At 45.3% G+C, this 72,089-nt stretch overlaps 2 protein-coding genes and 1 pseudogene across 4 annotated transcripts in view; all 3 read right to left on the bottom strand.

Annotated features, from left to right (window-relative positions):
* LOC136518244 (factor of DNA methylation 1-like) overlaps positions 1-823 on the bottom strand; it is a 4,199-nt gene extending 3,376 nt beyond the window's left edge. Inside the window, exon 1 of one of the 2 annotated variants that reach the window (XM_066511882.1) lies at positions 1-823. This exon is cut by the window's left edge and continues 1,227 nt beyond it. The gene's annotated coding sequence lies outside the window, so the exon portion shown is untranslated. The other variant, XM_066511883.1, reaches the window with a different exon arrangement.
* A 23,781-nt stretch (positions 824-24,604) lies between these two features.
* On the bottom strand, positions 24,605-36,687 carry LOC136515383 (probable ubiquitin-conjugating enzyme E2 23; annotated as a pseudogene).
* Positions 36,688-43,620: 6,933 nt separating this feature from the next.
* Positions 43,621-49,079, bottom strand: LOC136517361 (villin-1-like). Of its 2 annotated transcripts, XM_066510912.1 has the most exons (20): positions 48,726-49,076; positions 48,181-48,280; positions 48,008-48,076; positions 47,635-47,871; positions 47,370-47,547; positions 47,150-47,285; positions 46,905-47,067; positions 46,665-46,815; positions 46,488-46,573; positions 46,266-46,421; positions 46,031-46,099; positions 45,876-45,944; positions 45,574-45,711; positions 45,322-45,450; positions 45,066-45,213; positions 44,972-44,982; positions 44,708-44,848; positions 44,484-44,612; positions 44,296-44,358; positions 43,621-44,110 (listed from the first exon to the last, which is right to left on the bottom strand). In XM_066510912.1, the coding sequence occupies exons 1-20, from the start codon at positions 48,767-48,769 to the stop codon at positions 43,799-43,801; spliced, it is 2,529 nt and encodes an 842-aa protein (XP_066367009.1). In that variant the 5' UTR covers positions 48,770-49,076; the 3' UTR covers positions 43,621-43,798. The 2 variants fall into 2 exon arrangements, with proteins under 2 accessions (XP_066367009.1, XP_066367008.1); XM_066510911.1 differs by having other exon boundaries at positions 47,370-47,871; positions 48,726-49,079.
* Between the last annotated feature and the right edge of the window lie 23,010 nt (positions 49,080-72,089).

Below are 72,089 nucleotides of genomic sequence, written 5' to 3'. Positions count from 1 at the left end.
TTTATCCTGTGCAATTAAGTTATACGAGTACACATGGAAAGATAAAGGTTAAGGTACAGCACGCCTCAGGGCTTGTTAAGAGCACGAGAGCTCGGGGATTGGGGTTTTATATCCTACAAAAGCGGTGACCTCAGGAACAGAGCACCAAGAAAACCAGAGCAGCTTGAAAACACGTGCTTAAGAGCACCAAGAAAACCAGAGCACCTTGGAATCACGTGAAGCTAACTCAGCAAAGGTTGCGCGTTGATTTATTTTTTTAATAACAAGGTCCAAGAAAACCCCAAAATTGTGTTGGTCACCTGTAAAACCCTCTTCCACCAACACCAAAATCGATTTTGAGGAGCACACGAGCATTCATCCCAGAAAAAGGGAGACTGGACCCAAGAATCGAAGTATGAACGAGAACGGAGGTACAGAGGAAAAAGAAAAAAAATGAAATTTTGATAACAAGCTCCAAGAAAACCCCAAAATGTGTTGTTTCTTCCTCTTCTTTTGCAGCCGACTCCACGCCGCACCGCAGGACACGCCGCCGGTGGAGAGGCCACATTTCCTTCTCTTCTTTTTTTTTGAGGATAAACAAAAGGAGGGGAGAAAACCCCAAAACAAAGCTAGCATTCGAGGGCTTTGCTAAGGGGGCAACGGAATTGGGGGAGGGAGAAGGGTTTGCTCCGGCCACCTGCAGCGGAGCCGGAGCGGGGGAGAGCGGCTGCGTGTCCTGCGCTCCGGCTTGCTTGGTTTCAGGCGACGATCGCTTGGCTTGGGTTTGGGTACTTGGGTCAGCCGCGGCGAGCGCGAGGTGAGAGGGGAGAGGAGCCGACGGGGAGAAAAAGGCGAAATGAAGGAAGAGGAGGCGGCTGGCGTTAAAGAACGGAGATGGCTGGTGCTTTTTTCTCTGTTGAAAAATGGAGAAACTCACGGGACCTACAGATTGGGCCAAAAAGAAATTTGGTGCGATTCGAATTTGTTCCCGATTCCAACAGGAATCGAATACGAAATTCGTGTCCAAAATTTATAAGCGCATATGTATATACACTCTCTCCGATTAAAATTACAAGGTATATTTTAATTCGAGGGTAAGCTTTCAATCAACGATTTTCTTATTGATATGTTATTTTTATATTATAGTACAAACATGATACCACTAGAGAAAGGCCATGTTCGTTTTGCTGAAAAGACAAGTTGTGTTGGCTGATTTGTTGTGAGAGAAAAATATTATTCTTTCGTTGAAAAGTACGGCTCATAAGACAAGCGAACAGACCCTAAGTAAAGCAATAAATGTGTTTTATGTCAAGACAAACCATCACCAAACATGCTCAAAAGATCAAGCATACAATAACTTATCTCTTAGCTATAGATTTAAAGTATTTTTTTATTTCCTGTGGGCTACATATTTTGTTTCCCACGTGGCACATCCTATCGGTCCAGGGACATTCACAACCGGATATAGATGGAGGTTACGGTGGGCCCTGAAAGGATCAAGATGTCCAAGAAGGGAGGTGAATTGGGCTAATTATAAAATTCTTTGCAATAATTAAACCCTACGGTTAGCCCACTTCACACCTTATGCCTAGAAAATATTTCTATTGTTCTACCGCATAAAAGTTTAGCAACCTATATTCCAATCCTACTCTAGCATGGCAATTCTATGAATGTAAAGACAAGAATTGAATTGCTCAAAGTAAATGCTTAAAGTAAAGAGAATGAGGAACGCGGCGATGTTTTGCCGAGTTATCGGAGAGTCGTCACTCCCTACTAGTCCTCGTTGGAGCACCCGCGCAAGGGTGTAGCTCCTCCTTGATCCGCGCAAGGATTAAGTGCTCTCTACGGGTTGATTCTTCGACACTCTGTTGCAGTAAATCACCCACAACCGCTCACAACTTGAGTTGGGTCATCCACAAGCTTCGCCGGATGATCACCAAGCTTCCAATCACCACCAAGCCGTCTAGGCGATGATGGTCACCAAGAGTAACAAGCACAAACTCTCACTTGACCACGACAAGCCTAATGAGAAGGATGGATACACACTTTGCTACTCTTGCTTTCACTAATGAGGCATCTCTCTTGGATTCTCAAATCTCAATCACCTCACTAGGACCTTACTCTTCTTGGCACTCTTAAGGGTGTTTCTCAGCTGTTGGAATAAGCAAAAATGATCCCTTGAGTGAATAGAGGAAGTATTTATAACCCCTCATTCAAAACGAACCGTTATATGCCTCTGCGGGGTGACCAGACGCTCTGGTCAATTCTCCCCGCCACCGAGCAGTTAAGTTGTGACCAGACTCTGTCCAGCATCCAGTCAGCACTGACCGAACGCGTCTGGTCACGAAAACGGCCCTCTGAAACCTTACCGATATTGACCAGACTCTGGCACCCAGCGTCCGGTCACTTTGCTGCTCAGCGTCCGATCAGTAGCCGGAACCTAACCAGCGTCCGGTCAGCACTGACCGGACGCGTCCGATCAGGATTCTCCCTCTCTAGAACCTTACTGGAGTTGACCAGACTCTAACACCCAACGTCCGATCAGCTTTCCCTCAGCGTCTGGTCGTATCCAGATGACTTCACCTTGATCAAATGAACTGACCGAACTCTGCGCCAGCATCCGGTCACACCGGAACCAGCGTTCGGTCAGCATTTGACCCTCCATTCACTTTCAACTCACAATTATACGTGAATAAAGTTTGCTCCAATTGATCTTAGGGCTATTTTGGAGCTACCTAGTGCTAGTTTTGACAAGTGTGCACCATACCTAACCCACTAGACTCACCTAGGTCAAGCTATCCGTCCATACCCCCCTTAATAGTATGACCAAAGGAAAAACAAAGTCATAAACTACTCTAAGTGTCTCTTCAACACCAAACGACACTTAGAACTAGTCCATCCTTAACTTTGTCGTCAATCCTTTGAAAATCGAAACGATTTCCATCGTAGGGGCATGACAACCATGATTGCTCAATCAATTACATTAACATGACCTAATTTAATTGCATCTACAAACACACATTAGTCACAATAATATCGTATTGTCATTAATCATCAAAACCCAATTAAGGGCCTAGATGCTTTCAATCTCCCCTATTTTGGTGATTGATGATAATACAACCTCGAGTATGTAAAAAATGAGGTTTTCAACATGCTTGGTTCATATAAGCTTTTGACAATAAGAATAAAAGAGTTAGGCAAACTTATATGACCCAAGCCAATATGATGTACTCAATAGATATGAAATAAGCATGAGTAAAAGAAATAAAGCTCATTTGCATCGGAGTAAAACGAGAAAGCAAAGCAAATGAGCATAACCAAGTGGTATGACCTATAAATAATTCAAATAGAGAGCACACATGTCACATATCATATAAATATCATGATCACATTAATATCACGATTACGATCACACTTATGTAGTTCAATGCATAATAGTAAACATGAATGCATAAAACTGTATCACACATAAAAAGTCAAATATAATAGATAAGCTCCCCTAAATATGTCACTCCCCCTAAGTCTAACATACTCGATCCCTCTCCCCCTTTGGCGTTAAACACCAAAACCTAAGGGTCAGTTGACGGGGCTGCAGCGGACGAGTCGGGCGCTGAGGTGCGAGGAGCGAGCTGGAACTATGTGCCATCGTCATCTGATCCTAAGCTCTGAGCTGTATGACCCTCTGTAGCTAGAAGCGACACAAAAGCGGTCTGGGTCGGATCAGAGACTGGTGCGGCCTGTGACTCTACAGGTATGATTGTAGCAGGCGGCTCTGATGATGCAACTAAAGAAGGGAGCGTCTCTGTAGTCCCAATAATATGAGCATCTATGGAAGGACCAGGGACATGTAGATATGGCCGGGTAGGCTGCCCTATCAACTCACTGAAGATAGCACAAATGCTCCTAGAGACTGAGGTATCTGGCACAAGCAGCGAGGAAGTCTGAGTCGGTGTGAAGCCCATCTATAGAGGTGTGAACTGCAGGGCTGACACTAGCAAGGCAAACCACTGGGACACCTGCTCTGTAGGTGAAGGAAACTATGTCACTGGCTGTCCCTGACTCTGAAGCCCACTGGGTTGTAAAGCTGGAGTCATAGAAGTGGGGGCAGGCTGGCCGATCTAGGGTGAAGGCTGTGGCGGTGGAGCCCCAATAGCATAAACTACATGCTGCATAAATCCAAGTAACTACTACTGCATGAGAAGCTACTGCTGATGCATGGCCTACTGCTGCTGCTGTATAGCCTGCTGCTGTTGCTGGATTGCCTGCTGCTGTCATTGGAACTCATCCTGTCTGGCCTGAAACTGTGCAAATATAGCTACGGGCTCCTGGGCCTGGTGAGCTTGATCCTGCCTCATTCGCTCAAGTATAGCAAGTAGAGCGATGTCTGTCTACGGTGTAGGTGGAGTTGAGCTGGAGCTACCGGCCTCATGGTCATGTCGTCAAGGAGGCATCTAAGGGATATCCTGATAGTCATCATCTGAACTGTCACTAGAGTCGCTCTCGACCATCCCCTCCTGCTGAGCATCTAACTGTTCCTCCTCTGTAGCTGTAATGCCCCTGATAATCTCATCATGCTAGGCTACAGTCTCTGGCACCTCTGGACGATGGCACGGCTAGCTAGGTGCCCTCGGCCTGCTGTGACAGAGCATCTAGGTCAAGTTATATGCAGGGAACTCGGTAGTAGCACCAGAATACTCTACCAACATCTCTGAAGGCCTCACTGTAACTGCCCTATGAATCATAAATGTAATCCAGTGAGCATAAGGCAACTGATGATGACCCCTGAACCCTCTGCAAGTGTATCCTCCATCTTTGATAGAATAAGATCCCAAATGTCAAACACAGTTTGCTGCATCAGAGAGTTCAGAAGCCATAACTGAATGCGAGTCAAGCCCTCGCGATATCCCATCCTCAAAAGCAGGGTCCTCCTCATGATAGCATCAAGCACTCTAGTTGTAGAAGTGAGGTCTCTGGGTGTCTTGCTTGACCCCTCGCCGAATGGCTCTGTGAAGCAATGGCAGACCAAATCAGTAGGAGGCATAAGACCGCCATGAGGGTGTTTGGGAGACGCTGTATGACCATAGCAAACCTCATGTAGCCGAATGGGTTGCTTCTGAAGCCTGAGAATCTCCCTGACCCTAAAGCTCATCAGCCTGTAGTATCTGCCTCTGAATGCAAAGTGAATGAATCTGTGTTGCGGGTCAATCCAAAGTGTAGTATAGAACTCACAGACCCATGATGGTACATATCTGTCTATCCATCCAAGTAAATCTGTCAGCCCTGGTAGATAAGATAGGTAAGGGTGAATCTGCTCTCCTACTGCTGCTACAATGGACTCAATGGAGCAAACCCTCTGAGACCTAAAAGCAACTCCACTGTTAAGATATGCATGATAAAAATCCTCCTACAGTGGTGTATAGAAGCCCTCTGATACATGCTCATCCCTCCTAGGCGGGAACAACTCCTCGAACTGCACAAATCTAAGTTGTTGCACCTGCTTGGCCGTGGCGGCCCTCAAATCTAGATGAGTTACTGGAGGTAGACCCTGTGGTCTAGGAGGCAAACGAGAACCCCTCCGCTGTGTCTCTGGCCTCGGTGTCACCTAAGTACGGGTACGACTAGAGCGGCAAAGCTATGGCTAAGATGCTAGCTCTGTCTCCTCGGCCTGCTCTCCCTCCTAAGTCTGCTCTGCTGGCTATGGCTCCCCCTGAGGCTGAGGCTCCTCCAAAGCAACACGGCGTCCCTCAAGCATGATAGTCCTAGTTGTACTCCCATGATGACGCTCAACCTGCTCAATATCTACCCTCTGTGCTGGTGAAAGCTGATCTACAATCTAGACTCCACTCCTAGCACCTCCTCTCTCTCTCTCTTTGCATGCTCTACGACAACTACAACTGCTGCTGCTCTCTCTGTGTTAGCATCTGCATACTTCCTCTTCTTTGTCGCAAGCTTCTTCGTTGCCTTGCCTTTCACATCAGTAGGCAAGCGAGGCGGAGGCCTCGGATCCTCATCACCTGGACCACCTCTGGCGTTCTTGACATGAACCATTGCTGAATCTGAAACAAACTACAATCATGGGCAAGAACCAACTGTCACTGATACTTCCGAGGCTTGGCCTCGATCCGTACTCATGAGCTTGGCCCCGAGTTGACTGACAACTGCCAATGAGACCTCAACAACACCGACTCACTGCACGTTAGAATAGATCAGATATATGAATAATTTCAATATACATCTAGAGATACGAAACCCTAAGAAGCAAGCATTAGATACGAAATTGGAAACGAGGGCTTGCTACCTGACGAATCGGCGAACCGAAAAACAAGGAATGGATCGGGGAACCACCGGATCGGTAATGGTTAGGGTTTTGGCGACGTGCTGCGACAGCCGAGAAGATGTAGGGCAGTGGATTAGGGCATGACGTGGAGCAATGTGGCACAGTGGTAGGGGCGCTAGGGCACGGGCGGCGCTGCTGCAGCGGCGTGGAGCAAAGCACAGGCGCAGTGGCGCTCGGGAGCGGCGCAGGCGTTGCGCTAGTGGCGCGGCGTGAGGAGGCGCGGTACGGTGCGAGATATGGCGGTTAGCGACGGCGCACGGGCGCTGGAGCAGGGCGACACAGGATGCGATGGCGAGATGCGCGGCTAGGGCACAGATGCGGTGATGTCGATGGATTAGCAACGGATGCGGCGTTAGGTCAATCGGTGACACGATTATATGGTAGCCCCCGACGGTTTAGAAAAGGAAACGAGATAAGAGTTGGAATCCCGCACGTTTTCTACTGACCGGACGCTCCGGTGGCAACTTTCGGACACTGCCATCTAGAGTCCGGTCAACTCCAGAGAGGTCCAAATCCTCTGGAGTCGTGACCGGACACGTCCAATCACCACTGGTCGGACGCAGCCAGAGTTTGGTCGATCCATTCTTTGTCTTCTTTGCTTGACCGGACACAGGATCAATTTCTGATCGGACACAGGGAGAACACTGTTGTAGTGTCCGGTCACTTCTTCGCAGCAATGGTTCACCACCTATGAACTGACCGGACGTAGGGGGGCAGAGTCCGGTTCAGTGTCTGGTCACTCTTTTTTAGTAAATCTTCAAAGTCCTTCACGCTGCCTGTTCCCAATCAAGTCTCAACCTCAATAAGATCCAAATAAACACCAATTGAGACTAATATGAGTGACATCTCTCAAACCCTCAAATTTTTCAAAATATTTCGCCTTAGGCTATAATTCTTTTTAAGAAAGTAGGAAATAAAAGGGTGATTGAAGAGAAATGACAAAACAACATTCATGCATATGTAATGCAATACTTGAAAGTAATTCTAGTTGCTTGTCAAGTTTGATCCAAGGTTAAGCTTCTTTACATGCTTTTCGGCGGTTTATCTTAACCATGTTATACAAGCCCTAAATGCATTACCAAAAATTAAATATGTTGTATATTACAATGCAATGCAAGGGACAACACAAGCTCATTTTCTAGTGAAGTTGCTAAAATCAAGCACATTGAGCTCATTCCTCAACCGACAAAATGTTGCCTCATATAGCGGTTTTGTGAAGATATCCGCCAATTGATACTCGGTCCTTACACCTTCTAGTGAAATATCATTCTTAGCAACATGATCTCTAAGAAAGTGATGACGGATATCTATGTGCTTGGTGCGATAGTGCCGAACCGGATTATTAGCAAGTTTTACCGCACTCTCATTGTCACACAAAAGTGGTACCTTTTCTAGAACTACACTATAGTCTAGCAAAGTTTGCTTAATGTAAAGTATTTGTGCACAACAAGCACCCACGGCAATGTATTCCGCTTCGACGATGAACAAAGCCACACTATTTTGTTTCTTGGAGGACCAAGACACAAGTGATCTACCAAGCAAATAGCACCCTCCGGATGTGCTTTTTCTATCAACTTTGCAACCGGCATAATCTGAATCGAAATAGCCAACTAATTCAAATCTAGCTCCTTTGGGATACCAAAGCCAAATGCTTGGTGTGTACTTAAGATACCTAAGGATTCTTTTAATGGTAATTAAATGAGTTTCCTTAGAATTAGCTTGAAATCTAGCACACATACACACACTAAATATGATGTCGGTCCTAGATACGGTTAAATATAACAACCTACCAATCATAGAGCGGTAGAGAGTTTGATCAACCGTGTTATCTCCCATATCTAGGTCGAGATGTCCATTAGTTGGCATTGGTGTCTTGATTGGCTTACATTCATCCATTTTGAATCTCTTGAGAAGATCATTAGTATACTTTTCTTGAGAGATGAAAATCTCTTCTCTCATTTGCTTGACTTGAAAACCAAGAAAGAATGTAAGCTCTCCAATCATTGATATCTCGAACTCTTTCGACATCAATTCACCAAACTCTTTGCAAGAATCTTCATTTGATGATCCAAATATGATATCATCAGCATATACTTGACAAATGAAGATATATCCATCAAGCTTCTTGGTGAATAGTGTGGTGTCGATCTTCCCAATGGTGAAGCTCTTCTCAATGAGGAAATTCCGAAGATGCTCATACCAAGCTCTTGGGGCTTGCTTAAGCCCATATAGCGCCTTGGACAACCTATAAACATGATTAGGGTATCTAGGGTCTTCAAATCTGGGAGGTTGATCAACATAGACTAGTTCATTAATAAAGCCATTTAAAAATATACTTTTCACATCCATTTGATATAGTTTCATTTCATGATGTGATGCATATGCAAGGAGGATACGAATGGCTTCTAGTCTTGTAACCGATGCAAAGGTCTTTCCAAAGTCCAACCCTTCCACTTAAGAGAACCCCTTTGCAACTAGTCTTGCCTTGTTCCTCACAACAACGCTTTAATCATCTTGCTTGTTGCGGAATACCCACTTTGTTCCAATGACTCTTGCACCTTGTGGTCGCTCTTCAAGAGTCCAAACTTCATTGCGGGTGAAATTGTTTAACTCTTCATGCATGGCATTTATCCAATACAGATCTTGAAGAGCTTCTTCTACCTTAGAAGGCTCAAAGCAAGAGACAAAAGAGTGATTTCAATAAAAGAAGCAAGTTTTTGAGATCGAGTCATTACACCCTTTGATGGACTTCCTATGATGAGATCTTGTGGATGAGCTTATAGTAGAGGTGTATTTCTTCTATAAACCACTTGAGGGGGAGGTTGTGGAGCATCAACATCTTGTGCTTGTACCACCATTTGCTCATGGGAGACATGAGTATCTTTATTTTTTACTCTCTCATCTTTATCACCATCTTGTGGCATATTTGATGAAGAAGGTGGATTGGTCACTTGTACATCATCTTTATTATCTTGTGGCTTGATGTCTCCAACCAGAATATTCTTCATGGCCTCCCTCAATGGTTCATCATCTACATCATCAAGATTCTCATGTGCTCCTTGGGAGCCGTTAGATTTATCAAATTCCACATCATATGTTTCTTCAACCAAGCCAGTGGCATGATTAAATACTCTATATGCTTTGGACTTTGATGAGTAACAAACAAGAAAACCAATATCACAACATCTTTAAAACTTTCTTAGGTGTTGTCGCTTCTTGTAGATGTAGCATTTGCAACCAAACACCCTAAAAAAAGAGACGTCCAGCTTCTTCCCATTGAGCAACTCATAGGGTGTCTTACCAAGAAACTTTTGAAAAAATAGGCGGTTGAATACATAGCATGCGGTGTTGATAGCTTTCGCCCATAGAGCTTTGGGTGTGTTGTACTCATCTAGCATTGTCTTTGCAAGAGTGATTAATGTCCAGTTCTTTCTCTCAACTACATCATTTTGTTGAGGACTATATGTTGCGGAGACCTCATGCTTGATCCCAACTTCATCACAATAGGCTTCAATGTTTGTGTTGTTAAATTCTTTCCCATTATCACTTCTAATCTTCTTGAGCTTCACCTTAAACTCATTTTGTGCTCTCTTGGCAAACTTCTTGAAGCATGATGCAACTTTGGATTTGTCATGAAGGAAGAACACCCATGTATATCTTGAGTAGTCATCAACAATCACAAGACAATAAAGATTTCCTCCCAAACTCTTGTATGTTGTTGGTCCAAATAAATCTATGTGAAGGATCTCTAGCACTCTTGGTGGTTGACATGAAAGCTTTTTGTAGGATGAGTATTTGCAACTTGCTTGCTGGCTTAACATGCACTACAAAGCTTGTCCTTCTCAAACTTCACATCCTTCAACCCTCTCACCAATTCATTCTTCATTAGCTTCTTGAGTGAGCTCATCCCAACATGAGCAAGTCTTCTATGCCATAGCTACCTAAGTGTTATTTTGGTGAATAGGCATGTCTTCAAGTTAGCATCTTTGGAGGTGAAGTCCACTAGATATAGGTTGTTATATCTAAATCCCTTGAATATCACTTGATCATCTTTCTTGGATACAACCACTTCCTTCTCGATAAATAGGCATTAAAAGCCAAGATCACATAATTATCCAATGGATAGCAAGTTAAAGCTCAATGAAGCAATATATAGCACATTTGAGATTGAATGATTATTTGATATTGCCACTTTGCCCAATCCTTTAACCTTGCCATTTGAATTATCTCCAAATGTGATTCTTTCTTGTCCTTCTACTTCTTCATCTAGTAAGGTGAACATACAAGGATCACCGGTCATATGTTGTGTGCAACCACTATCAATTATCCATTGACTTCCACTGGTCTTGTAGTTCACCTACACACAAGAGATCAAGCTTTAGGAACCCAAACTTGTTGAGGGCCCTTGACTTTCTCAACAAGTGACTTTGCAACCCAAATTTTTTAGGCCTATTCTTGTTGGGAGGACCTAAGAACATAACTTTCATCTTTTCACTAGAGTCCTTTCTAAGCATATAATGAGCATTGAAAGCAAAGGGTCTAGCATGCTTGGGCAAGGGTTGTGGTGGTGGAGTTTGACACTCATGGGCAAAGTGGCCTTCTTATCCACACTCAAAACACCTCTTTGGCTTTGGCTTTGACTTGTGTTGTTGTTGTTGAGCTTGAGCCTTCTTCTCTTGGCTTGCCAAATACCCAATGCCAGTTCTATCCATCTTCATAACGGTGTTCATTAGTAGCTCACTTTGAAGATGCTTGTCTCTTGTGAACTTGCTCAATCCAATCTTGAGATGCTCTTTCTCCAACTTGAGCTTCTTGTTCTCTTCCTTGAGTGCATCATTATTTTTCTCTTCCTTGAGTTTCTTGTTCTCTTCTTTGAGCTTCTCATTCTCAAGAAACAAATCACCATCATGATCAAGGGTTTTTAGCACTATAGTGTTGGTGGTTTTGAGCTCTTCAAGATCTTTCTTGAGCTTTTCATTATCATGCTTGAGCTTGACATACTCATCATAGTTGTCATTTTCAACCACTTGCTTGCCTTTGCTACTAGATCCTTGCTCAATGCTCTCAAGAATTAAGTCATCACATGATGTAGCTATATCAATCTTAACAACATCATTAGTAGCATCATGTGGCTCATTGGATAAAAATTCTTGAGCAATAACAAGATTATCATAATTGATCTTGAGAATTGTATATTCTTCTTTTAGCATATTATGGCTAGTGATGAGCTCATTATGTATCCTTTCAAGTTTATCATATTTTTCTTTAAGCTCTTTCTTAGAAGATTTGAGCTCCTTGAGTTTGGATGACATAGCATCATTTGCTTCTCTAAGCTCAACACTAGCCTTTTCTGCTATGTCACATTTAGCTAAAAGAGAGTCATTCTTAATTTCAAGCTTTTCATTCTTAGCTCTTGACTTTCTAATGATCTTAGTATATTAATTTAGCAATTTAACAAGATCATCATATGAAGGTGATTCAAATCCATCATCATCACTATCACTATCATCATTATTAGCATGATCATCACCACTACTATCATCATCATTTGATACCTTTCATTCATCCTTGGCCATAAGGCATAGGTGTGTAGAGGATGATGGCGGTGGTGTCGGTGAAGATGATGAAGAGTCAATCACAATGGCGGCCACCTTCTCGTTGTCACTATCATCATTGGATGAGTAACTAGATGAATCAATATCTGTGAGCCAATCACCGACGATGTATGCCTTGCCATTCTTCTTTTTCTTATGGAAGTCCTTCTTGCCATCCTTCTTCTTGTATGGCTTGTTTTTCTTCTTCTCATCTTCTTCTTCATTACTTGAGTCATCTTTCTTGCCCTTGTACTTGTTCTTGTACTTGTCTTTCTTGGGCTTGGTGCATTGATATGCAAGATGACCAAGTTCTCCACAATTGTAGCAATCCATCTCGGAGATTGGCTTCCTTCTAGTGCTAGTGAAGAACTTAATTTTCTTGCCATCGAACTTGATGCCACTCTTGTTGAGCTTCTTTAGCATCTTGGGGGTTCTTCTCATCATGAGAGCAAGACTTGCATCATCAACTTCATCATCACTTGAGCTCTCATACTCAATTCTTGCTTTGCCCTTCTCTTGGCTAGCCTTGAATGCTAAGTCTTTGTCTTTCTTCTTGGTAGAGGATGAGCCATCTTGTGGTGTGATGTGCATGTACATCTCATGAGCATTGATCTTTCCCAAGATTTGAGTCGGTGTAGTGGTGGAAAGATCACCTTGATGAAGCATAGTCATAATATGCCCATATTTATCAATGGAGAGGACACTCAAGATTTTTCTTACAACATCGGATGGTTGCATTTGAGAGAGTCTAAGCCCGTTGACTTCCTCTACAAGAACATTCAAGCGTGAGTATATTTCATTAGCACTCTCTTTAGGAAGCATCTCAAAAGAATTAAGCTTTTTCATTATGAGATGATAGTGTTCCTCACACTCGCTCTTAGTTCCCTCATGGAGCGTACAAATGTCCGACCATAGCGCATGGGCGTCCTTGTGGTTCTTCACCTAGTTAAACACATCTTTGCAAAGGCCTCTAAAGATGGTGTTTCTAGCCTTTGCATTCCATTTTTCATAGTTCACTTCATCGCCTTGAAGGTGCGTGGGATTATGAGGTTTTAGGAATCCTTGTGAGGCGGCTCTAAGTATTCCAACATCTAGAGCTTCTAAATATGCCTCCATGCGGATTTCCCAATATGGAAAATTATCTCCCTCAAATATAGGAGGAGGACCATCCCCGTGAGACATCTTTCTCTAGACGGTTAAGTCTAATTTCATGAGCATGAGGCTCTGATACCAATTGAAAGGATCAAGATGCCTAAGAGGAGGGTGAATTGGGCTAATTCTAAAATTCTTTGCAATAATTAAACCCTACAGTTAGCCCACTTCACCCCTTGTGCCTAGAAAGTGTTTCTATTATTCTACCATACAAAAGTTTAGCAACCTATGTTCCAATCCTACTCTAGCATGGCAATTCTATGAATGTAAAGACAAGAATTGAATTGGTCAAAGTAAATGCTTAAAGTAAAGAGAGAAGCAGGAATGCATCGATGTTTTGCCAAGGTATCAGAGAGTCGTCACTCCCCACTAGTCCTCGTTGGAGCACCCGCGCAAGGGTGTAGCTCCCCCTTGATCCACGCAAGGATCAAGTGCTCCTTACAGGTTGATTCTTCGACACTCCATCGTGGTGAATCATCCACAACCACTCACAACTTGAGTTGGGTCATCCACAAGCTCCGTCGGATGATCACCTAGCTCCCAATCACCATCAAGCCGTCTAGGTGATGGCGATCACCAAGAGTAACAAGCACGAACTCACACTTGACCATGACAAGCCTAATGAGAAGGGTGGATGCACACTTTGCTACTCTTGCTTTCACTAATGAGGCCTCTCTCTTGGATTTTCAAATCTCAATCTCCTCACTAGGATCTTGCTCTTCTTGGCACTCTCAAGGGTGTTTCTCAGCTGTTGGAATGAGCAAAAGTGATCCCTTGAGTGAATAGAGGAAGTATTTATAACCCCTCATTCAAAACGAACCATTATGTGCATCTGCGGGGTGACCGGATGCTCCGGTCAGTTCTCCCCGCCACCGAGCAGTTAAGTTGTGGCCAGACTCTGTCCAGCGTCCGGTCAGCACTGTCTGGATGTGTTCGGTCATGAAAACTACCCTCTAGAACCTTACTGATGTTGACCGAACTTTGGCACCCAGCGTCTGGTCACTTTGCTACTCAGCGTTCGGTCAGTAGCTAGAACCTGACCAGCGTCCGGTCAGCACTGACCAGACGCGTTCGATCAAGATTCTCCCTCTCTAGAACCTTACTGGAGTTGAGCAAACTCTAGCACTCAGCGTCTGATCACCTTTCCCTCAATGTCCGGTCACATCCAGACAACTTCACCTTGATCAAATGAACTGACCGGACTCTACGCCAGCGTCCGGTCACACCAGAACCAGCGTCCGGTCAGCATTTGACCCTCCATTCACTTCCAACTCATAATCATACGTGAATGAAGTTTGCTCCAATTGATCATAGGGCTATTTTGGAGCTACCTAGTACTAGTTTTGACAAGTGTGCACCACACCTAACCCACTAGACTCATCTAGGTCAAGCTACCTGTCCATACCCCTCTTAATAGTATGGCCAAAGGAAAAACAAAGTCCTAAACTACTCTAAGTGTCTCTTCAACACCAAATGACACTCAGAACTAGTCCATCCTTAACCTTGTCGTCCATCCTTTGAAAACCAAAATGATTTCCATCGTAGGGGCATGACAACCATGATTGCCCAATCAATTTCCATTACCATGACCTAACTTAATTGCATCTGCAAAACACACGTTAGTCACAATAATCTCGCATTGTCATTAATCACCGAAACCCAATTAGGGGCCTAGATGCTTTTAGGCCCCACAACTGTATTGGAGATGCTGATGCAAGCAACATAGGCCTATTCTTGTCACTAGCTCATTCTCTCCAAGTATTCTTTCTCTCATCCATAATATGAGTTTGTTCACCTATCTTGGCTATTAGCCAAGCTGATATGATTTATTGTACTTGCTCTTATGATTTAAGAGTTTCTCCTACTTTTGAGAGGTAGCACCGAAATTAAAACCGTTATTTTTAAACATACTTATTAGTCACATTATTCTTATTATTTTTATTTTCTCCCTCTCCTATTCCCCAGTTCCCATCCCTGCCTACGGTGAGGAAGAGCATCTCGCTAGGGAGGAGGCAGGACGAGGGGCTCGCTAGGAGGGAGGCCTCGACAGGGAGGAGTGATCTTAGGTTTGGAAGCATCATGGTAGAGAGTCAGGATGGAAAAAAGACATCCAAGATAGAGTTTGTGTGAAAAAATTTATGAAAAAGAATTAAGGAGCTCCCTACGGACCCATAGGAGATATGATTTTTTATGACCGTACCATCATGGCACATATTTCATTATTAGGAGGAGGTAGTGTTAGAGAAGGGAGATCATAAAGTAGGGACTCAAGTTAGGAACTTGTTGAATTAAGTTGTTTTGCCTTGGACCAAAAATTATAGTGGAGCCCTCTTTGAGATCCCTATTGTGGAGATGCTCTTATTTATATTGAAAGCTATGAGATTATGAATATGATTTTATATCACATAATTGATATAATAATAAAGCAATTGTCGACCAAAGTACTATTCTAATGAGATGAATCTCTACTACTATAAGGAGCGAAAGAGCGACGTCCACACCCTTTGTCCATCGCTCCTCGTCATCTATACATACATAATATTAAAGAGGTAAAATTTCTTCCTCTAAATAAATGTTGGTCCATTGCACTCTTGAAAGTCCTAGTTTGGTTTTGGATAATTTATGAAACCTTAAGTACTAACCTTTTGCTCTAAGTGTTATATGAGATAGGTTGGTACACTCCAAGTGGTGGAGCCAAATGGCACTCAAGTGAAGGAGTTGGCCAAGTCATGGTGATCAAGTGCTCCAACTTAGAAAAGAAGAAAGAGAAACACAAAATGGGCTCAAGGCAAAGGTATACACCATAGGGCCACTTTTCTTTTGTCGATCAAGACACTATAGAGAGTGTGATCAGGTTTAGGATAGATAGTCGTACTATGAAGAGGGGAAAATCATGCTAATTGCGGTTATCAAGTGCCACTAGATAATGTCATTCATGTATATGCTTTAGGACCTAGTGTGTGCTAACTTGACCCTTGAAAAATGCTAACCCACGTGCACAAGTGCTGGAACACTTTGGTGTTAGCACATGGAAGCAAGGGTGGAAGAAAGGAGTTGAAAAGGAGGCATTTTAGGGCATCAGACTCAGGCTTGGGAAGGGTACGGACCATAGTGCATGGGTCAGGTACTTAACCCTAGCTAAGTGCAATAGTGGTGTAGGCTCCGGACTCTGCTTGGGTAGAGGTCCGGACCTTGATGCCTCAGTCCAGTGGTGACACGTGGCACAGTGAGAGTTGGCATGGGAGGTTCAAACTCTGGTGCTTGGTCTGGACGGCGGCGCTAGACTCGGTCCAGAGGCATTTTTGTTCTTTGGACCCTGGTGGAGTTTGATCCGGAGGTGGCACTATGCGCGTCCAGAGCTTGAGTCTAGAGTGTGTGTCAGTAGCCATTGCGTGAGGCAATGGTCGACTGAATTTGACTAGGACACGTGGCGGCTCGTGGTTCACTGATGGCATGAATCGAACCCTAGGCTCTTGGTCTAGAGCCCCCTTCTCCTGAGTTCAGAGCTTAGTCTGACCATGTCCAACGGTCACTTGGACATGTGGCACATGGATGTTAAACGCGAGAAGGGTCCAGACCTAGGAGGCATGGTCTGGAGCCTCTGACGCTAGGTCCGAAGGATGGGTCCGATGATGTTTTGAGGACATAACGGCTAGTGAGCCCTTAAGGCTCTATAAATAGAGCTTGACCGGGCTTGGCTCACGCTCTTAGGAATTTTTACATGTGATAGCATCCTTTGAGCTGAACCAACCCTCTCCCACTCATCTCCATGCTTGATTATGCATCCAAAGTGAGATTGAGTGATTCCAAGTGTATTTGCTTGAGTGATTGCATCTAGTGGCACTTGGGGATCATTCATGCTGTGGTTTTCTTGTTACTCTTGGTGGTTGACACCACCTAGATGGCTTGGAGCAGCGGTGGAGACTTGGCATGAGTTGGTGATTGTTCGTGGCCATCTCCGGCATTCTTGTGAGGGGTTCTTGGGCTTATTCCCCGGTGGAGCGCCAAAAGCCACTCTAGTGAATTGCTCGTGGCATTGAGAGCCCTCATTTGTGTTAGTTCTTAAGGCACCCAAGTGTGGGCTAGGCGTGTGATGCCTATTAGCGCGTGAGCCACCAAGTGAATCGGCCAGTCATAATGGGGACTAGCTTGTAGGCAAGCAAGTGAACCTCGGGATAATTTTTTGTGTCCATTTGGCATTCTTATTGTGATTCATTTATCTTTTGCCGGCTCGGTATCACACTCTATCACTCTTGTATTACATTCTTAATATACATGTGTTGTAGTAGTTGTACCAAATAGAATAGCAACTAGTTGAGTAGCTAGTTGTAATTAGTTGTAACCTTCTCCCTTGCTAGCTCACTAGTAGTAGAGTAGTGACTTAGCCTCTTGCTTGTCTTAGAGATCATAGCTCACTAGCTTTGTGGGTAGGTGGCTTGCAACACTCTTGTAGAGCTAGTGCAAAATTGCTTTTTGTCATTTAGTTGTCTAACCGGTTGTTCTAGTATTTTTGTAGAAATTTTTATTAGCCTATTCACCCCCTTCTAGCCATTTAGGACCTTCAACTCTCTCTCCATGTTCGCGTGTCCCTCCACCTCTAGGGCATAAGAGTTCTAGTCATTTTTACAAAGAGTAGTACGTGTGTCCCTCCACACTCTAGAGTATAAGAGTCATAGCTAATTTTACTAAGAGTAGTAGAACATGATGAATTATAAATTAGAGTCCTAATTGATTTATTGTCTCATTCGTGATCCTAACTTTATGACTCATGCTCATGCAAGTTAGAATAGCATACATCCAACCACGGTATTTACAAAACATATTAGAACATATGATGCAAGATGTAATTTTCGTTGAAACGCACGAACATGTTTACTAGTAAAAAACAACAAAAGGACTAGAACACCCCTTGTCTAGCTTGCCTCCCCGCCACTCCTCTACCGCTACCACTGCCTGGAATACCCATTTGGGTTTTGGTAATTAAAAACAACATTTGTGGACTAATATGTTTGATGTGAGCTAAAAGGTCAAGTTTAGTCCGCAAGCTAGAGTTGAGCAACATGAGGCCATGGTGGTGAAGATGGCAATGACCGTGAGGGTGCAAAGGCTCAACAAGCTCAAGAGTAAAGATGATGGATGCTAGAAGAGAAAAGGATGCAAACAAAGAGAAGGCAAAGGTATATATGTATAGGTTTTTCTTACCATCCATGAGATGATTAGAGATGTTGATGGGCCGAGTTGATATGATAGATAGCCATTTGAGTGATCTAACATTGCATTTGCACTAGCATCGAGTGGCCTACTGAAAAGAAAGTGAAAACCTTTGAAAAATGTTTTGAAAATGCTAACTCGGTGCTAAAGGTGATGGTCATCTTGTGGGAGACCTATTGGTGTTAGCTATTTGAAAAGGTTTGAAAAAAAGAGCTTGGTGGATGGTTTTTACCCTCACTGGAGATCTGTGATGGTCATTGGAGCATAGATCACAGCCCTAGCACAACATTCTTTTCAATGCAAACCCTAACTTCTAGTGCCACTAGAGAGCAGGGCATCAGAGTTTTGGTTAGGTAGGTTGGCAGTGCACGACCGTGTGTGGGAAGTTTGAAAAGGGGCATAGGAGCCCTCCAATAGTGTCACTAGAGTTTAGTTACAAATAGCTATGTTTTCGCATGTGGCGGCATTAGATGTCACAAGAAATATCAAGTGATCACCAGAAACATAGCAACAGAGCTTAGAGCGTGGCAATAACTAGTTCTGGTAGTGTGTCCGTGACCATTAGGGAAACTCAGGTGGTAGTCTCCGATGACCCACCAGAGCTCTCCGATGGTGTCATTTTTAGCCCACCAAGTTGGTAACGACTAGTTTCTTGAGAGGGACTATAAATTGAGTGTGGCCAAGCAAGTTAGAACCCTTGGGCTTCCATATTAGAGCTCAAGAAACATCCCTGCTCTCCATTCCTTGCTAGAGATTGCATTCTCAATGAGATTGGAGTGATTCTAGTGAATTTGCTTTATGAGGTTGCATCTTGTGGTAGATCATTATGGCTATGGGTTTTCTTGTCACTCTTGGTGGATTCCACCACCTAGATGGCTTGGTGTAGCAAGAAGCACTCCATTGAAGATTGTAAGGTGCACCAAAGTTGAGTGTGATGGGCTATTGGCTTCATCGCTGCTGGAGAGGCAAAGAACAACTCTAGTGGAATCGAGGCTAGGATAAGGACCTCGTGATTGAGCCAGCTCAAGATCAAGCGCTCACATCTAAACCAACCTCCCGGGGTTGTTGATCTTGATAGAGGAGTGGTGATCTTTGGGCTTACCTCAACGTGGACGTAGGTAACCGGCAAGTCACTGAATCATAGGGGGTATATCTTGTGTCTTCCTCTTGTGCTATTCATTTGATCACTATCTCTTGCATTACTTGTGTTGTTCGATTCCTAGTGTAGAGATAATAGGACATGTCATCCTAGGGTGCAAACCGAGCTAGCTCCTTCAATTCTAGTTAACTTAGCTTAGTGCTTATCTTTTTACTAGAATTGTGTGGGAGTTGATCACCCTAGGCTTGCAATACATATATAGTAGTACTGGTTATTAGGGCCTCCTTTGTGTCTAACAAGTTTGCCTCGTGTTGTGCCTTACTAATTTTTTAATTGGGCTATTCAACCCCCCAAATCTAGCAAAGTGTTGTTGCCCCTATGCTATAGAGTCCCACATGGCAAGCTGAATGGGCAACGATCCAACCATAAGAAAGGGAAGTAGGCTATGGATTGGCCATTAGGCTAGCCCACTTAAGGAGCACACTGATGGCAAAAGGTGAAAAATTGACACTAAAACTTAAAATGTTCTCTTTCTGTCACCTATTTCGTCTTTTGTTCCCTATTTGACACTTTCGTCATTTTTTGGATGTAACGACGTTCAGACTAATGAAGCATGCATAACAAGGATTGTAGCAAACTTCTGGCACTTCATCATGCACAAGGTTCATAAAAATGATAGGTACTTTTGTAACATTAGCGAGCTAGTGACAGAGGACAAGTTCAGAAACCTTAGAGCGTGGGAGAGCCTAAGGATCAAAGATTACAAGATGCCATATATGGTTTAGATCTAGCTCTAGCTTAATCATGTTAGGATTGTACAAAGACAGATGAAATATAGGCTCTTCCAACAAAATATATGGTTTAGTTTGGTTTGTAATGTCCTTATTACTCTGATGACGAGACACATAATCTATATATTGCATGCATATCATTTGGGTCAGTATTGGTTGTTCTAAGTATCTCGTATCTAGAGAAAGAAGTTTCTTTCGCGTACATGCGCCGGAGTGCAAGTATTTCATTATCTGGAGAAAGAAGTTGATCAACCTAGTTTACAATCGTGAAAGCAAAATCCAAACAAAACATTGAGAAAGTTTTTAAATATTTGAAAACCATTAACACTACCCTAGATCTTGACATCACTATCAGTTCAAAACCCCCCTTCACTGCTGGATTTTAAACCAACAGTGGCATACCGGCAGTGATGGGGGTTGACATCACTACCGGTTCTTACAAACCGACACTGGTGTAAAACCGGCAGTGATGTGGAAAGCAAAAAAATGCACTAAAAATAGGAAAAAAGTCACAAGTCACGTGATTTTTCATGCAAAAAATGCGCGCTTCGTGGCCACCGGTGCTCGAACCCCTGACCTCTTGTTTCGCGTCTTTGGCCCCTAACCACTCCACCTGCAAGCTGTTTGTGTCCAAATGAGATTTTCGTCCTAGCCATTTTATGTTCATCTGATTTTAAAATGAGTATTTGGAACCCTAAATGAATTCAGATGAAAAACTTGTCAACTACAAAGATTTATAACTTTTCGAGATCTACAACTTTTATTTTGGTAGTTTCTTCATCCAAGATCATTTACAAAATTTAAATTTAAAATTTGAGAAATTCAAACGTAGTTTTTCATGACAAGATGATTTCAAATGAAAAAGTTGTCAAGTAAAAAATTACATAACTTTTCGAGATCTACAACTTTTGTTTTTGTTGTTTGTCCATCCGAGGTCATTTAAAAAATTCAAATTTCAAATTTTTGGAAATTTAAATATAGTTTTGCTTGACAAGATGATTTTAAATCAAAAAGTTGTTAACTACAATGTTTCATAACTTTTTGGGATCTACAACTTTCATTTTGGTAGTTTCTCCATCCGAAGTCATTTACAAAATTTGAATTTTAAATTTTAAAAATTCAAACATAGTTTTCTTTGACAAGATGATTTCAAATCAAAAAGTTGTCAACTACAAAGTTTTATAACTTTCCGAGATCTACAACTTTTATTTTAGTAATTTGATCATTTACTCATTAGACATAGTGATAGTAACAATGTTCACAAATGTTACATATCCCTCTTATAGTTTATGAAACTATAAAAGAGAGGTAAATTTTGTGAACAATGATAGTATCACTTTATCGGATAAAGAAATGACTAAAATAAAAATTATAGATCTTGATAAGTTCTATAACTTCTATGTTCATGACTTTTTCGGTTGAAATCATTTAGTATTCTAAAATGACGTTTGAATTTGCTATTTTTTGAAATTCAAAATTCAAATATATAAAACATAGTCACATGAAAAGATGGATAAAATAATAGCTATAACAAAAAAATTTAAATTGATAGAGCGTGATTTTAGAAAATTTTAGGAAAAAAATCATCAAATTTAAAGTTAGTACGAGTGAGAAAGACTAGTTAGAAATTTTAGCTAGAGATTAAAAAGAGAAATTAGAGTTCTTCAATAATTTCAAAATTTAATTTCAATCAGCATTTTAAAGTAGTAAATGATTTCAAATGAAAAAGTTGTCAACTATAGAGTTGCATAACTTTTCGAGATCTACAACTTTTGTTTTGGGTGTTTCTCCATCCGAGGTTATTTGAAAATTTTAAATTTTAAATTTTAGAAATCAAGCGTAATTTTCGTTAGATAGATGACAATTTTAAATGAAAATATTTGGACATCCAAACGATCTCAAATTAAAAAAAATTGAACTACAAAGTTGTAGATCTCGTCGAGTACTACAACTTTGATATAAAGTTTGTCTTCATCGGACATCATATGAGAAACTTATAAAGTTTTCTTACAGTATATCACTATCGGTTTAAGTCATGAATCGACAGTGATAGCCCATCACTATCGGTTTTTGGCTAAAACCGTCAGTGATGACCCAATATTACTGCCGGTTCTTAGTTAAAACCGACAGTGATATGAACCGACAGTGAAGACCTGAATATCAGTGTCGATTGGACTATCAGTATCCTATCACTGCCGGTTTTAGCCAAAAACCGACTATCACTATCGGTTTCTCAAAATTTAGCAGTGATAAGGCCGACAGTGATGTCCAATTTCTGTAGTAGTGTAACAAAGGCGGTAGAATTGGGAGGGTTGCCAAGTGGATGTGTTATTGTCATCTCTGTTGCATCTCCAACGGTATCTAAAAAAATACTCAAAAAACAGGTTTTTCAACCTTTGCAAAATATATTGGGAAACATAAAAAAGCTACAACTCCAACGGTTTACAAAATCTCACGCCTAAAAGATAAAAGATAATTTTACATCAGGAATCCTAAATAATTTCTAAATCGCACTAACCACTTTTATGCTTATTTCTCTCTTTACATTTGCATCAGGAACCCTGTCCTACTTTTTTTTCTTCCTCACATCCTTTCACCTCCAATTGAGGTGACGATACGCGCGCGTAACTTTACGCGCGTGGGGGTGGGTTTTTTTCAAGTGCAAAAAGATTAAGAGGTGGGTTCGGGTGTCGTTGGAGATGAGATTTTTTCAATCTTGTCAAAATTTCTAGATTGGAAGACTCTTTTAGGTAGTCTTGGAGATGCTCTTAAACATAACCAGGCAGGCCTCTGTGGGCTGGCATCTCTGTTAATTGGGCTACCCGACCGCCTATGGAAACGTGTTTTGATCGCTTTGGTACTCCTTCCACTAGCAATGCTCGTTGAACAAATCTATTATCTATTATAATCCACCAACAGTGCGTGACATTCAATGATTCCCCTCCTCCAAAACTCAATTGTTGCTTTAGTTATTTGCTGAACATTATGTTGTGATTGTACAAAGAAAAATAATTAACTGAAGAAATATAGATGCCCTGGCCAAACGGGCCGCCCGGCACGGCACTAGCACTAGCACGGGCACGGCTAGGCATGGCACTACGCGGCACGGTAGACTAGCCGTGCCGTGCCTATCAGTGCCGCCGTGCCGAGGTGTCGGCCCAGGCACGGCACTATTAGGTCTTAGCCGTGCCGTGTCGTGTCACTGGGCACGGTGGCCCAGCAGTGCCTATGCCGGCACTAGCACTACAAGTGATCAAACACCTCAAACTGATAAGAATATCAGGGACAAGTTCATCATCTCAAGCACCTCAAACAGATCAGAATATCAAACACCTCAAACACTTCATCGTCTCAATCTTAAGTTATAAGTTCAGAGAACTTATCAAAGACTCAAAGTTACATGTTCACAGAACTTATCAAAGACTCAATCATATAATCACACAAACACAGGCAGAGAACAAGGGTTAGGGTTAGGGATCCATCCATCGCCACTCGTCGGCGCCCCGGTCCCTCAACGGCTTCAGACAAAATAGAGCAAGGGTTAGTAGAGATTGAGGGTTAGGGTTAGGAATTGAGCAAGGGTTAGGTCGATGGCGACTTACCTTCAAAACCAGAGCACCAGAGTCACCGGCGAGGTTGACGAGGCATGGATTCGGCCAGGAAACCGACGGATCTGGCTAGGAAACCGATGGATCCGGCGAGGTCGACGACGGATCCGGCGAGGAAACCCACGGATCTAGCCAGGAAACCGACGGATCTAGCGAGGTCGACGAGGGATCCGGAGAGGACGAAGCGAGATCAAGGGTTAGGGTTAGGGATTGAGCAAGGATTAGGGTTAGGGATTGTGCCAGTGCCAGCCAACGGTGGCTCCAAAGGCCACCGGAGAGCGAGAAGAAGTCGGAGGCGAGAGAGGAGAGCGAGTCACCGATGCGGCGCCGCTGACTCGCCGAGAGAGGAGAGCGAGGCGAGAGAGGAGCAGGCGAGACAACGCTACGGGGGGAGAGCCGAGAGCGAGGCGAGAGAGACAGAGAGTGAGAGCAAATGAATTAGGGCAACAGAGACGCGGCCGGTCGGACAGGACAGGCGGTTTTATACCCCCGATTCCAACGGCCGGATCTAATGGTCTGATGGGAGCAAGGCCGGGGATCCAATGGCCACCTGCGGCTGAGCCATGCCGCTGCCGGGCCGGCCCATATAGCATGCCGTGCCCGGGCCAGCACTACGGGACAGAATGATGGCCCAGGCACGGCACTAAGGCCGGGCCATGCCAGGCACTGGCACGAAGGCCGTCGGGCCAAGCCGTTCCTGGGCCGTGCTAATTAGTGCCATGCTTGGGCCGGCCCGTAGTGCCCGGGCCAAATGGCCAACACATCAGCTCAGCATCGCAACTGCAGAACCGATAGAAAACCTAGCTAGTCGGTCATTTGCATGTTGCAGTCCATCAGGCAGGAATAGACCATGAATGCCGGTGCGTAGCGGCTAAATGCACGGCAAGCGGGAGCCGCAACCGGCCGAACTGCTCGCACCCGTCGGCGCCAATCTCGGTGAACGCCTCAACGAGCCGCGGCACGATGCCGTTGAGCGCGAGCCTCAGTTCTGTTGAGCACGGCCGCCGCCCGCCCTCCCCCTCCGCCGTGGCGTGGGCCTCGACATCGAGCGTGCCGACAGGGTAGCCCTGCAGGTAGGCCTCACATGCCCGGAGCATGAACCTACCACGGCGGCAGAAGTGGAATGCCACGAGTGCCTTGTACCCCGCCGGCAGCCGACGCAGCAGGTGGAGCATGGTCTGGAGGGTGAGCACGTAGGCATTCTCAGCGTAGGGGAGCACGTTGCGGGCACCCTCACTACCGGACTCCCGGCCTTTGCCGAGAGCCCGAAGCTCTCGGCAAAGATGAGTTGATGCTCGGCAAACTATTTACCGAGAGCAGCTCTCGGCAAAGAGCCATCGGCAAAACATCTACCGGCAAAGGATTCTTTGCCAAGAGCCCCTCTCGGCAAAATATTTATCGAGAGTAATGTCAAGGCTCTCGGCAAACTCTAGCTCTCGGCAAACTGGCGCGCCCTAGTAATGACCAAACGACCGCTAACGGTGTGATAGCTTCTTTACCGAGAGCGACCGTCGGCAAAGAACTTCTTTGCCGAGAGCGACCGTCGGCAAAGAATTGCTAAAAAAAGATTTGCGGCAGAGGTGGTGTTCAAAAAAATATAGGTTTGCCGAGAGCCGACCACCAAGCTCTCGGCAAAGAGGCAGATTTGCCGAGAGCCGACCACCAAGCTCTCGGCAAAGAGGTAGATTTGCCGAGAGCCCTACTCTCGGCAAAGAGTCCAGAGAGCATTTTTTTATTTTTGTTTATATTTCCCGCTTCAACAACACATATTTCACAAATATAACACATCATCCACATCACATATATCACAAATATGTCATCCACATCACATGTCTCACATTATAATCCATCTAAACATCTCAAATCCAACGACACATGTCCATCTCAAAGTGCTAAGTTCATCTCACACAAGTTCATGTCACAAAGTGCTAATACATGATGAAGAACAACAGGCTCACCCCCAAGGCTCCCACCCTCCCGATGGCGGCTGCTGCTGCGGCGGAAGGTGTGGATACGGCTGGTACCCTGACCCTCCCGACGGCTGCTGATGCAGCGGAAGTTGTGGATACGGTTGGTGCCACGACCCTCCCGACGACGGCTGCTCAGGCACATCATTCGAACCCGCCGATTGATTCTGCACAAAGGAGAAGAAAAATTAGTAATTATAGTAATACTAAGGCATATAATTGTAATCTAAGCGTAGACAAGTCAAAATTTGAAGAACTAGGTATAAAATTGTAATCTAAGCCTAGACACATCAAAATTTCGGCAGCACCTCCCCTGCACGGTGGGGTTTCCAAAACCTGCAAGAAAACCAACGGCACGATAGCCGCCCACCACATATCAACGGCATGATGGCCGGCACACATATATATCAACGGCACGATGGCCGACATGTACAGTAAAGAGCTTTTGTTAGAGAAGTTGAACTCACGTATGAGTAAGGTGGGTATGGGTAAGGCGGTGGAGGAGCGAACAGCTCTAGTGGTACTGGACGACCCATCGTGACGCTAAGACTTGCCACGTACTGAGCCAAGGCGTCAAACCTCGCCCGCTCGGCCTCTCACCTCTGTCGCTCGGCCTCCCGCTCCCTCTGTCGCTCTTCCTCCACCCTAGCCTTATGCTCCTCGAGCGCATGCACCTCTTCGCCGAGAGCCAGCTCTCGGCAAACCATTGATCTAGGCCAGGTAAAAAAAAGAAATCTACGCCGAGAGCGGGCCTAGTTGCTCTCGGCAAAGAGCCTTTGCCGAGAGCAATCCCCTGAAGCTCTCGGCAAATAATATCCAAAAAAATTAATAAACAGCAAATGGCTCCGGAAAAATACGAAATTTTGCCGTGTTACAACTTATGCTCTCTAATGGCTATACAAAAAGTTTGGAACTTCAAAACTAATTCGACCGTGACATTGTTTGAAAATCCTAATGACTCCTTCTCAACTTTATGAAACTTATTCGGAGATGTCTCAGATTGTAAGAATCATACGCAACCACTTGTGCGAAACATTTTCAATTTTTTACCACAGCCTCCAAGTGTGATACCATGACTTCATTGCAAATATCACAATTTTCCGACTTCGTTTCCTTTTTTAAGAATTTTTAAATCGTTGGGCGACATATGTTCGTGGTCTTTGATTCGTAAAATAAAAGGTGAAAAAAACGTCAACAAGATGTTATTTGCCCTCAATAATGCATAAATAGCATGAATATCATTTTCTACTTAATTTTCTCCCATGTTTAAATCAATCGCTGTTCAAATTTTAATCGATTAAAAAAACTCCTTGAAATGCAATTAATTAATTATATATAGCAAATAATTACAAAAATACACAAAATTTTAATATTGAGTACAACCTGTAGTATGTCTATAGAGAAAAAAGTGTGGAGCATATGAAAGAAAAAATAATTTAATTGGAGAGAGTTAGGAGAAGAGAAACACATGCACATGAAATATAGAAACCACATTTGCCGAGAGCCTGGGAGGGGCTCTCGGCAAATATTTGCCGAGAGCGGCGCTCGGCAAAGAGTTTTGCCGAGAGCAGTAACGGAGGGGCTCTCGGCAAAGCGGTGACGCCGTCAGGGCAGGTCACGGCTATGGGCCCGCGGCAATGTTTTGCCGAGAGCCTGATTTTGCCGAGAGCGCGGCCTACGGCAAAGGACCGTTTTGCCGACGGGCATTTTTTGCCGAGCGCGGCTCTCGGCAAAACGGCCCACTTCGCCGAGAGTTGTTGCTTGCCGAGATACAGGCCCACGGCGATCCTGTCACTTGCCGACGGCCGGTGTTTGCCGAGAGCCCGCGTTTTTGCTCTCGGCAAAAATCTTGGATCTCGGCAAAGGACGTTTTTCCGGTAGTGCCTGCGGCGTGCCGAGCTGGTACGCGTACTCGGACTCGTTGTAGTAGGGCTGCGCGATGAGCACGAGGCCCTGGAGGGAGACGACCACCTGGAGGACACTGGAGCTGGCCGGCGACCAGTGCTCGGGCCCCTTGCCGGCGTCGAGCAGGCTCAGGCACACGCCGCCCATGTCGTCCAGGTTGGGGTTCAACCAGATCGAGGCCGAAGGAGTGGTAGTACACTAGCGGCGGCACGGCCGGGTACGATGGCGGCAACTGCATGTCGAAGAAGAAGAGGCCGTCGTGGTATGGCGTCCCCGCCGCGCCCGCCATCGCCGCCCGGAGCAGGTCCATGCGGTCCTCGAATGTCCGCACGTAGATGGTGTCTGCATGCATATGCATATATACATTGTGAGACACGTTTAGATCTTGGCACAAATACTTATCTTTGTGCATTTTTAATAACGTAATATATTATATGGATATTGTCTGTCGCACAATGTACCTGGCAGGTTGTTTTGTAGAATTTCCCATTCCTTCTGTACTCTCTTGGTCCATTTCCTCACATCATCACCGGTGCCCTGTGTCAGTGTATGCATGAAAATCTTTAAAACATGTAAGTGATGCCCATATATGTATGATGAATATAACATGTACAGTTCTGTATAAGTAGTAACAGTCGGTTTCTCCCAAAAGTGAAACTCAATCTCATATAAATTCTAACGATTCAATTATAAAGTATGTGTACCTATGATTCATATTTCATCTCCTTACTTACGCAAGCGACCGAGTACATTTTTCTCAAAGACAATATACATAAAAATTAATTTTATCTTACTATTACTAATTAGAGGACTAATAAAGTCACTGTTAATTCTCACGACGCCCTAGTAGAACAACAAAAGATCATTGCTACAAATTCTCACAAAGAAAGATATATAGGATTCAACTCGGTAGCCTTGTCACATCTATATTATGTTTTTGCTAAAAGCTTACCTACATTTGTTAGTATGAAATTAAATTATTTACCTATATATACCATTACAAATACAAAAATATAATGTATACAAAGTAACCCAATATACCATAAATAAACTTCTAATATACTTCCCGTGTCCCAAAATAAGTACACATCTCGTATTTCAAAGAGTCGGTTAATATTTAGTTTGACCAAAATACATGTATTTTTATAGTAAAACTATTTAGAGATAAATATTAATACTATTTTCCATAAATATAGATCGGTTAACTCCTCGAAATACGAGATGTATATTTATTTTCGAACAGGGGGAGTACTTATGTATTATAAGATTCTATCACGTGCAAGATAATGGATTGGTAGAGATCATGGACTATTAATAACCAAATCAATTATGCATGGGCACCTGCTCCTTTTCATGGAGGAAATGGTGATCAGGAGGGCACTGCGTGACGTCGAACTGCCGGAAGTGAAACGAGTCACCACTGGCAACATTATCTCCGGCTGCCTGCTTCTTAGTGGAGCCATCACCATTAACACCCCCTTCGCCGCAGCTCGCCGGGCCAGCAACAACAACCCCAGCGGGCACGTCGTCGACGGTCTTCATCATCTCCATTGCTGCCGGCACTAAGCTTGCTGGTGCCAGTTCATGGACAGAGGCACTGTCGATGGCAGTGGCAGAACCATTATCACCACCGTCACCTTCGCCACCATTCTCGTTGCCCTAGTAGGATCAAACGTAAGATTGCCAGTAGAGGATTTATAATATGATGCACACATTGTATATATATATATATATATACTAGAGCACATTGAGATGCATGTAAATTTTTTGAAGAGAGACTGGAGGGCCGGCCGGCCGAAGCCCCTACAGAGTCTGATACTATGCATACTGTGACTGCAACGGTAGCGGCTGGTTCTTCTTCTTCTTCAGGCATGTCCTCCTCCGCTGCCTTGTCGACGGCGTTGATGTCCACGACGGAATATGATTCCACTAACTCTACCTCATGAGGCAACACCTGAAATTTGCACGTCCATCAACTGAAATTAGCGGGATAATTTGTCATTATCACGTGAAAGTTATGTAGATGCACCCCACGGTTAGTCAACAGCTCCAACGTTTAATATTGAGAACTACTCCCTCCGTCCCAACTTATGTCATTACAATTTTCTTGCAGAGTCAAAACATCTTAAATTTGATCAAAATGATAAAAAGAATTATAAAGATTTATGACATGAAATAGATATATTATGAAAACATAATTAATGAAGAATCTAATGATACTTATTTTATATCATAAATGTTATTATTTTATTATATAAATTTGGTCAAACTTGAGATGCTTTGACTCCCAAAAAAGTTATAATAACTTACAATTTGAGATGAAGGAAGTACTTGTTCTGCTATATTTTATTTTAATATATATTTACTATTGCCAAATTAGGTTTTGCAGTAGACTATGCCGATATCAAAAAAATAAATATTTATGATGGAATCGTAAGCATATGGACTTGGACGTAGTAGGCCTTTCTTTCTTTCTTTCTTTGTCAATTTGGCTTCAGGTGGATCTTTTAATTAAAATCGATCTTTGAAATGCCTCTTTAGGAGGTTACAATATTGTTTATCATCTTTCTCCTACCATATTTAGAAGGTTACAATATTGTGGTTGCCTCCGCCCCATCTCCGATCCATCTCCTCCAGTAGTTACAGTCTTACAGACAGCGTCACCGTGCCACTACTCCTGCTCGGTGTCAAATTTATCCTTTTCTTTAATGTACCTCTTGATTTCAACATGCCTCCCACCCACACAATTGCACATCCCAATCCACCCCAATGGACAATCTCCCATATCTCCTTTTGTCCTCTCTCTAAGGGCTTGTTTGATACATATGTATACATATATATACGCGTATACATGTATGTACCTCAACTCAATAATTTCACTATAATCCACTCCAACACATGTGAATCGAGGTGGATACATATACATTTAAATAAGGCCTAAGGTCCCTCACGGCAAAAAAAACCCTTCTCTGATAAAACCTTATTTGTTCGTTTCAAGCTATTGAAATGTACTCACTTCATTATTAATAATGCACTTTGACTTTATCTTAAGTTAAACTATTTTTTAAAAAAAAACACATTTACGAGTTTAAATAAATCATGTATCAAAATATATTTTATGAAAAATGTAATGAAACGAATTTAATGTTCTAGATATTTGACTTAAAATCAAAGTAAGAAATTTGACTTATATATAAGACAAATTGAAAAAACCAAAGTGAACTAATAATTTGATAAGAAGCATGACTCGCCTTTTTATGCAACACTACTAGAAACTCGAATTGTTCTGTGCGTGAAAAATTGTTCTGTGCGTTTTTTTGGTACGAACAGAAAAATTACGATTTTTCTATCGGTTTCAAAATATCCCGACAGAAAAATATGAAAACCCACAGAATAATTGTATGATTTTTCTGTGCGTGACAATACACACACGGAAAAAATCAGCACTCACAGAAAAACTCAATTTATTCTGTCGGTGCTTTAAAAACGCACAGAAAAAATGTATGCACGCACAGGAAAATATATGCAAACGATAAATAAAAAAACGAAGAAGTGCTAACCCTAACCCGCCGGCCGCCGCACGCACGCACTCGCGCCTGCTTGGCCCTCCTCTCCCTGCCCCCGCTCCCTCTCACTACCTCCCACCGGCGGCCCCTCCCCTCCTTGCCTCGCGCCGCCCCGGCCCCTCCCCTCCTTTCCTCCCGCCGGCGGCCGGCCCCGGCCCCTCCCCTCCTTGCCCCCCACCGCCCCGGATCCGCCGCCTCGTCTCCTCCCGCCGGCGGCCGGCTCCCTCCCCTCCTCTCCTCCCGCCGATGGACGGCCCCGGTCCCTCCTCTCCTTGCCCCGCGCCGCCCTAGATCTGCCCTGGATCCGCCGCGCCGCCCCGGATCCGCTGCCACCTCTCCTCCCGTCGGCGGCCGGCTCCCTCCCCTCCTCTCCTCCCGCCGGCGGCCGGCCCCGGTCCCTCCCCTCCTTGCCCCACGCCGCCCCGGATCCGCCCACGGTGGCCGTCCCCGGCCAGAGCGCAGCGCGGCTGGGCTCCGCCGGTGGCCGGCATCGTGCCTGCTCACCGGTGCTGCATATTGAGTGTGTGTACACTGAAGAATATGTCATGGATTTTTCGAGATGTCCAGCGCTCGAGGATCTTGAGATCACCTCGTGCATATTCGAAGCCTGTGAGTTCATCTCCCCGTCTGCGAAACGCTTGAGCTTTGTCAAGTGCAGATTTGGTGTTCGCCCAGGGGAAAATGATGACCGCTCTCATATTTCTGCTGCCTGTGTCCTTATTTTGGTATGAACTTTAGTTCTTTTAATTTGTTAGTTCATGATATAATTATCCAGCTACTAAATTAAATTTAGTTCATGATATAATTATCCATGAATGTTCTTTTACAGATCAGGTTGTGGAGATACAATGATATATGTAAGAAGTTACCTTGTCCTTATTTTGTCATGAACTTTAGTTCTTTTTTTTAGTTCACGATATATTTAACCAACTATATTCTACATCTATTAACATGAAAAGTAATAAAGTCCAAGTCAATTGCTATGCATCCATGTGCTTTGAAAGACCAGGTTGTGGTGAATACATGTAAGAGTTTTTTATGATATGTATCCATAACTTGTTCTGCATACGCTTCAGTTCTTTCAATTTCTCAGTTGATGAATAACTAAACTAGGGATATTGATGATTTTCCTTTCAGCATAAATGTTGTAGATGAGCTTATAATATTTAAATGCAGTGCTTATATATTCAATGTTCATATATGTCCACCTCAGTATATATCATCGCATGATCAGATCTTAAGTTTAAGTCATGACTTGGATTTATCCATTTGCAATTCAGTTTAATTTCAAAAAGGACTTGGAATGTTGCCCTATGTTTCACAAGTTAAGAATATTTTGTCTTGTTGATTGGTGTCTGTCTGGAGATCTCCATGCATTGCTTAGCTTTCTCCAGCACACACCAAATCTTCAGAAGATCACTCTACAATTTAACCCAAACAAAATCATTACATTGATCTGGTTGGTGTAATTCAATTTTTGGACAAATGAATTATACGTTTATGACTGTTGTTCTCTCTTTCTATTGGTTGTATGTATTTCTCTAAAATAAAATGGTCTATATGCTTTTACAGATTGAAACAATGTCTTATTTCTTAGCAATAATTTGGATATTTTTGTGAAAGCGCCGACTAGTATAGCACCTCATGTATGTTACTAGTTTGGTACATGTCAAACTGCCTGTTAAAACCATTTGTTTTGTTTGGTTACTTCTTTGTTCTATTTTCTCATGTAGGTATGCAACCAGCAAATCTACGACTTCTATTTTCTCCCCTTCCCTAACTATGTCTTGTGACTTTTTTTGTTTTGTACTACTCTTGAGTGGCTATGATGAATCAAGTTTCCATTAGAGAACTTCTGCACTTTAGCACCTTATGAGCTGGTAGCCTGGTACTTGGGATATTTTGTTCTGTTTGCTGCTTAACTAGGATGGCTTGTACCAGTACAAGCAACCAGTTCTGTGGCCAGTTCAATTCCCATTAGAGAGAGAGAATTAAATTAAGCTCCAGGTGAAATTAAGTTGCAGTTGTCATGCTGATAATGGGTAAATCTGAGCCATTTCTCGAGTTCTTTTGCTTTTGATAATGGGTAAATTTCTGGAGATGGTCACTGTCTTGTGGTATTTCTTCTGTGAAATTTTGGTAATTATATACTTTCAAATGTGAAATTTCTGGAGATGGTCACTGCCTGCCTGTCATTTCTTTTGCACTTGTAGATTTGTAAGTTCTTCCTGTCTTTTGTAGCTGTACTGCTTTGTTAAGGCTAGAAGTAATTATGGGCAGCATTTGTATTATGAAAACTTGAGTATGTGTAAGAACTAAGAAGCTTGTCAGCCCAAGTATCTATTTCAGCTGGTTGTCTCTTAGCAGGGAGCTGGTTTTCCTCATCCTGCAGTTTCTCGATGAGGAGAAGTTCAAGGAGACGGTGCACAAGTGAGTACTCGCCATGATCATGAATGGGGTTTTTGGAGCCTTGCTTTGCTGGGTGAGCTGGGATTTCTAATGCTTTTTGCGGTTGCCCATGCAGGATGGAGCAGGAGTCGGGCTTCTACTTCAACATGAAGCACTTCGAGGACCTCGTGCAGGGCGGCGAGTGGGACGAGGTGGAGAGGTACCTCAGCGGCTTCACCAAGCTGGAGGACAACCGCTACTCCATGAAGATCTTTAAGATCCGCAAGCAGAAGTACCTGAGGTACCTCAGCGGCTCCACATTTGGATCTTTATATGTATGCTATCTATTATGTTGTGATGAAATTATAGTATGGACAATTCATATTTGCTGCATGGTTAAGGGTTTTTTCTGTCGGTGGTTCTTTTTATTTTTCTGTGCGTTAACCGAGATCGACACAACATTTAAATTTAATCTACCTAACGCAATTTTTCTGTGCGTGTAACACCCACAGAAAAATCATTTTTCTGTCGGGCTTTTTCTTTTTCTGTGAGGATTAACGCACACAATATTTAAAATTAATCTGGGCTAACGCAATTTTTTTTGTGCGTGTAACACCCACAGAAAAATTGTTTCTGATGGCGAACACACAGAACAATTGAATTTTTCTGTCATCATATTTCTGTGGGTATTTTTCTGAGAGTACACCATCAGAAAAATATTTTTCTGACGGGATTCGTATTTTCCTGTGTGTTTTCGCACACACGGAAAAAACCAAGTTTCCAGTAGTGCAAGGGCTAATTGCTAGCTAGCTAGTTGAAAATTAGCGTAAATTCGTCCAAACAGGAGAGCTAATAGGTGGCCTAAATTTTTAGCCCAACTTACTAGCCATGTATATCAAACAATACCTTAAATATTAACAAAGGATTAATAATATATACCACATGCATGAGATGAATTTTTAGCTAACCTTTGACGTGTTGCCGTCTCCCCACTTGACCAGGACATGTGAATCAGATACATCAATAACGTCAATAACGTGGCCGACCCATGAAAGATCGGCGCCGGCGGCATCCGCTACTGCTTCTGCTTCCGTGTCGTCGCCAACAATGCGTACGACAACATCTCCATAGAAGACGCCGTGGTCGTAATCCCTGGCCAGATCGTACGCGCTCACCACGGTCGTCTCGTCCACCACCTTGGGCGTGGGCTCCTCCTCGTCCCCCGGCACCGGGCTGCTGAGCCACGACACGCGCACGGTCTGGTCCTTCCCAGGGGCGGATCCACCAATATGGCATGGTCTGGTGGCCGCCAGACCTCCCCGCCGGCGAGCCCCCCTCCACCTCCACCTCCCCCCGGCGCCCGGACCTGGCAGCCATGGCCGACATCTGTAGTTGCTTCTCTATTTTTTTCGCGAGTACAGAACTCCAACTCTCCGAGGAAGACGACGAGCGTCGGGCGGTCGAGTGAAAGGCGGAAGAGGTACCGCTGTTGCCTGTTGGCAGGGCTTATTTGGGCTGCGTCAGCGTGATGGAAGCCCACGCGCGCAGGGCCCAGGCGGAAGGTGAAAAGCTTCCGATCTACGTACGCTCGGGGAGACGGCGATTCAATTCCTGTCCGCGGTTTGTCGTCCGCCTGGCGCCTGTCCGGCTTCCTTCGTGTTCGCGGTTTCGTGCTTCCAAGTTTCACCGTCCAGTGCAGCACGCCTCCACCACGATAAACTAGTCACCAGTGCAGCACCGTGATCAAGTAGGATGGACAGTGATTTTGCTGCAGCACAGATAGGGAAAAAGAACGGGAAAGTGAAATTGATCCCAAATTATGAAATTGATTCTCCTTGCTTTTGTAGTCGGGCAATTAGTTGATGTTTTAAACTTCAATTTACAATATTTTTTAAATGTTAGTCGTAGGCTTGAAGGCATATTTTAGCACGATTCTGCTTTGTCACAGAACCTAGTAGTACAAAGTTCGCCATAGGTGGATTTTTATCCTCGATCCGCCACTGGTCCTTCCAGTGGAAGCCTCTCACAATGCGGACGCGAGGCACCGCCGTCGCCGCAGCCGCCGGTCCATCGTCTGCGGGTGCGAGCTCATCGACGGCGTCCAGGCTGACGACGCGCTGCCCCGGGAAGAACTCCTCGGTGTGGCTGTTGAAGTGGACGAGCGACGCCGAGGGCACGCCGTGCCGCCGCGTGCCGTCCTGCCACAGCACATCGACGGTGGTGCGGGTGTCCGTGACGACGGACATGGGCGGCGTAGTAGCGTCGGCGTCGCGAAGGAAGCAGCGGTCGCCCAGGCCCCAGAAACAATGGTCGTCGGAGCAGAAGAAGGCGAGGTCGCGAGCGCGCTGCTGCGGCGGCGGCGCGGACGCCCGGACGACTTCCTGCCGCTTGGTGCCACCCAGGCGCGCCGACGCGGCCGAGCACGTCCGCCAGCTCCACCCTGGCGACGGTGCCGCCGCCCTCGGCGTGGGTGCTCTGCCACTGGCCGCTGAGCCACCGCGCGGCCTGGAAGACAGAGGTGTCATCGGCGCCGACGGGCTGCCCCGGGTAGAAGAGGCTGTCGCAGTACGCGTCCGGGCGCAAGCCGCTGCTGTGGCGCTTCGTCACGGAGGGGACCCTGCAGACGGCGCCGTCGTCGAACCGCACGTCGACGTCGACGGACACGTCGAGGACCCGGCCGAGCCACGGGCCCGACGTGACGAAGTCGCCCTCGACGAGCTCCGTGACGCCCCGCAGCAGGGACTGCGGCACGCCCCTGGCGAGCACCACCACCGTGTCGGAGCCGGCCGAGTCGGAGTCGACCAGGTCGACCACCGCGTCCACCCCCGTGACGACCCCGGCCTGGCCACCGGGGTCCGAGGCGGACGCGACCATCTGGCCGGGGTGGAAGAAGGCCCTGTCCACGACGGTGAGGTCGTCGCGCTCCGCGTGCACCACGGCGCCGCTGACGCACAACACGGCGAGCTTGCCCTCGGGCGTGCCGGGCCGTTCCACCACCAGCCCTCGGTCCCCTGCTAGTGCATGGGAGTTGAAAGTCACGAGATCCCCAATGTCAGCTGTGGATTTCTTCGACGTGCCGTCGTCCGACATTGCTTAATCAATGTAGTTCAGCTAATCTAATTCAAATCTAATCTAAAAAAAAACAAGCAACGATTTTTGACAACGCATTGTTCATATTTATATAGTGCATCATGGATGATCTTGTAGTAGTCAATCGGGGCTCCGGAGCTGGAGTTTGTAAAATTTCCGTGTCCAAACGGGGCAGGTACAGTCCTTCCATAATTCCACAGGCACTGAGGCGAAAACGGGTCAGCAAATAGTTCCCAAACAAATAATTGGTAGATTGATGAGTTTTTCGAGTGGCTAAAAAAGGTCAGAAGCATATTTGTTGGTTCCTCTAACAGTTTTTAAAATAACGGTCTTAAACTATTTTTAAATTATCCTAACAACTTCTATACTTTCTTTCTCGCGTATATTTGCATAAAGATCCTCTTTCTACTTCCTATTCTTTTCTACGTCCTTCCACCTTCAAATTGGCCGATGGATCCCGTATCGATAATGCTCGCACGCCTTCAGAACAGATATGATTGGCCCAACTCCTCTCACGGCTTCTTCATATTATTAAAAAAAATCTGGATGCTTCCACCGGGATGGAACCGCCTTGCGCTGCGTGCCCTGTGCCTCACACCTCACGTCAGACCCGCCTCATGCTGCGCACCCCACCCGTACCTCGCGTCACGCTCCATCCGTGCCTCGTGCCGCGAGCCAATCGTGCCTCGCGCTGCACTCCTCAGTGAGTCTTCATTGGGTGGCAGCAATTAGATGAGCACATGTTGCAACCACATGTTTTGTTTCAGAAGTATGTTATATATGTTTCATCTAGATATTGCAAAAGTAGCAGATCTGATGTTGCATATGTTACAACGGCTATACACTCGTGTTGCAAGTATATGTTTTAAATGTTTTAACTCTTTCAAACGTATGTTGCAAGTGTGTTTTCCAAATGTTTCAGCTGTTTTATCTAGATGTTGCATGTTTTCATCTGGATGTTGCATATGTTGTAATGGCTATACATGTATGTTGTAAGTGTATGTTCCAAATCTTTCACCTATTCCAGACATATATTGTAATTATTTTGTCTAGATGTAGCATATATTGCAGTGGTTATACACATATGTTGCAAATATATATTTCAATTGTTTCACCTAGTTTTAGTATGTTCCAGCAAGTGCTGCTCCCCACGTGCTCTGACTCGCGGGCACGCACGCGCTGCGCGCACCCATCCAGCGCTGCCTATCTCTGTCATGCGGGCCAGCTCTATCAGTCGGACGTGCACGAACGGACGTTAATTGCCCAAACTGCCAAGCACCCCTTGGTCAAAGTGCTTACGCGCATATAGAGCGTCAGAGCGGACGAGCACCCAATGGACACAGAACCAGGTGCCCCTGCATCACTAGGCTTGGTCCCCCATGGTGGAGCATGCAGCTAAGGTCAACACATGGGTCCGGCTCTTCGCACTATGCTCTCTCCCTCTTTCTCGCATTGGTCTCTCTCGTATTGTGGCACGCGCGTTGTGTTCTCTCTCTCATTGGGGTACGCGCGGTGTGCTCCCTCTCTCTCGCATGCAGCTGGGCGGGCCCATGTACATGCTCTTCTAGGCAGGCATAGCAGTAGCAGGAGGCATGGGGCGCAACAGCACGTGGACAGGCGCAACGGTATGCGCGGGCGTCCGAACGCGCCTGTCTATCTAGACATCCAGACACTAGCATGGCCCATCCTGTATATATCCATGCAATTTGGTTGATTTTTGCAAGTGCAGAAATATTATGAGTTGAGATAGAGAGTCCTTGGAGAATAGTTTTTTTAATCTTGCCCAAAAATATCTAGATTGGGAGTGTGTCGACAGAATATCGTCGGCAGTCCTCCGAGGGGTATCCCACGAAGGTAGATTGATCGGCAGAGAAGAGTGAGATCAAGAACAAGAAGGCAACAGAGACACACGAGTTAAACAGGTTCAGGCCGTCAGTGTGACGTAATACCCTACTCACGTGGTCTGTTGGTTTGTATTAGCTATCGTATAATATTGTGTGAGTTTGGAGGGGGTCCCTGCCCGCCTTATATAGTCGGGGAGCAGGGTTACAAGTCGGTTAGATCTAAGAGATAACCGAAAAGTAATAACTGATTACATGAATCTTGGGATCATACGTATCCTAACAGATCTCGTAGTATCTTTAGGATATCTTTCCGGTGTCTTGCGGGAGGCGCCGAGCAGAGTCGTGCCCCGCAAGGCTTTGTCTTGTGGGCTGGGTCGCCCCTAGGGGCGCAGCCCATGTGGTCTGCCATGGGTATCCAGGGTCGTACCCCCCACAGCTAGTTCCCGAGCGCCTTGTACCCGTTGTGCAACACCGTCTTGAGCTAGTCCGAGCAGGTGCGAACAAAGCCGAGCAGTCAAACTCATGCTTCGACCACCGTGATGAGTTGCCAAGCAGCATGTATCGTCTCCGAGCAACATAACCCAAGTACGGCTTACCATAAGGGTGTAAGGAGCTCAAGCTCAGAATCGAAAATTTCTTCGTAATGGACCAAGTATGCCCATTTAGAGTCCGACCATGAGAAAAAGAGGCGCGGAGTCTTCCAGAATAAAGCAAACACACTCACTGTGAGGTAAAGTGTGCCCACTTAGTCTCCGAGCCTGACAATAGATGACGTAGTCATGTGGTGCTAGGGTCCAAAGTAGAAGAAAGGCAGTAGACCGGCCGAGCAGGCAACCAGTCCACGGACGGAGCCTTGAATCGAAAAGCGCACATTCATCGCAAGGTGAAGTGTGCCCACTTAGTCCCCGAGCCTGCTGGAAGATGAAGAATGAATCTTGTAGCAGGGTCAAAGAAAAAGAAATCTGAAAGCATGCCGACGTTGTCTGATATGCGTGTATCAAGACCCCAAACGTGCTGCCCAAGATCAGCACCATGATCCGAACAGCATGGAGCAGCTTGATAGTACACTGATGAGGCGTAGCAAGATTTGACCATCGAGGTAGTCCTCGGCGTAGTTGGCGATGCCCGAGCACCGAGGAGTCCCCGGTGTAGCTGGCGATGTCCGAGCACCGAGGAGTCCCCGGCATAGCCGGCGATGTTCGAGCACTGAGGAGTCCCCGGCGTCGTTGGCGATGTCCGAGCGACGAGGAGTCCTTGGTGTAGCTAGCGACGTCCGAGCACCGAGGAGTCCCCGACGTAGCCGGCGATATCCGAGCACCGAGGAGTCCCCGGCGTACATGGCGATGTCCGAGCACCGAGGAGTCCCCAACGTTGCTGGCGATGTCCGAGCACTGAGGAGTCTCGGACGTAGCTGGTGATGTCCAAGCACCGAGGAGTCCCCAACGTCGCTGGCGATGTCCGAGCACCGAGGACTCCCTAGTGTCGCTGGCGATGTCCAAGCATCGAGGAGTCCCCCGTGTAGCCCGCGATGTTCGAGTACCGAGGAGTCCCCGGCGTAGCCGGCGATGTCCGAGCACCGAGGAGTCCTCGGCGTATCTGGCGATGAAGCACGAGTGATGAGCAGTCTGGTCAACTGGTCGGCGACGAAGTGAGCATTGAGTAGAAGCGACCGGCGAACAGTCCGATCAACTGGTCGGTGATGAAGTCCATGAACCTAGCGGTCCGACCAGTTAATCGATAGAGAAGTCCGAGCACTAGGTGGTCCGACCACCTGAATGATGATCCTGCAATACAAATATGTAGAACGGGTAGTACATGATGTAAAAATATATGAACTCCAGAGAAAAATCAGCAATGGCGATGAAATAGCGTATGTAGCTCGGTGATCAGTTGGTGTGAAGATGTATTTATATTTAATACAAACCGCCCAAACAGTTAGTGTGTAGCTGAGTCTCCAGCCCTAGCTAGCCTATTAACCATAACGTTGAGCATGGAGTCCGTGCACATATAGGAGGAACAGGCGTGACCAAGGAGCCGCTGCCGACCACCCATAACGCAGAGCGCGGAGCCCGTGGCACGTGTAGAGAGGAACCGGAGACAGGGCCGTCTCTGGAGACGTCCAAGCATCAACATGACTGTTCGGGGGGTTCAGAAAATTGTTTGGAGAGCAAATATGGAAAAAATAGCTCGGAGAAACATTATGGCGATATACGAAGATTGGAGAATATTTAGAAGAATATTAAAGCGTGACTTAGCTTTAGACAGAATGTCTGGTCGGTGGGGTATGGCATTATCTGGTTGGCGACGCGGGCAGCTCGCTTGTGGTCGACGAGAGGATAGATATCTCTAACCTGGTCGGTGAATTTGCCCCTTAGGGCATCTTGATAAGCGGCGGCGGCAGCGTTGGCGAACCCGAAGGGTAGGGTCGTAACCCCTAGAGTTTCTCGAGCAGCCTCCGATAGATCTAGATCGGAGGGTGGTCGACGCTGAACTAGAGTGTCCAGAGCCAATTCGGCGATGGAAAGACAATCGGCGAGCTTGAGACAAACCCGATCGATGGATGCGATCAGATCGTCATTGTTGATCTGCCTCCTCTGTTAGCGAGGAAGCGGGCAGCGAGTCGTCAATGAGGGCGACCTTCGGAGGTGGTTCCGAGATCGGATCTGTAGTCGCAGGTGCGGGGGTGATCGGCGCAGAATCGATCTGCACCGGCTCGAGGAGCTCTCCGACTCCATCAGCGTTGATGATCCACGAGATCGATCCAACCGTGAAGATCTGGCCGGGCTGGGGGAGGGACGAAGCGCCTATGGAAAAGCCATCTTGTTCGACAAGAAAACAGCACGCAAACCCCTACCTGGCACGCCAACTGTCGACAGAATATCGTCGGCAGTCCTCCGAGGGGTATCCCACGAAGGTAGATTGGTCGACAGATAAGCGTGAGATCAAGAACAAGAAGGCAACAGAGACACACGAGTTAGATAGGTTCAGACCGTCAGTGTGACGTAATACCCTACTCCTGTGGTCTGTTGGTTTGTATTAGCTATCGTATGATATTGCGTGAGTTTGGAGGGGCTCCCTGTCCGCCTTATATAGTCTGGGGAGCAGGGTTACAAGTCGGTTAGATCTGAGAGATAACCGGAAAGTAATAACTGATTATAGGAATCTTGGGATCATACGTATCCTAACAGATCTCGTAGTATCTTCAGGATATCTTCCCGGTGTCTTGCGGGAGGCACCGAGAAGAGTCGTGCCCCGCAGGGCTTCGTCTTGTGGGCTAGGTCGCCCCTAGGGGCGTAGCCTATATGATCTGCTATGGGTATCCGGGATCTAACCCCCACGTGGAAACTACTGGAGATGCTCTTAGCTTGTTTCGGTAGTATAGCAATCATATTTTTGCGACCTTGCAAAGCATGTATTTTTTCATTAAAAGGGAATTAATGACAGTACATATTAGTAACCTCAAGCTTACCAAACACTGAGGAAAAAGATAAAAAAAAACAGAAAAAGGCAGACAACACCCGAGTGACCGGAGAGGAGACGACAAACGGCGCCCCAGTTAGTCAGATGGGCTAGGCCAAGTGGAGAATAGGAGTCTCGGCCGGTTTGGGAGAGAGCACAAGAGAAATAAAATGAGTTGGGCTCAGCTAGAATATATTTGAGTCCCATACTTTTTTATACATGAAAAATAATTCAAACGAAACCTACCGAATTTCGAAATTAGAATTTTGCACTATAAAACACTAATACTGTTAATTGAGCATGAATACGACAAACGAAATTTCATAACAGATACTAGACAAATACGACAAACGAAATTTCATAACAGATACCAGACATTTATTTTGGCAAAAAAAATATAATTAAATGGTCAGCTATTAACTAAATGTTGGAAAAGTTTTAGAAATGTGAGGAACCATTTTTTTAACACAATGTGAGAACAGGATCCTTCCTGCGGACCGCTTCACAGGCCTGCTCCCTTCATCACGGCATGCACTGTTTAAAAAAAAAAACTTCGATATTTTCTCCATTCGCATCCGCTGCATCCGCCGCGATGTTTTACACCTTGGACCAAGGCTGCCCCGACCCCTACTCCTGTTCCGCGCGCCCGTCCAGCCACTCCTGATGCTGCTCCCGGCACTGCTCTTGCTCCACGCGTCCGCCCTGCTGCTCCTGCTCTGCGCGCCCGCCCTGCTGCTCCTGTTCCGCCCGCCCACCCCGCTGCTCCTGCTCCCCTGCCTACGTCGCCCGACGACGCCAACAGCCGTTGCCAACACGAGGAGAAGCATCGGGCCCTGGCGCAGAAGCCCTCCGGCGTCGCCTCCTGCTAAGGCGGCGGCGCGCCAGCGCTCCGATGCAGACAGTGAAGGAGGCCACACCGGGATACGATGCATGTTGCAAGTGTAAAATTCAAATGTTTCAGATGTTTTAGAGATATCTTGCAAGCGTTTCGTACGGATGTTGCAAACTTAGATTAAGATGTTGCATATGTTGCAATGGTTGTACACGTATGTTGCAAGCGTCTATCCTAATGTTTTATTTGTTTTTTCGGACGTATGTTGTAAGTGTGTTTATCTAGATGTTGCATATGTGACACACTTATGTTGTAAGCGTGTTTATCGGATGTTGCGAATGTTTGTAATGGTTTTTCAAGTATTTTCAAGTGTTTTTTTTACAAGTGTTTCAGACGTATTTTCCAAGTGTTTCATCTGTCTTCTTTTTGTATGTTGCAAGTGTTACATCTGGATGTTTCAAAAGTAGATCGGGATGTTGGACATGTTACAATAAAGTTTCAAGTGTATATCATAAATGTTTCATCTATTTTAGACGTAAGATGCAAATTTTTTATCCAGATGTTTCAAGTGTACTTGATGCAGTGAGACCGACTAGCCACTTGCTAGGCCCCGGTGCATGCATGTGAGAGCGGGGAGAGGACGCGAGCAGCAGGCGCAGGAAACGGAGCGGCCACAAGCCCACAAATCGGCCCGTGTGGGCGCACGCCGCACGCATGTACTGGAAACGGAGCAACGCAGTCAGCAGGCGTAGTACGCGAGGGCCGGACGTCCTCGCTCCGACCTGAGAAACCTATTAGTTTTCTTATTTTTAGTGGCGACAATTCACACTCCAAAATAGAAACTTTCAGTGTGTGACAGGCAAATTCTGTATACAAACACGTACTTACGCCGGTGGTACAACTCCATCGTCTAGTACAACTCTAGATGGTTCAATCGTGCACGATTACACAACGGCTAACGTCTTCCGGCCAGCTATCACCGTCGTCGAGCTGTCCCCGTGGAGACCACGTGCACGGCCTCCGACGCGTGCACCGAGGCAGGGAAGAGCCGCCGTGCCACTGCGGTGGGCGTCGACGACGTCGAGGACGAGGAACGGCTTTTGGGAGATGGCGATGACGTTGGCGGTGCGGCAGCTGGAGAGCGCTCCCTGACAAACCTCCCAGCAGACGCGGAGCCGAAAGCCCTCCTCGCCGTCAGCTGCTGCTGGTGCTGGTGCTCCGGTGTGGTCGGCTCCGACGATATCCCAGGCCTCCTCGACGGCAGCCTGCGCATACTTCTGTCCGGTGCCTGCATCACAGACAGTCTCAATTCTCAACTCTCAATATCATGACAATAACGTAGGAATTTTACAGAGGAATCTAGTCAAACAGAGCATTAAGGATAGGCTGGCTATCTGTCTAGACTGAGCGGTTCAGTTTCTTTGCTCTATATGGGGCTGAATGAATTAGCAGCATTCAGAAGTAGCCAAATACCTCTAGTTTTGGAGAGACCCCTTTCAGGACGGCCAGCTTCCTCTCAAATGAGTTGCCAACCATCTACATGTACAACAGAAACCAGACTTGTCATCCGGTGAGTTTGTTTATGCATTGATCGATGAACTGCAGAGATGCAGTTTATGAGATCTTGAATTGTCCACCATTTGTGTGTGCTCTGAACTTACAGATGATTGCTTTGAATTGTCCCAGCTGAAAAAGTTTCTGAAAAATACAGGCTCATCCCCTTCTGTGATTGCATACACTGTTTTTTCGATCGATCTTCCACCGTTAGTAGCGCTATCCTGAAGGAACATCTGCAGGAATGTAGAAACAAACAGAGAACTCAGGTTTCAAAGGGCGTTGTTCCTGAATCAATAATAACAAATCATAGTTCTGAATCACTAGTGACCTTGCCAATATTGAGAGCTTGCTCCTTGGATGTAATATCCGAGTGTAGCCCAACCCAAACGTAGATTTCGTCATTGCAATCCAGAATCAATGTTTCTTCAGTTGCCAGGTCGTCCTGACAGAAGCTGAATACCTCCTTGACCTTAAAGATATGAACCACAACATGGTTTATTTTTTTATTAAAAAAACAGGGTTTATTTGGCATGCTTCAGATCCTGCAAGATACTAGTTAGCCGATCATTGGAAGGAGTAAGGTAGCACTCACCTTGAGCAAACCTGCAAAGAGATCATCCTTTGGGCTTAGAGACACATTCTATGCAACGATATTATCTAAAGTTCAGTGTAAAATGTCTGCATACCTTGTTCAAATCTACAAGCATACAGATGTGGATCTGCAGGCCAACCCTTCACACGCTTCTCTTTCGAGTACTCTGATCGTCCTCCCAAAGCTTTCCAGAAGTGATCCGGTTCAGAGCCTTCTCTGACAACCAAGGACTGTTTCATCGGCTGCAAAAATGGTGCTACAATAGTTCAGAAGAGAATGTACATGGTCTGTAAAGATTCAACATCATCACTGAGAAGAAAAGAAGGATTTGCATGCCATATTCTCCTTACACACAACTTGCTCATCATCATGTCAAGTATATTATGATCGTTTCGTGAAGAGAGGCCTCCTAACCAGGTAAGGAACAAACCGTTGTCTTGCAAAATATAACAGTGTGAGGAATTAAGTGAACTTGCAACCTGCATTTAGTTAAGTAATCCATGCACAGGAAAAGATTTTAGAGCAGCATCAAAGTAATGTATGTATGATTCAGGTTATGAAGCTGATTGTGTGTGTATGGTCCTTATGTTTAGCAAACTCACCAGATCAACTTGAATGGCCTGCACACAATCATGTTTAAGACCTTGAACACGGAACAGGGCGACTCCTTCCTTCTGATGATATCCATTTCTAGGATTTTTCTGTAGAACAGAATTCTTATATGCAGCACTCCTGCCCCCCTGGAAAGAAAATAAGACAACAAATTCAAGTATTAATATCCAAGTTTTGCACTGACTCGAAGTATTAATTTCCATGTTATGCATTTGCTTCGCTCCTATTTTTCTAATTAATATTCAAGTGCATTGACTGCAGAACAAAACACTTATGAACACGCATTGCGTACCTTGAATATGATTAGTGACCTGAACACTGAGAAAAACAATTCTGGTTCTCTGCCCTCAAAAACTTGTGCCTGAGATACATGTTGCAAATAAAGTAATAAAACAGCAAGTGAACATATGTGGAACTTTTTAGGGGTGAAAGGCTGAATTAGCTGACCACAACTGGATGCCCTTTGACTGAACCAGCCATGCTAGACATTAACGATGTTGCCACCATGCTATCGTCCTGCAGGTAAATGCACAGGTTAAGTAACATGCAAAACACTGAACAATTGCCACACATGTATGTGCAAACAGAGCCAAGCAATAGATCTGGATCCTAATAGTTGTGGCCATGTTTTCAACAGCCTTTTCTTTGATATATTAAAAGGTTCCATGCACGAAGAACATACCTTTACACTATTCTTACCGGACCAGGCAAAGAACAGATGGTAATCTTTTCCATCTTCCACATAGCTGTACCGTATGATATAACAGTCTCCAGTGTACAATTGCTCCTGGTCCTCAGTGCTAAGGAGGTTTGTACAACCATGGTCTACCAACCACACCTGCAATCAATTTTAATGTTTTTTAAAATGGTACACACATATCAACACCTAGGTAGGGAACATTACCTTCAGACTGCCATTACAACTGATGAGCTGCTGAGGTTTATCCTCTGGAATTTCTGTGACATCATAGCCCTGATACTTGAAAATAGCTGTACCATGATCTGGCATCAGACCCTATCACGACTTTACAATGTTCTAGATGAAAACAATTGATGGACAAAATCACCATGGTCCTCACACCTGCCACTTTCTCTCGGCCAGCCTCATATAACTTTAGCTCAACATTCCTGGGCCAATGCTGAAAGTGCAGCTTAAAATCAACAGTTTCATGGCCTTCTGTCATAATAAATGTGACAACGTTGAATGACCTGCCCTGGGAGTGCACATAATCCTAGAGAAATGAAAAGATATTGGTTTCAAACATTGAACGCCTGTAGTAATAGAAGAAGAAAGGAATATAATGAGGTTTCATCTGCTTACTTCTAGGACAGTAACAGATGACTTCCTCTCCGAAACCAGTGTTGTCATCCCCATCCAAATGAATATTTCAGTGCTGCAGTCCAGCATGTAACTTCTGTCTGAGTTCAGCATTTCTCTATCTAACAAATGTGCCTCCAATGGAACAAGGTTTCTCTTATTGATCCTGCAGGCAGGAAAGCATACCAAACATCTCGCGACGTGCAACTTCAGGCTAGTTAAGTCTAAATTAAGCAGGGAGTAATTACCAAAAAAGTTTTTTGGATGGTGCAGTTGGTGGCTCTTCCTTGACTGTGTCAGGTAAATCACGAGGAATAGGCGCATAGCCTCCAAACAGGTTCCAGAACTCTCCAGCATCAGAATCACCAACAAGCTTTCCATCCTCTACAATCAGTGACAATGTAAACAAAATTAGAGCTAGCATCTTTCCAGCCACTATTTTGCAAGATCAATTGTCTATAGCTGTACCTATTGCCGCGATCTCACATCTGCCTGAGTGTCGGTTCTCCTTCAGATGCTTAACAACATCCAATGCTTTAGCCCTTGTTTGCATACTAGAATTACAGCCACTGAAAAGGAAAATCTTTGACGGCGTGTCCACAATAAAGACCGATTTGTGATCCAGAGAGGACCGTGAAAACGGTACCTGAGACAGGATTAGAAACACAGCAGGTTTGTCTTGCATCAGCATTTCAGCAAACGAATGAAAATCTTGAGATAGTAGACCTCTTACTTGCGTGACGCGAGCAACGTGCTCTCCTTCGCACCTAAACATCGTGGCGGCGTTGGATCTATCACCAGATCCTTTCAGGTGCGAAAAGAAGCAGCCTTGTACTGGGATGACACACGGTTTGAAGTATGACAAGAACTTGTCAGATTCTTCGCCCTGTGTCTCCCTGTACTGGACCGTGCTGGAGCCCAGTGCCGCGTCCAACTCAACGGCCTTGTCTGAGGCCATGAGACAATCTTCCTAGGTGACCAGAACCACAACCCAGTGCAGAGGACACAAACAAAGTCATAACCAAAAAAAGGCACAGCAAAGCAAAAGTCTTGATTTGGGGGACCATTGTTGATGCATCAAGAATTCAAGATTCAAGAGCACACACCTCTTTGGACTCCTCCCCAACCCAGTAATGCACATCGTGTCGGCGAAACCCGGATTTCAGCTCGGCTGTCTGAGAAAATACAGAACATGTGAACTCAAGCGGCGTAAATTGGCAACGAGCTACACAATTTCACACCTGGAGAGACTGATTGGCGCAGAGATAGGAGTACATACATTCAGTATGATGTAGGTGCTGCCGGTGTAGAACTTGCCGTGCTGGGGTTTTGCAACTGGGACCAGACTGCTCCCAACAATGCACCAAATGGACATCCCTCTGGAAATGGGAACAACATTTTTTTTACAGAGTAGGGGTGAAATAGAGAAAGTAAATTGGCCAGATTAAATGGTACATTCAGCTTTCAGTTTCAGCATCATGGTAGCCATTCCCCCCCTAGCATCCCAGATTCACTTCCAGAATCATAAGGATCCATATTTTTCATTCATAACAAAAAGGGTGAAATCATGCTTGGAGTAGTATATATAGTAACTTTGCTGCAGGTAAATAATTGGTTCCTAAGCAAAAGACAGCATCCCTTATATAAAGGAAAAAAGGGAATAAATAAAAGTAGCAGTAGGATGCGTGAGGCATATTCAAATGCAGGCCCGAATCTAGATTCTTGTCCTAGCAGAGAACAAGAATAATACAACCGAACAGGACAGTAAAAGAACAAAACCGAAAGGACAAGAGAGGTGGGGGAGGATGAGAGGAGGGGACGCACGGCTTGTCGCCGACGCCGAGGAACGCATCGTCGACGCCCTTCATGTTCGCCGGCGAGTTCGCTGTGCCGGCGGCGCCCGCTGGACTGGATGCAGGGGAGCAGAAGCAAGCAGGCAATGGAAGTGGGAGCTCACACTCACTCGCTGGCTGCTGCAGTGCTGCTCTGCTCAGCTCGCCGTGCTGATTTAAAAAAATGGCGAGCTACCCGAGAAAGGGAAAGGTGAGCAAGCGGCTGGTAGAGTCTTTCAAAAAAAAAAATGCTGGTAGAGCAGCACTTCACTTCACTGGGCTGAAGCTGCAGTGCGCACAGAGGACTAGAGGAGAGAGGAGGAGAAAGGCACCAAGGAGAAAGGCTCCACCACCCAACAAGCTCACCACACGCGCCCTTGCTTTGCATTCAAGTCTGCAGCGTGCAGCTTTAATACCGTCGGCCCTTTGACTCGTGTCGACGACGAGCCAACCGATGCGGCGCCGTACCATCTCTGTCTGTAGGACACGCGCCGACGTCCTACTGAGGGAAGGTCTCATGTTGCCATCGCCAGTTCGCCATACACCATTGCACCTGCGGACCTGCCGAAGAGAATGCAAAACATTTGATGGAAACCACAAGTTTGGTGGAAATATGAAAATCAATAAAAAAACATATTTTAGTTGTTAAAAAAATTAAACTTAGTTTATTCATAGTATATTCATAGTATATAATATGTACTCACGTACAAAAGTTAAAATTCAAACTCTTATTGGAGAAATTCATACGAAGATAACAAATTTTAGGTTTATGCGCACTAAAAGATGATATTCCATATTTGTCATTTTCTATGATTTTTTCTAGTTTTAGTTTGCATCTTAACTTTTTTCATGTGAGTACATATTTGTATGCACTATGAATGTGCCAAGTTTAATTTTTTTTAAATGACTAAAATATGTTTTTTTGAATTGGTTTCCATGTTTTCATTTAGTGGGTAGTTTCCATCAAACATTTTGCCGACCAAAGACTTATCTTAATGTTTGGATTGGTGGATACCTCTAGATAGGAGATGATTGTCAATAAACAAGTGGTGTTTAGTTCACGATAATGTAGACAGAAATATTCGGCACAAGGTAATATTCTTTATAGATGCAGAACGAGCTCGTTTGTAAAAAAATTCTAAACAAGCTTGCCCATATTTTCTAATCTTTATCATTAGTAAATAAATTAAAAATATTAGTATATCATATTATTATTTAGTAACTATGATAGCAAGACTAATTTCAATAAATTTTTTTTATAGAACACTAATTTCAATAATTGATAATATGTTGATTAGTGCTTGTGTGCCAATTACACAAGTTCTAATTAACATTCTATTTTTAATTAATGATTATCATCTATATCTATATCTATATCTATATCTATATCTATATCTATATCTATATCTATATCTATATCTATATCTATATCTATATCTATACCTAATATTAAAGAGCCAAAATTTCATCATGTTTTTTTTTATACACCTCTTCTTAACTAACTCTGTGAATGTGGAAACTATCTTTGTTCATCTCTCAACAACTCTTTTGCTTTAAATATAACATCTCTCTACAACTCTTCTATTTATATATAACATATGCAAGGCTTCTTGATGTAACCTAAATAGCTAAGAATTATAATCCTAATAGATCACTCTGACTCTAAGTAACTTGGGTAGGAATCCTAATTCAAATAGAAAAGGATAAGAATAGAAATCTATATCTGTAATTTTATCTTATGTTATTCTTAATATTAAACCACAAAGAGTTTCTTGGTTTTGGTCTTCTTTTTTTATTTTGAACTTTACTACGGCACGAGCGTGCAGGATATGTGCGATCTGAATGCATATTCCATATTTGGAAGCGCATTAAGTAGGTCGTTGTTTTATGGAAAGCGTAGCTAGGCGCTTTTGGGTGGAAACGGCGTGCGCCCGCAATTGAGCTCCCGCTGCTTGCCAGCTTTAGGCCCACTCGAAGCAGGCAATTTGCTTCTTCCGAACGCAAAACAATACATACTAGATCGGATCTACCAATCTCACACAAGCTGAAATACTTTTCTGGCTAATTTGTTGTGAGAGAAAAATACTATTTCAGCTAAAAAAACAAGCTAGAAAAGATGGATTATAAGAGAAGCGAACATGGCGGCATTCAGTATATACTGGTTCTGGACTTGAATAAGATGCACGCAAGTATTAAGCAAACGAATCAACACCATTAGGTAATTTTAAATTAGATAGGCAGATTATGTGATTTTAGAACTTTTTTCACTTCTTATCTCCTCCCAGTTCATCTTTACGTCATGTTGTTATGTGAAAAACGAAATCACCAAACGTTCTTGAACGTAGTTCCGTTATCTTACTATTGTCACCTGATTGCTGCTGCATTCAGTTGCAACAAAGTTACATATTGTTCCTGTATCTAGTTCTTGCCTTGTATCTGTAAGTGTCTACAGATTGTTGCTATATGTGGTTCTTGCCTTGGCTAAGCTAGTGCCTAGACAATGTCATCAAACCTGTAACAAAGGCCATGAATTAATATTTGACGATTAAAGTGCCCTGAGAATCTGAATATGTTATCATTTACCTATGAAAGTAATAGTAGTTTTGTTAGAAATTGCCTAATAATTTGGAATAAAATGACTGATAGATAACATGTAATTGGTTATTTAAAAAGTGTAGAAAAAGGGATGGATCTGAACGAGTTTCCAGCAGAGGCATATGATATCTTAATTAGAAGATGGTGCTGAGACACGAAATCCTATGTTATGCACATAGGTGTTTGTTGATTTGTCTAGTAACTATGAGGCGGTTTATGATAGGAGACTCTCATATTTGTCTACAATTTCAGAGTTTGCGATGTTCCCTAGAAGAAACACACATAGAGGCAGCCCTAATGTAAATGAAGTTGGACTTTGTGGCAGCTATTGGTGTTAAAAAAGTTGAAGTTGCTAAAACTATTGATGTTACACTGGTTGAAGTTGTTGATGTAGACTTACAATTCTTAGCAGTAATCTCTTCATCTGATGAGCCATATGTTGGAAATATGTTTGAGATAGTGGAAGTGGCTAGCTTTGTTATAATGATTGTGGTAGAAGAAAGGACTTTTCTATAAGATCAGGAACATCTAGGAGGTCATTCATTACAAAATTACTTGATAAGGTCTTATTTGTGTGCAATAAGAAAGTAAAAGGTAAACAGAGCAAGGGTGTTGATGAAGAAATCATTGAAGTTCATGACTTTGAGCATGGTGCCTCTATAAGCAATGGTTCTGATGTGGATGAACCAAAAGGGAAAAAGGCAAAGTACATAGACATCAAGAGAAAAAAGAGAGAAGATGAAGTACACTTACTAGAGAGCAAGGATGTACGTTGATCAAGTGCAGTGGGAACAAGTGGTTTGTTAAGCAGTTTGTTGCTGACCACAACCATAACTTATAGGACAAACCGTCACTTTCTAAGTTTCTAAGGTCACATGCTGGATACTAAAAGGTGAAGTATAGTTCCTAACACTTTTGCATCAACACAACAACTTGAAAACTAGCAGGATGATGCATATGATGTCTAAGCTGTATTGATCTGCACATTTTGTTCCCTATCATTAGAAGCATGTGAGCAATTTAAGGTCAAGAATTAGGGCACATGTAGAGAACAGTGGCGGATCCAAAGGGGGGGCTGGGGGGGCTCCAGCCCCCCCTAATTTCTTGATTTCAATGCTAATTACTGTAGCAAAAACTTGATTTCACCGTTAAATCTTCGTGCAAATCAACATCTCTGTTGTTTTAGCCCCCCCTTATCCCGCATCCCACATCCGCCACTGGTAGAGAAGAGTGGTATGTATGAAACTGACTTACTTCCATAGCTGAAAAAGGAAGACATCGATTTCTTCTTCAAAGTAAAGCTAGATGGTGATGACAAGGTTGAGAATTTTTTCTGGGTAGATGGTGCACACGAGCAACATACAAGACAATAATGATTACATTTAGAGGGACGTCTTTTGCTCCATTCATAACAATTAATAGGCATGTGCAATCAATTCAAGTGGGATGTGATTTCTTGATAAATGAAACTACAGATAGCTATGTTTGGCTGTTCCAAGCGTTTCTAGAAGCAATGAATGGGTTAGAGCCTCTCCATTTGATCACAAATCAGGACTTGATAATGGTAGCAGCAATAATAAGAGCTGAAGGTAGCGGGGTGAAGCTAGAGTCGAAGCTGATGCTGATGGTAGCCCTTGGGCCATAGGTAGCATGTTGAAGCTATAAATAGTCGTTGTTGATGTCGATAGTGAGTCCCTAAGCTAAAGGTGGCAAGGTGAAGTTGTACCGGCGCCAACTATTGGGACATGCCCAAACAAGAGAGAGGGAACAAGAGATGCGGTTTTGGTGTACGTGAGGGAACCACCCTAGCTCTTGCCCCTTAGGCTCTATTTATAGGGGAGGTGGGAGGAGGAAATCTTCCTCCCTACACCATTTAGTTTACAAATTACATAGGGTCCATGGCACTCTTAGGCCTTTTTACAAGGTGGGGGTAAGTGAAGTCGTCTTCACCGACAACAGTAGCCCCTTAGCCACAAGGTTATGGCGTGTTCAACAAGACCTAGTTGCTACAATCAAAGGAAAAAGGCCCAAGAAGTTGTCATCAAATATAATAGTTAAGTCACAGCAAGTCATCATCAAATTTCATCCAAATCTGATGAACCCTAACCCTAATAGTTAAGCAATGACTATAGTAAAGAGAACAGTTGAATCTGATGAACCCTAACCCTAACAGTTGAAATATGATATACCTTCTTCTTGCATTTTGTTTTTGTCACCGTCCTTTTGACTCCGGCGGTCAAAGGAGCCATCTTCTTGAGCAACGATAGTAGCTCCTTCGTTGCCGCACCCAACAAGGGTTCACACCACCACTCCTCTACCATGCCCGACAATAGGGGTTGTCGACACTGCACCTTTGCCTCGCCTGGTGGCAGGGGTCACCGACGTAGATCCGTTGCCTTGTCTAGTGGTAGGGGTCACTGGCGCCACTGATCCATTGTCTCACCTAGCTGCACTGGTTCTCAATGCCGCACCATTGCCCTGCCTGGTGGCAGCGGATGACTCCCCTGCGCCCTTTAGGGGGAAGCGCATCATAGAAGGCTTGACCTCCTCGTCGGAGTCAAGGAGGTATAGGACCTTGCCTTCTACCAGGATCCAGTCGAGACCGTCGTGGCCTGGCCCTAGAGGGGAGAACTACCCTCGAGCGTTGCGCATCTGGGTCTTCATGTTCCACCCATGGTGGCCAGCCATGGCCGTACACCTGAGGGGAGAGGAGGAGGCTAGGGTTTAGAGGAGGAGGAGGCGAGGGTTTGGGCTAGGGTTTGGAGGAGGTGAGTGAGTGATGCTTTAGGAGAGGAGGCGGAGTGAGCTAGGCCAGGTGGTATTAATTATAGGAAAACTAGAGGCGTCTCGTATCCAGCAGCCTCTACAAATGGATCTGTTGTAATATCCCCAAAATACATTTGGTTTGTTAGAAACCGTAAAGTGGCAAATTGTTCAATGAGAGTTTTCAATGATTGGCAAAAAAATAAATTTTTTATATGTCACTTGGGTGGTTGATCAGAGACCATAGATGCGTAGAGCTAGTCGAACGCATTCCGTTTGACTACTCATACTCATTGTTCGAAGTTTGGGCTATAAAGATATAGCTATCACAAGACCCAAGGTTGGAAAAAAAACTGTGAACAGTAACACACAACGATGGGTTTCTCCTTTTTTCTTTATCGAATCCCTCTCCCCTACCAAACTTAATCCTCTTCATCCCTTGAGCCGCCGCCGCCACGTATTCACATGAGAAGAGAGGAGAGATGAGAGGGAGGACTTGACTGTCATTCGTTGCCATATCAATTCCTCATCTAAAACTGATTGGTCAACTTCTTATGTTTCGATTTCCCCCTCAATTCTATGCCTCTCTCATCATTGTTCTTGATGGCGATGTCATGCGTGGAGTAGATCAAGTTGACAGAGGTGTAATGGTGGGAATCGCTGCAAGGTAGAAGGAGAAACGGGAGGTTAATCGTTGAGATCCTTGTGGTACTCGCTGTTTGGGGTAAGATCTCGCTTTTCCCCCACTATTTTGATGTGAAACCCATGCTAGGGTTTAGCATATTCGATGATTAATTGATGGGGTTAGGGTTCTAATCTCGTAATTAAACTCTGTTGTTTTTCAGATTGTGTTGTTCATGTTTATGGCTACTTTTTTGGGCTAAAAACCGTAGAAAAAATATATTCTTGTTGTATACTTCAATGACTTTCTTTTGGCGTAAAGATCACCTCCGTAGCCCCTGTGGTTCGGGAGATATGATCCTTGTTTGATGATGCTTTTGTGCTATCAGAGTTCTGGACAGTATTATATGCGTTTTGTTTTACAATATCTTAGGCCCAGAATCTCATGAAATGATCTACATAAAAGTTGTAGGTAATTTCATGAGCTTTCCAGATTGCTAAGGATCGTAAACTCCAAATATATCGAGATATGAGTGTTTTAGTGCTCTATTGTTGTTCAGTCATCAGAAAAGTTTAATTGTTTTGCAGTCTTGTTTTGTGTATCTCATGCTCTTTAAACTCCAAAAGTTATAACATGAAAATTGTAGAATTTTTGTTATTCTTTCTAGATTAGTAAATCTTATAATTTTAGAATTTGTATATATCTCCAGTTATGAATTTTGGAAGTTTGTTGTCCTACTTTGATCGTCAGAAAAGTTTGGTTAAGTTCAAAGATTGTTTATGGCATCTTATAGATCTCATATATTAGATTGTTCTATATAAAAGTTATAGATAATGGTGTTTAAAATCTTATATAAAAGTTTCATATTTTTTGAACATGTAATTTATCCATACCAAAAATGTGAAGTAGCATTGCTGTTGTTGGTTAGTTGTTTGGTTGTTGTTTTGAGAGAAACGATAGTGCAAGCCATAGAAGCGATTTATGTGTCATTTGTGAATGTTTATATGAGTATGTTTTTTGAGGTGACGATGTTTGAACAGGTGGTGCACCTTTGGATTGTTCTTAGCTCATGTTTTTGTATCATCATCTTGAGGCAAGTAAATGTAGCGGTGGATGCTACAGCTTGACTTGTTATTTATTCTACCGACACTTTGTCATAACATGAATGAAACCAAGATGATATAACTAAAAATGAACTTAGTTATCATTTAAAGTAATTTATATATGATATTTATTGTTGAATCTTTTGTCATTTATCTATCATCATGAGGTAAGTGAGATGTTTTATAATGGTGGATATATATAGCATATGTGGTAAGTATTTCTGCAGTTGGATCATATCATTACACCATATGCATTTTTGTCATGAGCATATGCATTTGAGCCAGATCAGTGAGAAAGTCATATAACTATTCCGGAGTGCTCTTGAGCCAGGTTGGTGAGAAGTTATATTACTATTCTGGAGTGCTCTTGTGGATTATGTCGCTGCTTGTTGGCCGCGATCGTACCAATACAACATCGTACGTTGTTCGAAGAGAGGTACAATACAACTTCATACCTTGTTGGGTATGGAGGCGGTGGACATACATATGCATTGTATTGCACTCTTTGAGGTTTATTTGTGTTGAAGTTTTATGTTGGCATGAAGTGGATATGAGGAATATTGTTTTATTCATATGTGGATATGGTTTATTTATTGTATATCATGCTCATTATATGTTTATGGAAATTTCATTGGATAAATAATCTTATCATGAACCTTTATTTACTATGACATGTATTATCTTTCTATATTTAAAACAATGTCTATTGAACTTGTAGTTTGAATGACATGTTTAGGCAGTTTACTTTTAAGATTTATTCTCAACTCTGTTATCCTTCTAGGTGCTTAATTTGGATGCTTTGCTTAAAGGGAGGGGATTAGCGGCACATCTTCATGATTTCACCCACATTTAGAGTTAATAACGATGTTTCTAACTTTTTGTAATAAACTTAGTTTATCAGTCATGGTGATCCTTCATGGTTTAGTAAAAGTAAGTGATGTTGACGGCGAGCCCCTAAGCTGAAGTAGCAAGGTGAAGCTATGTCGGCACCAACTGCTGGGACATGCCCGAACAAGAGAGAGGGGGAGATGCGGTTTTGGTGCAAGTGGGGGAACCACCCTAGCTCTTGCCCCTTAGGCTCTATTTATAGGAGAGGTGGGAGGAGGCAATCTTCCACCCTATCCCCTTTAGTTTAGAAATTACATAGGGGTCCATGGCACTCTTGGGCCTTCTTACAAAGGCGTGGGTAAGCGTAGTCGTCTTCATCTGCAACAGTGGCCCCTTAGCCACAAGATTTTGGCGTGTTGAACAAGACCTAGTAGCTACAATCAAAGGAAAAAGGCTCAAAAAGTTATCATCAAATAACAGTGAAGTCATAGCAAGTCATCATCAAGTTTCAGTCAAATCTGATGAATCCTAACCCTAACAATTAAGCAATCACTACAGTGAAGAGAACACTTGAATCTGATGAACCCAAACCCTAATAGTTGAAATAAGCTATACATTCTTCTTGCATTTGGCTTTTCTCGCCATCGCCGGTCTTTTTGACTCCAATGGTTAAATTAAAGGAGCAGTCTTCTTGAGTGACGACAGTAGCTCCTTCGTTGTCACGCCTTTGCCCCCACTCGGTGGGGGTCCCACAATCGATCCTCTGCCACACCCAACAGCAGGGGTCCCCGACACAGATCCGTTGCCCTGCCTGGCGACAGGGGTCGCCGGCGTGGCAGATTTGTTGTCTCACCCAGTGGCATGGGTTCTTGATGCTGCGCCATTGCCCCGCCCATTGATGGCGGATGACTCCACTGCGCCCTTTAGGGCAAAGCGCACCACGGAAGGCTTGACCTCCTCGTCGGAGTCGAGGAGGTACATGTTCTTGCCTTCTACCGGAATCCAATCAAAACCGCTGCCGTCACCTGCCCCTAGAGGGGGAGAACTGCCCTTGAGCGTTGTGCGTCTAGGTCTTTGTGTTTCACCCATAGCGGCCGCCATGGCCGCGCACCTGAGGGGAGAGGAGGAGGCTAAGGTTTGGAGGAGGAGGAGGAGATGAGGGTCGGGGCGAGGGTTTGGAGGAGGAGGCGAGTGAGTGACACGCTTTGGGAGAGGAGGAGGTGGAGTGAGCGTGGCCGGTGGTATTAATTATAGGAAAACCAGAGGCGGCTTGCTATCCAGTCGTCATTATAAATGGATCTGTAGAGGCGTCTGGAGTTACCAGCTGTCTAATAACTCCGGACGCCTCTATAGATCCATTTGTAGAAGCGGCTGGATATCGAGCCGCCTCTGAAGATGAATCTATAGAGGCGGACTGTTACACAGGGCTCTGTAGAAGCAGCCCAATCAAGAGTCGCCTCTATAGTAAAAAGGCTCATGGTCCCAAAAATCATTTTTTTATAGTGCTGCTTGGTTACGATGAAGGATGAACCGATGAAAATCACAGCAGTGACATGAAGAACAGACCTCGTTGGATCCACCAACATACTACCCGCTGGGGTCGACTTTCCAGTGCTGTGCAGCGGATCGCACAGGCTTCGGTGGAGCGTCGCCGCGTAGGCCGCACGGGGGGCACAGCGGGATGTTGCACTGCTGATGCGGCGAGTTCGCTTGAGGAGGTGGTGGCTTAGCGCGGCCTCCATCCGGATTAGCAAGGGTTGAGTCTGCATGCATGCATATTAATTCCGTCGCCGTCATCACTACCAACTGCAAGTTTAATGTCAGAGAAGAACCAAATTAAAGCCTAGCTAGCTACTACGGTGATCTTGGTTTGCCGTCCGTACCGGTACCATCAGCTTGGGCCTCCGAGCAGTGGACGATGGTGATGTGTAGGACTAGGATGATCGCTGTCATTACTATTAGGTACATCGCTATGAGGGAAGAGAGCTTCCTGTCCAATTGCATGGTGGTAGAGAGTATTAGTTAACTGCGATGCATGCAGTTTAGAAGAACCAGGACTTCTCTCTTGTTGGTGTAATATATATAGCTAGGTAGGATAGTCGATAATCTTAGCTAGCCTCCTGTTCATATAGTTATCCATAGACGACCGTTTGAGTAGTGCAATACTACCTGTTGATGCTGATGGTCTTCGCTACAGTACACAAAAAGTTGTGGGAGTGAGTGCCACGGCATGCACAAGCCGCAAACGTCCCTTCGCAGCTATCTACTCTATCCACAACCCTTCAAGATCTCCCAACAATCCTTTACCCTCCACAGATTTATAGTGTTGCTATCCACTCCACGACTACCATCTTACAAAATTAGATTTCATTATCGATTCAAAAAATTAGATTTCGGTTTCCTTAGCAAATGCAAGCACTACTACGGGATCAATTTTTACCCGGGCACATAGGTGGCAGTCTAGTCTACGGGTTGAATGTTATTAGTGTGTCTATTTTTTCTTAAAAATCTTTTGTAAGGCTGTGTGCATCATGGTTATACAGAGGCCAGGAATGTTTTAAGGTTTTTGCATCATCTCAATGTAACAATCTTGAAATTAATAAAGCTTCCCTTATTGAAAAAAAACTACGGGACCAATTTGGGAGACATGTGATTTTACTAACAGAGGCAGAAATAAAGTGTCCATGGCTCCAAAAATATGTAGCGATTCTCAAAGGTAGGCAGCTTATTTACGGACATGATAAAATATGTCGCCTTAGAAAATCAATTAACCGAGGTAGATCCCTCAAGAGGTCCGTCTCTAAAAATAGTCCTTGTTTTTAGAGGCAAACCTCCTAAGATGCCAACCTTGATCTATTAACTAAGGCTACCAAGTTTCCAACCACTATTCGGACGGCTCCCCCCCCCCCACGCCTAGAAACACCCGACACCAGACGCCACCAAAGGGGAGCATGGAGCAAGAGCGCCGCCCCTGAAGCCGAAGAAGGCAAGGGAATGCTCGTGCCCCAGCACCCACCGCAAATCCACTCCCGTTGTGCCGCGCCGCCTTCTCTCCACCTATGCTGAAATCCCACCAACCTCATAGAGACAAGACTTGAGACGCTCTGTAGGTTTATGTGGAGAGATCCATCCCAAGGGATCCCCATGGCGTCAGAAGGCCGCAAGAAAAGATGGGATGCGCTCCGGCCGCCCTGCACCTGGGGCAACATATAGCTAGGAGCGGTGAGACCCGAGGCTAGGGGAGCTGTCTGATTTTCGGGCAAGGATGGGTCTCACAAAAGAACCATGCCCCCCAAAGGCATGTATCCCTCTATTACTCCACGAATCCTGAGCCAAACAGTTGCATGGGGGGAACAACATGCCATAAAGATATGATGCGATGAGACACCCATGACCGGTCACATCCTATCGCGCAACTCAAGACACTATGCGATGAGGCAGCACCAACCATGCGCATGTTCTGGCATGGGACTCGAGGGGCCTCACCTCTCATCGAACCCTCTGCGAGGGACCGGCAGCCTAGATCCGCGCATTCGAAGTGCCATCGACCCTCGGATCATCACCGGGTGGCACGACGGTCTGTAAGGAAAATGGACTCTAGGCTCATTTACTTTGGATTTTGGTGTTTGATGACCAACACAACCAAATTGGACTAATGAATTTGCAAGTGATTGTTTTGTAGTTCAATAGGGTGTAAGATGTGACTTGGACGAAGGCGACATGATGATCCGATGATCAACACCATAAGCAAGACCTTAGGAGCACAAGAGAAGACCCAAGATATCAAGCAAAGTCCAAGCATGAAGATTGGAACCAAGCCATCCGCAAGATCGCGAAGAAATGAGCTCACAGAAGCGACCGGACGCTAGACCAGAGGCTCAGCAGACAGGCGTCATTAGTAGCAACCGGACACTGGACCGGACGCTGGTGGCAACCGACCGGACGCAGAGCAGCAGCGTCCGATCGAGTACAGAGAGGTTCCAGAGCGGTGAAACTATGACCGGACACGTCCGGTGGCAGTCGACCGGACACTGGCAGCATCCGATCGGTGATTCGCGGCTCCAACAGTCGGGACAACCGGACGCGTCCGGTCAGGACGACTTTAGCGTCCGGTCAGTAGCAGAAAAGCGGGATTTTGTCCCCAACGGCTACTTTCTCAGTGGGACTTATAAATAAACCCCTCAACCGGGCAAATGTGAAGTGTGGAGCTAAGGAAACATACCAAGGGTGTTGATACACCATTTTAGTGATCTCCACTTGCATAGAGCTTAGTGATTCACTAGGTGATTAGCGTAGGTGCTTTGCGAAGTGCTTAAGTTGATTAGACCATCGCTCATGCGCTTGCTCTAGGTTTAGGCCTAGTGTTTAGTGAGGTTTGCATACCTCTTACCATTCGGTGCTTGCGCGCACCATTGTTGTACATCGGAGGGGCTTGAAGTCTTGTGAGATCACACCAACCGCGTTTGTGGTGTGGCCGCCACCCTGTACCAGAGGGAACAAGGCCCGCGGTGTTTCGGCCGGAAGCTTGATAGTGAAGACGGCGGGGAGCATCCGGGAGAGGCTTGCCGAGAGGCACGTCGGAGACCCACTTGCACGTGGGGAAGGTCCGAGGCTATCCACGGAGTTAATTACCCGACCGGGAGCTTAGCCCTTGCGAGGGATTCCTTGCGAGGGGCTCCAACGAGGACTAGGGGGAAGCTTGCGTGCTTCTTGATACCTCGGTAAAAATACCGGAGTCATCAACGGGAGTTTACATATCTCTACCTTGCTCTTTACCTTCCGCATTTACATTGATTGTATTACTTCTTTTATGGTAGAGATAGCAACACACTAGCAAAACCGTAGTCGCACATTCAGATAGTTCATCTTTTGCATAGGTTTTGCTAGGGTTAGAAAAAGAGGCCATAGTTTAGAGTTAGAATTTTAAGTTGCCTAATTCACCCTCCCTCTTAGACGTCACGGTCCCTTCACGGTCTACCGCTCACGGAGCATGGGGCGCGGAGCGCTCTAACTTTGCCTGTTGGCACGTCAACTGAGGATTATCAAAAGACTACTATACCAGGCGTCAGTAGGAAGGGCGCATGGAGAAACCACCCTGCCCACTAACAAATGGGCCCCATGATGGCCTCAGGGGCTATGCTAGCCCCTCTACCGAAGATTCTGGACCCTGACTGATGGGTGTTGTGTTTCCGTCCTCGAGCATGGTAAAGATATGAGCAAAGAGCACTGAACGGTGGGCCCAATGAGGGCCACTCAAGCAGGGGCCGCAGAACGTCCTCAGCCATCGTCCTGAGCCAAGGAGGCTTGCCACTGAGCCCCCATACGGGTGTGGGATGTTGAGCAACGAATTGATAACGAACCAGGGCCCCGATTCCTCGTCACTTGACCTATAGCAGGCCAAGGTAAGCAGGACACCCACACGGACCCAGAGCTGGTGGCTCTAACACGGGTCAACTAGGCCCTCGCTTGGGCCTCCCCACATAAACTAGGTCCTCGCTTGGGCCTCCCCACATAATGCTCGATCCCCACATCGCCCGGCTCAGAAGCCACGTGCACGCCCAAGGGCTCAGGCGCCCTAAGAAGGGCATCTGACCCAAGACTGCTAGAATCCGATGCACGCACCTCGATCGACCCAGCGGTCATCAAAGATCGGGCTTAGTCCCTTGTCGCCATCACGAGCTTGACCCGGAAGGCCCATGAAGGGCTCGAGGGCTCCTGACGAGAGTCGTCTAACATAGCACATAGGGGTATGTCAAGTCCCCCAGGAGGAGGAAGCCGACCGATGGACCCCCTGACCAATCTCATAGATCACCCGGGGGTTCAGGGGCTATACACATCGATTACGTTCACGCGCACCCTCCAGATGGAGTTAGGGCAAGCTCAAGCTCGGCCGTAGCTGCTGCTCGGGCTTGAGGGCTCGTCATGGCCCCAGACTACCGAGCGGCGTTGGCCCGAGCCTGACTCCGACCCAACGCCTGCCTGAGCCAGTGTCCAGGCAACAACCAATGTCCCGAGACATAGGTCAGGGCCTGGCTCTGGAATCAGTCTAGTCTCCAATGCCTGACATGTACGAAGATGTCGTGTCGTATGCCCGTTCAAAGGGCGCGAGCCCTGTCGGCCACTACTTCGGCAGGGTCACGCAACCGGCGTCACACAACAGGACAAGGGACTTGACTAACTCCAGGGGTGAAGGGTTCCATGGCCCACTTGTCAGTCTCTCCAGGCTGGGGTTCCTTGCCAGCCAAGGAAGCCTCGAGAAGGCTCACCCGGGGATGCCGCTCCGCAGCAGGCAGCCCTGACGGTCAAGTGCCAGAATTGCGGCAGTAGCGCCAAGATCCGGTTGTGGTACTGTCGGCTCCTCCCTACGCGATAAGCCACGTCCAGCAACACCGTGGCAGAGGACTCATGCACCCGATGCATGGACCATAGATTAGGACCGAACTGACTTGTACACCAAATGTCCTCCTCAGAATATAAGGGGAGGCATAGCTCACTGCGAGAGAGAGGAGACAAAAAGAAGAAATAGAGGCCGGACGTCTGAGAGACTGGATGGAGAAAGATCAAGTGTTGGATAGCTAGAGAAGGCCAATTTCTTACCCGCTGAGGTAAGAACACCGACGAGCACTGGGATAGCACCGAGCGATCTCATCTTTCCTGATTTCCACCGTTGTAATCCCTCGATTTGACATTCTTAACACAAAGATCACTATACTGCTGGATGTAGGGCTCAGAAGCCCGAACAAGGATAAATCAAGTTATGTCATTTTCCGTGTTTTGAGTGTCCGAGCCACAAGAGACCCACACATCGACTTTCCATGAACAACCATGATGCTCGCTGTTGTTATGAACCCACGACAGGCCACTTTGAGGATATCAATAGTGGTGAGTTGCTGCTGGACGATAAGCTAGGCCGAGGCGATCAACCTACAATTTGGCGATAAGGCTGCCCAAGGGATCTGCTCAGACCTTGGTGTCCCGAGAGATGCCATGGCAGAGTGCATCAGGGTCATCATCAATCAGACCGAGTCGTGGGTAACTGACGACTTCCCCGTCATGAAGGTGACTTTCAAGTTTGATTTGAATTCTTTTGAGTTGCTATCGTGCATGCTCTGATCTGTAGCTCTTTAGCCTTTAGTCGATCAAGATTGAGATCGGCTAGCGGATTTAGTCGAATTTTCATGGGTCAACGCAGTGGATCCGGTGGACTAGCCCCTGACTATACAATTGACTTACGTACGAAGTTGATCGTAGACTTAGACTTCGATTTTCACTTTGCTTGCTCGATACCCTAGCGCTCGGCTGCAAAGATGGAGTTTATTAGATCTCGACTGCTGCATCCTAGCCTTGTCGAGGACTCGAGGCACGCCGTGAGAATAGAGCCCTGCTACATCAAGTGCAGGAGTTAGAGGCGGAAAACTCAAGATCTCAAGCACGAATGTGGCTAGCTGGTGGGGTCTCCTTGGATAATTTTGTTTTGCCATTTTTATTTCTAGATTTATGATTTCTTAGGAACAATTTGTAGAGGCAGCTATATTCCAAGCCGACTATAAATCGACTTTCAGAGGCGGCTCCTATTTCAAGCTGCCCTAATAAATCCGATTTGTAGCAGCAGAAAAGTAGAGGTGTCTGGGCCTGCCGCCTTTACAAATCATGGTTGTAGTAGTGTCACACAACTCGGGTGCTAGAAGCCTAGAACACATGGGTCTCAAACAGCAAACTCACATTGGAGCCAGGAAAACCGGTCAGAGCTAGCTTCTTTGATTTCTTCGCCCAAAAACCCCACTAACACTTATCGGGAAGATCCATCGGCGGTGCTCTTGGGCCGACAAGGCCACCTAGACTGTCCAAGGATCTTGTCGACAAAAAGTGTAGAACAACCGAGTATTGGAGCGGAAGAGATTATGGTTTGGAAGTGAAAAAGGCAGATTGATATTTTGATCAATTGGACAGATCAACCGTGGATGAGGCTCTCATGTATATAGAGGTGTATGGTCTTATCCCACTAAAATACACATCTCCCACGAAATCCAAATTGTTATGGAATTGTTATGGATAGATGGATTAACAGAGAGACTCCAGATAGCCGCCTTTCTTTGGGAACTATCTTAGGATTTCTTCTTGCTCGACTTGAACTGATACATGATGGTCCTTTTTATAGAGACAACTTACTTGTCCCCTAAGTAATAATGTAATATCCTATCCGAATCAATCTATCTTATTCCTTTCCCAACAAACAAACCAATCAATCTAATTGTGGCACTGTTCACGCACTATAGTGCCACGTGGGCCCTGGGCCGGCTCCACCTGCCATAACCGTTTCCGAGATTTAGACTCGAACACAGCGAAAATCTGACCAAGTATGGTTCTCAAACTGGCTCAGCCAGTGTCTCTGGAAAGCCTGGCCTAAGTCCGCCTAGCTGGGCCGAGTGCAAACCGGCCTAGGCGGATTCCTGAATCCGGATAAGTCGGTTTCCTGTTATGGGCATGTTAGCGGTGCCAAACTGGTGCAGGCCAGTTCTCCAATCCTGCCAGGCTGGTTTCCTGTCACCAGCCAAAAATTGCTGTCAACAACACGATCGTCGTCCAACGACGTCCACACACACAACTACCCATGCAAGCATGAACCGGACCATTTTTTTTTATCCAGGCAGTTCCATTTTCACATAATAGCACTATAAGAGTAATTGTTTACAACAATGTTGAAATAATTAAACATACAAGCAGACAACTCACACTATAACAGTAATTGTTTACAACAATATAATGTTGAAATAATTAAACAGACAAGCAGACAGCTATTCAGTAGTTGGTGTCTATTCCATCCGAACGATGAGAGGAGATGGACTTGAAGAGTCCAGGTAGCTACATGTGTCTGGTAGTTATTGGTGCTGATGGATGACGGATACAATTATAAATCCATAATCATAATGAACAAATCACTCGGTATGTCTGCTGGACAATGGCACGGCCAGCTCAACGCAAGGAGCTCAAGCATCAGTAGGGTGACGGCAGGAAAGGACCAAGGTAATACATGAGAAGGAGAACATGTGTGACGAACTCACCACCGGTGCTTAGATGCTCGTAGTGGAAATCACCCCCGCAACGAGGTGCGGTGTAGTAAAGCATCTCTGCCCACACTGCGGCGATGAGCTCCCAACGCGCAGCTTCATCGTTGATGCTCATGAGCTACTGGGCCAGCGCAGCTGCACGGGGCAGCACTGGAGACTTGAGAGTTTGAGAGTTCATCTGGAGTTCCATGATATGAGCAGCATTATCATCACTGTCAGCCGATCCTTCGTACTTGATCATTTCAGTCGGTGCATCTTGTTGTTCATCTGATTCTTGGTGCATCATCTGGATTTCAACCATCGAGTCTTGTTGTTGCTTTTTAATTGCATCAAAAAGCTTCAAGGTATCATCCTTGTGGTTGTTGACAAACACCGCACTACTACACAAACTTTACTGGAGGCGGACGATTTGGGTTTCCCGCGGCGGGCAAAGCCGTCCGCCGCGGCCTAGAGGCCACGGTAAATCGTGGCTTAACCGCGGCGGGCGGCTTTGCCCGCCGCGGTTAACCGATTTACCGCGGTGGACGGCATAACATACCCGCTGCGGTAAATATACTTTTACCACGGCGGGCACGTTACACCGTCCGCCGCGGTAAATTATTTTACCGCGGCGGACACATTTTGTGGCCCGCCGCGGTTATGTGTATTAGCCGTGGCGGGCTTTATTATTTGCCCGCCTCGGTAAATTATTTCCTGAATTAAAAAAAAATACAGCAGGCATATAAATTCAAATAAAATACAGCATGCATATAAATTCAAATTCAAATCCAAATCACATCCATATTTCACAGATTAAACTTAAAAAGTATGCAGGCATTACACATGAGATAATATACATATATATACATTCATTTCGTCGTTCTTTTCATCGTTAATTCATTACATTTACATATTAAAGTCGTTATACATGCGCTAAGGTGTAATCCTGCGGACGCATCATCGTGGGCCATTTCCTCAGCCTCTCGTACTCCGGTAAAATCGCTAGCGGGTTGTTCTCATGGAAGAACGTGCCCCCTTCAAGCACGCATTTGTCTAATACAAACTTACATATGTCCGTCTTTGTCTGCTTGAAGCTGTGTTGGATGCTCTGCAGGTCTCTCGACCAGTTCAATCCATTCTTGAGCACCCTCCAACTGCTGCTATACTGCTTGCACACCCTCAGGAACTCACAGGCGTAGAAGCCACAGGTTTGTGATCCTACCGGTTGTTTGGCACACTGCATGATCGATACGCAAGCATTACAACATAGGCATTAGAACGCATATGAACGGAAAGCACAATTAAACCTTTCAAATACTTACCGAAAAGTTGCGTCTGATTTTGATGCGGTTCTTATGCTTAGCTTTAAATTTCTCTGTTCTTCGATCATAGCATTCAGGATCCTTCACGTACTCCTTATAAGCGCTATACGAAATTTACTAGTATTAGGCAGGGCATTAGAACGCATATGAGAAGACAGTTCAGTTACTTACACTCTGAGGCAATCTTCAAAGGCCTTGTACCCTTTTAAGTTTGGCACTGTCAACGAATCAAATACGCAGGCCCTGCCATCCTGAGGGTAGATGATAAATGCAACCCAGTGACCCTCGAGGCCTTGGCTGCGCCATTGAAACAAAATACAGGTTACGACGAGAAATAATAATACTAGCTAGCTACCCACTTATATCTACAGGCATGTCTTCGACTTACCCAAAGTGGTAGGCAGCTAGGATACACCCATTTCCCCTGATCTTCTTCATTGCTCCTAGTATGTATCTTGAAATGTTCAACTTCTCATTGTCCATCAGTTTCTTCCTATGCGTCTCTCTCTGTCGCTTGGTCAAGTCTTTCATGGTTGGGTGATTGTCATCTAGGTGGTAACCAATGATGATTCTTTGAGCAATATGCATTGGAGATAGATAGATAACATCAAGTTTTAGTTCCTTGGATATATAGGCCATCAACCTGCAAGGACAAGCCATCGTGGCATATATAAGTAGTCTTGACCGATTCAAAGGCAGGTGATATGTGAAACTCGCAATTCAGCACTTACATAGAGAACAAGGTGACTTGGGCGATGTCAAGGTCTTGTTCCCGCAGTAGTCTGTACATGTCGTGGAAGTCCACGGGGAGTTCTACATCATTGCCGGGCAAGTGGAAGTACTCCGCCACAACCTTGACTAGAAAACCATGCAGGCCAGCTTTTGCCGCTTCCATGTACCAGAGATGAAACCTCCTTGTCTCCCACCTTTCCTCGTCGACGAGTTGGGCCTTGGTTATCATGAACTTCCCATGCTCGTAATTGCCGGGGCAGTCATCCGATTCAGGAAATAGATGGAAAGGTGATCTCGGCCTGGGATAGAAATGTTAGTACCATATTATGGCAAAGAAAAGTTATTAGCAAATTATGCTCGCCGCTACCATACCTTTCAAACTCAAGTGAGTATGTGAGCTGCCCTTGGTCGCCTTTAGTCTTCGCCGGCGGTGGAGGACAGTGGCTTGTGCTCGCAATGGCAGTAGGCAGTGTCTTTGCCCCCGGTTCCTCCGTGCCTCCCGGTCCTTTGCTCGTGCCCTTAGACGGACTGCCGGGAGGTGGAGGTGGACTTGTTGTTGGAGGAGGAGAACGAGGGTGAGGGCTTGTGCCTCCCGGTGCTTTGCTCGTGCCCTTAGACGTACTACCGGGAGGTGGAGGTGGACTTGTTGTTGGAGGAGGAGAATGAGGGTGAGGGCTTGTGCCTCCTGGTGCTTTGCTCGTGCCCTTAGACGGACTGCCGGGAGGTGGAGGTGGACTTGTTGTTGGAGGAGGAGAACGAGGGTGAGGGCTTGTGCCTCCCAGTGCTTTGCTCGTGCCACCTGGTTGCTGAACTTGGCAAGGACCGTGGGTGGCGACAACGGGTTTCCCTCTGGTCCCACCTCATGGATCACATGGACTTCGCCGTGGATTTCCCTCCGGTGCCTCCCGTGTTCCCCCCTTCTCAGCTTTGTCCTCTGACCCCTAGACTTGCCTGAAGTGGTTGGAGATGGAGCGGGGGGTTCTTTGTCCCTGACTTGTTCCTCCTCGAAATTCAATTCTCGAGGCACCACCGGCATCTGTTCAGGGTTTGGAGACCGCGCACTTTCAACTTCGTCGTCCCTCGGTTGGTAGGTCGGATCATCTTCGTCCTCTGTACGACGTTTCTTTGTTGGCCTCGGGGTCACGGACACGTGGCTCTCGAGGCTAGTTGATGATGATGCACTAGGGGTAGGGTCGCGCCATTCGCTTATTGGTTCCTCCGCCATTGGAAAGCTACAATGAATACATATTTCAATTGTATAGACACAGTTATAGAGTAGTAAAGTAGAGTAGTACTAGAGTAGTAAAGTAGTAGTAGTTGGCTCAGATTTGCCCCATTGTCATCACATTGCTTTTAAACTGGTTGCTTGTATCTGGTATACAAGCTATCCTAGTTTAGCGGGGGCACTCGATCATCATCACCGCTGCCTCAGCATAAAAGGGTTCACATCATTGCATATGCCACTGCATCAGCTTAGAAGTGTGAAAAGAATCATCATTGCAAATACCAAACAAAAGCCATCAAGATAGTTTCAAAATTCGGCCCCAAAGCGCTAAGTCCTTCGGCCATCAAGATAGAGTCACTGCCTCAGCTCTTGTTTTAAAAGTTCATCATTGCATATATATGCCACATAGATGGAGTCAAAATCAAATAGTAGAGTGTAGTAGCAGATAGAGTATAGTAGTAGCAGTAGGGTGTAGCAGTAGAGTATAGTAGCAGCTAGTAGTAGCAGCCAGCAGTATAGAAAATAGTAGTAGTAGCAGATAGTAGAGTAGTAGAGCCCACAATAGGAGACACCAAACAAAGCATATGTGCCACAAAAAATCAAAATAGGACATGGGAGTACAACAACAGTAGAGTGTAGTACAGCAGTAGCAGCAGCAAGTATCCTCCTAGATTCAGAGATAACAGTAGTACAAATCATAGGCAGTGGAAAAAGCCAACCCCTTCTCTTCCCTTCCCGCTGTCTGAAACTGAGCACCCACTCAAGAGTAGTACAAATTAAAAGGAGCAGATCCAGCAAAGGACATATAGGCAGTGGCATCATATATATCTAGTGCTCAGTTAACAAGAATCGCATCATAGGCAGCATTTAGTATTTTTTCTTCCAAATTCATCTCAACATGTGCATAGTTGGCATCATAGGCAGCAATAGTTGGCATTGCTCAGGAAAACTAAAATCGGAGAAGAACATCCATAGTTGGCATTGCTCCATAGGAGGGATTAGGGGAGCAATTGGCACATTACCGGGCGGTCACCTTGGGGCTCGGCTGCGGAGCTAGCGGCGCTAGGGTTAGGCCGCCGTAGAGGACGGCGCGGGGCCGCAGATGACTGTGGAGACGGAGAGGCGGACGGAGACGGGGACGGGAGACGGGGGAGGATAGCACACCGGTGCGGGGACGCGGACGGAGGTACACCGGCGTGGGGACACGGACGGAGACGGGGACGGGAGACGGGGACGGACGGCGGAGGATGGGCCTAGGGTTCTGGCCCGGGTTCCTGTCGACGTCCAAAGGCACCACGGCGCGGGTGCGTGTGCACGGAAGGAGGACGAGGGCACCACGGCGCGGAGGGCAGGGGCGACGATGGAGGTGCACGGCGGCGGCAATGGCGCGGCGGCGCGGTGGTTTTTGGGCAGCCCTTCGTTGGCAGCGGCGCGGTGGTTTTTGAACCGATTTGGGGGAGGTGGCGGAGTATATATAAGCCATCATTTACCGCGGCGGGCTCCTTATAACGCCCGTCACGGTTAATATTTACCGCGGCGGGCTCCTTAGAACGCCCATCACGGTTAATATTTACCGCGGCGGGCTCCTTATAACGCCCGTCACGGTTAATATTTACCGCGGCGGGCTCCTTAGAACGCCCGTCACGGTTAATATTTTTCAATCTGAAATCTTATTTTACCCTTTTTCAATCTGGAATCTTATTTTTCCCTTAGGTAGAGCAGTATATATACTAGATAGTTAGCTATAGAGGAGTATGTATAGTAGTAGTAGATAGTAGTATAGTTTGGAGTAGTAGTAGTAGAGTAGTACATAGTTGGAGTAGTAGAGTAGTAGTTGGAGGAGTAGAGTAGTAGTAGAGTCGTAGTTGGAGGAGTAGTTAGCTATAGAGGAGTATATATATATATACAAGCTTGTTTCATTTGTTTGAACATAGATCACATAATATGAAAAAGAAAAAAAAACAACACAGCAAAATATATGATGCATACATATGGTTCTATGATATTAATAATAAGTTACAACTTGTCTTGAATGGAGTCCACTACAATAAGTTACATATATGTTTCTGGGATACATATATCATTTTGGTGCAGGGGCTTTCACCGTCCTCTTCTCACCGTCGGGGCGGGCCCACGGCATCATCCTAGACTTGTTGAATTGGTCCTCGACGGCCTTGATCTTCTTTGGATGATCGGTAAAAAGCTCGAGCTCTGCGTAGTTGTTGTATTGTTCGGGACTCTGCACCCCATCAGCTCCCACAATCCACTGCTTTCCGGACACAACCACATGCCTTTTTGGGTCCTCTGCATATATATAGTAGGCCACTTGTGCAACATTGGTTGCTAGTACCCACGGGTCATCTTTGTAGCCGATACTTTTGAGGTCCACGGTGGTTAGCCCATAACTGTCCACTGCAACCGCATTCGGTTTAAGCCACTGGCAACGGAAGACGGTTATGCGTAGGTTTTGGCCATAGTCAAGTTCCCATATTTCTTCGACTTGCCCATAGTATTGCCTCCTCTGGCCCGTGGACTCTTCTTCGCCCTCGTATCGAACACCACAGTTCTGTGCCAAGCTCTTCTTGTCCTTGTCTTTCATGTGGAACCTGTAGCCCTAGACGTCATACCCTTGCCACGTGGTGATTTGGCTGGATGGGCCTAACACAAGCCTCTTAACGGTCTCCGTATCTTCATCAGGGCATCCTTGAAGGGGTATGTGTTGCTCTTTGAGCCACTCTATGAAATTGTTCTTGTGATGGTTCTGGACCCATGCCTCCGTGCGCTGCCCGTCATTAGCGGCGCGGATATCTTCCAAGTGCTTTTCAATGTATTTCTCCATGCTCACTAACTGAGGAAATGACGATGTGAAAGATGAAGCATGCATCTATGATGAATCTAAAGTTAAAGAAATACATGACATCATTTTTTCCATTAAAATTAATCTAGATCTAGATCTAGATCTAGATCTAGAGAGAACTCTAGGTGATGGAAATAGAGAGAGAGGATGGAAGGAGAGAGGGAGAGCCTTTATGAACCTCTTATGATGTCCTCCTCCCTCAAATCCAAGCCCTTCAACTCAAATCAAAAGTTTCCTCAAATTTTAGGGCAAAGCCTCCCCC

This window comes from Miscanthus floridulus, chromosome 17, assembly GCF_019320115.1.
Source record: "Miscanthus floridulus cultivar M001 chromosome 17, ASM1932011v1, whole genome shotgun sequence".
NCBI classification, from domain to species: Eukaryota; Viridiplantae; Streptophyta; class Magnoliopsida; order Poales; family Poaceae; genus Miscanthus; species Miscanthus floridulus.
Note: the sequence above shows the minus strand (reverse complement) of the source record. Positions and strands in the feature narration are given on the sequence as shown.

Excerpts from the sequence above, each read along its gene's own strand:
- LOC136517361 (XM_066510911.1), bottom strand. The coding sequence starts at position 48,769 with ATGAAGGGCGTCGACGATGCGTTCCTCGGCGTCGGCGACAAGCC. Across the intron at positions 48,077-48,180 it reads GCACCTACATCATACTGAAT|ACAGCCGAGCTGAAATCCGG; the intron begins GTATGTACTCCT and ends GTATTTTCTCAG. Across the intron at positions 45,451-45,573 it reads AGGCCATTCAAGTTGATCTG|GTTGCAAGTTCACTTAATTC; the intron begins GTGAGTTTGCTA and ends AACTAAATGCAG.